Source organism: Mizuhopecten yessoensis, unplaced genomic scaffold (assembly GCF_002113885.1).
Source record: "Mizuhopecten yessoensis strain PY_sf001 unplaced genomic scaffold, ASM211388v2 scaffold1407, whole genome shotgun sequence".
Lineage (NCBI taxonomy): Eukaryota > Metazoa > Mollusca > Bivalvia > Pectinida > Pectinidae > Mizuhopecten > Mizuhopecten yessoensis.
The window spans coordinates 560,223-632,311 of NW_018404031.1; the positions used below are offsets into that span (position 1 = coordinate 560,223).

The 72,089-nt window shown below is 36.1% G+C and overlaps 3 protein-coding genes across 3 annotated transcripts; 1 reads left to right on the plus strand and 2 right to left on the minus strand.

The window, feature by feature from the left end:
* Positions 1 to 24,091: 24,091 nt before the first annotated feature.
* On the minus strand, positions 24,092 to 29,338 carry LOC110461962 (exonuclease V-like). The gene is made up of 3 exons (XM_021515716.1): positions 29,203 to 29,338; positions 27,006 to 27,575; positions 24,092 to 26,420 (listed from the first exon to the last, which is right to left on the minus strand). Exons 1-3 carry the CDS (start codon positions 29,327 to 29,329, stop codon positions 25,672 to 25,674), a joined length of 1,446 nt encoding a protein of 481 aa, XP_021371391.1. The 5' UTR covers positions 29,330 to 29,338; the 3' UTR covers positions 24,092 to 25,671.
* A 138-nt stretch (positions 29,339 to 29,476) lies between these two features.
* LOC110461972 lies at positions 29,477 to 57,615 on the plus strand. The gene is made up of 2 exons (XM_021515726.1): positions 29,477 to 29,925; positions 53,413 to 57,615. Exons 1-2 carry the CDS (start codon positions 29,703 to 29,705, stop codon positions 54,135 to 54,137), a joined length of 948 nt encoding a protein of 315 aa, XP_021371401.1. The 5' UTR covers positions 29,477 to 29,702; the 3' UTR covers positions 54,138 to 57,615.
* Positions 57,616 to 67,020: 9,405 nt separating this feature from the next.
* Positions 67,021 to 70,358, minus strand: LOC110461707 (beta-1,3-galactosyltransferase brn-like). The gene has a single exon (XM_021515324.1). The coding sequence runs from the start codon at positions 69,810 to 69,812 to the stop codon at positions 68,748 to 68,750; it is 1,065 nt and encodes a 354-aa protein (XP_021370999.1). The 5' UTR covers positions 69,813 to 70,358; the 3' UTR covers positions 67,021 to 68,747.
* Positions 70,359 to 72,089: the final 1,731 nt, after the last annotated feature.

Genomic DNA, 72,089 nt, shown 5'->3' on the forward strand with positions numbered 1-72,089 from the left:
TATACGTTTAAGGGGAACGATCATTGGAGTTGTCATTTTTCCTGAAAGTTGATCTAAAAACCTGAAAGTTGATCTAAACACCTGAAAGTTGATCTAAACAAAGTTGATCTAAACACCTGAAAGTTGATCTAAACACCTGAAAGTTGATCTAAACACCTGAAAGTTGTAATATTACTTTGAACACCTCATTTTAGGTGCAAATATAACTGTAACAAATTATCAGGTCCCTGTGGTTTTTATGTCTAAAACGCCATGACATCGGTGTCATTTTGACAAGCCGCTTCTCTTTTCCGCATCGCACAAAGTGGCGCTCAGAACTAAATTTTTATGACAAGAGGTCGTAACATGAATACATAACAAAAATATTTTAAGGAATAGTGTTTTAGCCTATTTTTGTAATGTTTATGAGGTGGTAACTCCAGTTTAGCACGTGCATATTTAATAGATAGCTTCGCCCATCGTATTGTCGTCAACGTCATGGAAACTTCTGACGTTTTATGGTCATGTAATGAGATGATTACTGAGGCCGTTTTCGTTTAAACGGCCAAACCTGTCGGACCACAGTTGTTCGTTTATTAAATAAGGTTGAACCTAGTAATCTGATTCTGCTTTCAGGCGAGCCTTGACAAAGCCTTGCAAGGTCTGCATAAACATGTGCAGGTCCGCCAGCATTTATACCCGAAATTGTTACATTTATAAACGGTCAAACCGGTTGTTTTGCATAAACGAACAGGCCCTGAGTGAATGTCTGTGTAGACCATTATTGAATAATTAAGAAATAATCAAAATAATAGGCTAGAACATGTATCAAGGTTGAGAAAATGTTGGAAAAATAACGAATCCTCTGTTAAATATTATACCATAACATTCAAGAACAATTGCATATTAAGTGATTCCATTGTGCCGCGTCAAAATGTAACACAGTGTGCTGTTGTCTCTCCATCAAAGACTCTTGGTAACATGAACTAGATATTCAAAATATTTACATTCGACTTTTATTTTGCGCGTGCAAGACAATGTTACCTGATGACTCGTTTTCATTGCACCATGAGGCCGCACCCAACTGATGTCATTTTTTCTGGATGCTGCAGCCAGTTGACATATTCTGACAGGTTAACATGGCTATGTAATGAAACGTTTAGAGATATACAAGCAAGCGTGTACCCTCGTTCAACAAAGTAAACCCGTCCGAGACCACCAGACCAGTCACACACGGATCACATAAGTATCTATGTAGAATGCCTTTGGGTCACTTTTTGGTGTTTATTGGGTAAAAACTGAGCGCGCCTTATAGGAACATCTACGAGGAATCAATATTAGATATGCACATGCATGCGTGTACCCTATCTCGACAAAGCAAACTCGTCCAAGAATAGTCATGCACGGATCACTGGTTTTAATTTGCAATACGGGGCAGACTTTTGACAGAAAGTTGCACGCATGTTAACCAATGAGAAATGTCGTTACATCACTAACGTGGCTGAATATTTGTTTAGATAACTAACGACGATACATTTTTTTAGAATGTAAACAACCCAGTGAGATCGATATTAAATTTTCCGTCAAGCTAAACTCTCATGCTAATTTTGATTTGGAGACATCACCTTGTTGGAACTGTAGGTGTTCCAAGGTAAACAGCTCCCACGGGAAAGCCCTATGAACCCGGTGCCTTATTACTTCGTATCTCCTTTGATGCATCGTACATCAAAGGCCAAACGATAAATCCTGTCAACAAATTTAGAAAAAACCTTTTGCAATTTTCATAAGAATGCTGATTAGGTTTTAGTTAATAACCGTGCTAGCAGACCATCACCTCGTATAGACGCAAGCTTTTATTACCGTCGTATGTGTTTTCAATTTTACGCTGACACAACGAAAAATCGATTTTTCGAAACTCAATTATATTGCAACGATCGAAATGTCATTAAAATCATATGTGTGACGATATTTAAACAGATTGCACGTAAAAAACATGCAGGATTCTCGTCAGGGCTTGGAATTCTGTCACACAGTGGAATATTGACATAGGTGACATCATCGTTGAAACCCGGGACAATACATACATGTCCAAAGCTGACACATAAAACGTATATCGTGAGTCGGATATCCGGAATCCCGTTAATCCGAACTTTTGGTCGCATTAATACTTTACTAATGTTTAATGTAAACTTGTACAATATTAGTACTGTAAGATTATATGGTTGTAAATTTCAAATTATGATTAATTTACTACACAACACGTATGAAACAAGTTTTATTAGCTGATTTTATTTCATCTCTCTTGTTAACCAGAATGAAACACGAAGTGGGGTTCTAACGTGGGAGGAAACCGGAGAAGCAGGAGAAAACTGACGTAGTCGGGCTTGTAACAATTTCACGTCTGATCGGGTAATCGAACCCGGGACGTCTTGGTGAAAGGCGAGTGCGCTTTTCACTGCGCTACCCGACCGTCCTTGTTTTGTCCGTAAATGACGGGATTTAATGAAATTCAAAGTTCTGTAAAGTTGTTGAGTGAGTTTTGAGGACAACAAATTCTACTAGGAATCCAAGAAAACATGCGTTTTCCGAAAACAGTCAACAACTGTACAAAATTTTGAACATTTCGTACCTTTCTAAAAAGTCTACTTTTATAAAAAAAGTCGAACAAAAAAAGAAGAAAGTCACACGAAAAAACCCAAAACGGTATTATTAATCAGAATCTAGGTTCACATAAAACATTTGTTTATACGGAATATGCTTTCCGAAAATAATATGACCGTTAATATTAAAGTGATGCACAAGTCCCGTAACTCGTGTTAGTGGTTTGCATGTCTACCCTTCCTGGTAACATTCTCTTAAACGACACTCTGTAACACCTCGTGTGTTTTGAAACCGTATCATTCGTGGTGCATTTTGGTTACGTCATCATCTGGTTGCGTACTCATGTAGTTTGGATGGGGCTTGGGAGGGTAGCAATGTCATTATTCGTTTTGACTGCAAATAAGGGGAGACAATTTATGAGAGTAATAAGTTTATTAATTTAAGACGGGGAGACATACATTTGTTTTTTGTTTACAAAAATACAAAACCATCCTGTTAATCCATTCTTCTTCGGATATCAGAAATAGTTTTGGTTTGAAGAAAAAATATTTATTATGATCTACGTGAGGTTAAGCGTGTGCAAGTTGTCATACCCAAGGTGTTTACAAACAGGCGCGTAGGTAGCCCCTTTACCATGTGTAAGCCCCGAAATGGGGTTGCCGAAGGCAGCCCCCCCCCCGAAGNACATATTCAAAACTTAAACTCCACTTTATAGTATCAACAAGAAAAAATAATGTCATGAAAACCTATACTTGTCAAAATCATGTACAAGCCCGGGCTTATTGGCTTACATGGTAGCTACGCGCCTTACAAAGAAATCAATCACGGTTAAAACAGGGATCTCTCCAACTGTGTTTTTTCCAGGTCTCACTGCGTGAGTTTTCTGTAAATTTGTCCTTCTGAATCTCTGCATCTATGTCTTCGCATGACCAAGGAAATTATAATTGGTTTCTTTTTTACCCTAGGTAAGCCTTAGGGACCTAAGAATTCGTTTCAGCTATATTTGGACCTACACTGGGGTGTTGAGAGTAGTATTACACGCGTAAGGAGTTTAGATCAGCTTTCGATAATAACGCCACCCTCCACTGATGGTCATCGAGGGTGGTATTTAAGGTAATTTGAGGTGGCATTTTTACCGAAAGTTACTCTCAAACCTGTACGTTCAAATGTAGCTGTAACGAATTCTCGGGTCCCTGAGATATCTGCTGTATGACGTCACGTCAACAATAGTCAATTGAATTTGCTGGAAACTGTGCAATCACGAAATCACCACTTGAATTTGAGGTGGGAGAAAAATCATTAATCCCAACTTTGGGAGTAATTAACATAGAAAATTCTCAACCCTCTGGGTTATATTCTTAAATAACTGACCCCCAGCTAAGCCTCAGGCTAAATATTGAAGAATCCTATCCCTTTGGTTGAGATTTTTATTTGTTTTACATCAAGGTGGGAAAATTCTGTTTATCTCCGATCAGTTTCCATGGAATCTGGAGCAGACTGACCCAGCTAACTGAGGCAGTGCTGTATGAACACAGGATCGGCATATCGATTTAATGCAAAAACAATCTGTTTTTGCGAATGTAGCAGGTAGTGTAATTAAATTTCTCGTGAAATTAAAACAATCCATCATCTAAACAGAACATCGGGGTGAATGACCTGCGCGTGTTATTGAAATGATATTCACACGTGAACACGTGATAAACAACGCCACCATTGATATTGTTTTTCAGTGTTAGTGGGTATGCGACAAAAAGGCATCAAAACTAATGAGGTTTTTTCTTCTTCAAAATACAATGTAGATAACCCTTAGTGTATTTGAAGAAAAAAGATAATTTTACTTTGAATGTCAATTTGAGACAAAATCTGCGCAGATGGTTGGACAACGCGCCACGTATCTGATCTATCTATTATTTTAATTTCAAACAAAATCTGTCTTGTGACAGTCTACCCGCTTACAATGACCCCTACTCCGATATTTCACATTGCCCAATTAATCACGGACAAAGACTTGAATCGACGACGGAAAACTTTTCCTGTTCAGGAGCTTTCGAAACGATGCTTATTAGTGGTATATACAATCTACCTTTAAATCGGTAGTTGTTATTTCCTGCTTTAACGTTTAGTATTTAGGATGGCAACAACTGGTTCACCCGTTGTCAGTATAATAATAATAAACAACTTTATTTATTGAGGATACAAAACCTGTTTAGCAAAGCTAATCTTCCACAGGGTCCTCTGTTAGTAAAATTGGTTAGTAAAAAGACAAAGTAGTATCACAGCAAATAAATGTGCATAAAAAAATGTTGGTCTTACTAAAACAGCAATTCATATCACAGTTATTTCATAATTTAAACGGTCGTTCAATACAATTACAATAAAATTATCACAGAAGCAACGAAACATATTCCGTGCTTAACCCATTATGGTTTTCATTAAAAGACAAATTGTCTAATTTACATATATGCTAATGTAGCAAAAGCTAAAATATTGACAGAATACACGCTAATATAGCGAAAATAAAACAAATCAAAGCTGTATCTAAAAAGTATAATAGTAAAAATAAAAGACAATTAAACCGCATTCTTAATGTTACCGATCATATTTTGTTTGAATTTCGTCAAGTAGGAAGAGAGTCGTACTTCAACCGGTAAATTATTCCAAATCTCTAATTCAGTATAATGTGACCGGGCGGAATGTTGTCCTGTTTGCCTTCGGCATGGTATTTCAGTGAGATGGCACTCTAAAGTCGGCATCAGATCCGTGCTATCACGAGGAGGCAAAAACGCCAACATATATACACTGTCTCCGGCACACATACACACATACACACATGCACGCATACACAACACACACGGAGGCACGTCCTTAATTGACCTTAGCTGTTAATATGACATTAAACAAAATAATACCAAACCAAACAATCTACCGCAGTATAAATTTGTTTTAATTTAGTTGTATCTCATTGGGTTTATTTGAAAAGAATTTCAGTATTTGCTGCAGCTTCATATTCATATATTCTTGTATTAAATATGTATGTACATGTGTATTCACAGTAAAACAGTCCTCGAGACACACATGGTAGATGTGGTATCTGAGTTTAAATACACTGGTAAAGCCAAAATCCGAGTAATACCTGACCATATCAGGAATATACCAAAGGTATGACATGGAAAAAACATTAAACCAATAACAAATATTTCAAATTATGCAGATTTAGGATGTACCTGGTTCTAGTACCCTGTACCCCGTACTCTGTACCATGTACCCCGTACCCTGTACCCCGTACCCCGTGCCAGATTTAGGGCATGCAGGGGAGGGCTAACTATCTGCTGAAGAACTGAAGAGAATAGTACTAGGGTCAGAAGATACTCGGACGACTAGCCAGCACAACAGTTACAATCTTAGGCCTCGGCGAACTTTTCATCAGAATAACACGTCTAGAAAATAAAACACCCGAAGGTCAAGCATAATCAACAACGATAATATATACATATATAAAAATGCATATTTTCTAATAAATCATTAATTAGATATAGATTTCATAATCGAAGACCATGTCATCATGTCTATAAATTATGGAGGTACCACGTGACGATCAGCAGGTAATACTACTTCCTGTTTCGGCTGGTTATTGAAAACAAATCCCCAATAAATCAAAACCTACAGGATGATTACGTCAAGGTCGATCAAACTCTTGAATTAATAACGAAGCACATGTCAAAGGAAATATATCTGACAATATCAATTACACGTGTGCTGTCTCTACAGTCATTGGTCATGAAATAAATTAATCGAGATTTTATCGAGATCTAATATGTTCTCTCAAACCTCAGATCCAGAAGGACACATAAGCTAACTCCTCGGCGTGGCGTCCTTCGTCCATTAGTCGTTTGGCGTCAAATTTTCTCCCCGTTCATCCAATATTTGGCGTCATTTTTTTCACCAAACGACTTTCGGGTCCCTATTCATGAAACCATTTCAATGCACAAGCATGGATTTCTTGTAATTCACCTAAATAATGTGTCACAATTAAAGTTCCAGTGAATAAAAAATAAAAATGGTTATGGCTTTAACTTTCTCCAAAATTATTGCAAATTGTCGAGAAAATGTGAAGTTTTTATTAATTTATCACTGAAACAAGAACTTGGACTTGAGCACAGAATCTCAGTTTGAGCATGAGAACGGTTTCATGACAAGTCCAGATTAACCAACAGGCACAGAGTTAATATATTGACCTAGTTGTATACTGGGATAGAGGGCTATCGACTTTGTTCAAATGAATGACCTTGACCAACTTTCAATGTCACTGAATCAAATCTTCCATCGACTTCTGATTAAGCAAGAGGCCCAGGGTAACCTGCAAAAAGATGTCTGTAGAAAGAGTATCGAGTTTGTTGAAATGAGCTACCTTGATCCACTTTCAAGATCAATGGGTCAAATTGATTATCGTTAACCACTTTCTAGGTCTCATGGGTCAAAAGTATCCAAACAGTTCAACGACTTCTACTGAATAACCAAGAGACTTAGAATAACTGGGGCTGCGCGGTGGCCGAGTGGTTAAAGCGTCACTATTCTTCCACAGTGGGTCGCGGTATCGAGGCCTACGTGGGCAGTCGCCAGCTAAAACTTTCCGCAGGTCGGTGGGTTCTTTCCGGTTACTCCAGTTTTCCTCAACCAACAAAACCTGGCTCGTCTTTAAATGATCATAGCTGCTAATAGGACGTAAAACACAAACAACCAATCCTGGGACAACGATATTTGTCCAGCGGTGTAAATATGGACCGGATAAATTGTTTTAAAATGCATCTTGTAGATACAGTCAGTGGCGTAGTAAATCTTTTTTCTGGGTGTATGCTAACTGAGGGTCGAGCGTCCGAGGCGCGTAACGCCGGAGGAGGGGAAGGGTATTGGAGGGATCATAGTTAGAAAAAGGCTACTTAGCCCAAGAAGCAGTCTCCCGTACACTGTTTTATCAGACTAAAATGTTCAAGAAGATGCTTTTTATTTCTTTCCTTTTTTATGATTGATACGGACGGTCCCGTATTGGTCATAAAAAAAAGAAATTAATAAAAATATTATCAAAATAAAATTCTTGAACATTTTAGTGTAATTATACATGTATGCTACGCCACTGAACACAACCAATCAATATCTTTTTCAAACCACGCCCCCGAAATGTATCCCCTTGACAATCAAAGTGGCGTGACCTCTCACAGCTAATCAATTTCCCCCAATCCCATTACACGGATATCGCGCATGAGTAATCATGCATTTGCAGACGTTTCTTTGTCAGAAGACAGCCATGATGGCAAGTTTCGGCTATTCGAAATTTAAAAGAAGCAAAAAGTAGTTTGCAGGAAGAGAAGAGAAAAAGGCAATACCAATGCGGAAGGAAAGTAATACTGAGCGTAAATGCATGATGTTATTTTCCATTTTCCTCCCGAAAATGTGCTCGGTTTTGTTATTAAAGAGTTTGCTTTAACCTATCAAAAACGCAGGTTTCAAAATTCTGAGCCTTCTCCTCTTTCGGGACAGTAAACAGATGACAGGTCACAATTATTTTTTAACAATTACGACCAGGTTAAGCGGATTCACTGGTGACCACTTTATTTGAATTCAAACTTATTTTCGATTATTGAATACGCTTGAGATACACAAATTGATATTTTGAAGAACGATGATATAGGCACTGTAATGGAGTGCTGTCTATTTAGACATAATGTTAAACGTAAACTCACACAATTGCTCCGTTTCTCAAAACTTGTATCCTGCCAATATCCAAAGAGTTGAATGACCTTGGGTCATTCTAACAATGACGGTCGGGATGCGTGTCTTGTGATGAGACGGAGCAGTTTCGTTTGTTTACACCAAAACGCAGCACACACTTGTCGTAAAATCTAGAAAAAAAGAGATATACAAAAAACATTCTCAATTATTGGCTAACTTGTATAAGATATTTCCCGTTTTCATTCTGTCGCAAAGGTCTTGACATGAAATATATATTGAATGCATTCGTGTTTTTCTTTTTAAATGGATCATGAGCAGAGGACTTTTCACAATCAATTTTGAAATTGTCAACGGTTCTATCCACTTAATTTTAACGGACTCTTCGACTACCTCTGTAATTGACTATATATATGTATTCTTCATAATTCACAATGTCTGAAAATAATAAAATTGACATTTCAAGAACGATTATTATATATTTAGTTATTGTAATGTTATAGAAGTATATTTAGACATGCTGTATAGCGTAAACTCACGAAATTGCACCGTTCCGCAAGACTTGTATCCCGCCAATATCCAAAGAGTCTGATGACCATGGGTCATTCTTACAATGATGGCCATTCGTTACATAATGTACAATAGGGATGCATGTCGTGTGATCAGCCGGAGCAGTTACGTTTATTTGGACCTGAATACGGCACATCCCTTTAGGTAAAAAGAGATCATCAAGGCATCACCAATAATTAGCGAATCATCATCAGGACTGCATGAAAGATATCTTGAATTTGTTAGCCTTTGACTTTTTTTCAAATGTTCAAGGATGGGTGGAACTTGTGCCCAATCCTTTTGTAATTATATCGCAATAAAATATATTTAAACCAAACGATGGATGGAAGTTTGGTAATCGAGGGATGATATCGACAAGGTTCACAATTGATTCATCAATCTGTACGTGAAAAAGTCTAAATCGACTTTAGAAGACATATACCGATGCTAGGAAAATACGACATCGAATATTCAGTTGTTGTGTATCTGTCTGTAAGTCAATTGTTGTGTATCCGTCTGTACGTCAGTTGTTGTGTATCTGTCTCTGTTGTTGTGTATCTGTAAGTCAATTGTTGTATATCCGTCTGTACGTCAGTTGTTGCGTATCTGTCTGTAAGTCAGATGTTGTGTATCTGTCTGTAATTTAGTTGTTGTGTATCCGTCTTTAAGTCAGTTGTTGTTTATCCGTCTGTACGTCAGTTCTTGTGTATCTGTCTGTAAGTTAGTTGTTGTGTATCTGTCTGCAAGTCAGTTGTTGTGTATCTATCTGTCAGTCAATTGTTATGTATGAAGTCAATTGTTATGTATCTCTCTGTAAGTCAGTTGTTGTTTTTCCATCTGTATGTCAGTTGATCTGTCTGTACGTCTGTTGTTAGGTACATGTCTGTAAGTCAGTTGTTTTGTATCTGTCTGTAAGTCACTTTAGAAGACATATACCGATGCTAGGAAAATACGACATCGCATGTTCAGTTGTTGTGTATCTGTCTCTGTTGTTGTGTATCTGTTTGTACGTCTGTTGTTGTGTATCTGTAAGTCAATTGTTGTATATCCGTCTGTACGTCAGTTGTTGTGTAGCTGTCTGTAAGTCAATTGTTGTGCATCCGTCTGTACGTCAGTTCTTGTGTATCTGTCTGTAAGTAAATTGTTATGTATCTTTCTGTAAGTCAATTGTTATATATCTGTCTGTAAGTCAGTTTTTGTGTATCTGTCTGTAAGGGAGTTGTTGTGTATCTTTTTGTACGTCAGTTGTTGTCTGTACGTCGGTTGTTCTGTATCCGTCTGTACGTCGGTTGTTATGTACATGTCTGTAATTCAGTTGTTGTGTATCCGTATCCGTCTGTACGTCAGTTTGTGTGTATCTGTCTGTAATTCGGTTGTTGTGTTTCTGTCTTAACGACAGTTGTTGTGTATCTGTCTATACGTCGATTGTTGTGTATCTGTCTATACGTCAGTTGTTGTGTATTTGTCTGTAAGTCAATTGTTGTGCATCCGTCTGTACGTCAGTTTGTGTGTATCTGTCTGTAAGTAAATTGTTGTGTATCCGTCTGTCCGTCAGTTGTTGTGTATCTTTCTGTAAGTCAGTTGTTGTGTTTCCACCTGTATTTCAGTTGTTGTGTATCCGTATCCGTCTGTACGTCAGGTTGGGTGTATCTGTCTGTAAGTCAGATGTTGTGTATCTGTCTGTAATTCGGTTGTTGTGTTTCTGTCTTAACGACAGTTGTTGTGTATCTGTCGGTTCGTCGGTTGTTGTGTATCTTTTTGTACGTCAGTTGTTGTGCATCTGTCTGTAAGTCAATTGTTATGTATCCGACTGTACGTCAGTTTGTGTGTATCTGTCTGTAAGTAAATTGTTGTGTATCCGTCTGTACGTCTGTTGCTATGTACATGTCTGTAAGTCAGTTGTTATGTATCTGTCTGTTAGTCAGTTTGTGTGTATCTGTCTGTAAGTTAGTTGTTGTGTATCCGTCTTTAAGTCAGTTGTTGTTTATCCGTCTGTACGTCAGTTTGTGTGTATCTGTCTGTAAGTTAGTTGTTGTGTATCCGTCTTTAAGTCAGTTGTTGTTTATCCGTCTGTACGTCAGTTTGTGTGTATCTGTCTGTAATTCGGTTGTTGTGTTTCTGTCTTAACGACAGTTGTTGTGTATCTGTCTATACGTCAGTTGTTGTGTATCTTTCTGTAAGTCAATTGTTATATATCTGTCTGTAAGTCAGTTTTTGTGTATCTGTCTGTAAGGCAGTTGTTGTGTAGCCGTCTGTACGTCAGTTGTTGCGTATCTGTCTGTAAGTCAGATGTTGTGTATCTGACTGTACGTCAGTTGTTGTGTATCTTTCTGTAAGTCAATTGTTATATATCTGTCTGTAAGTCAGTTGTTATGTATCTGTCTGTTAGTCAATTGTTATGTATCCGTCTGTACGTCAGGTTGGGTGTATCTGTCTGTAAGTCCGTTGTTGTGTATCCGTCTGTACGTCTCTGTCTGTAAGTCAATTGATATGTATCTGTCGGTAAGTGAGTTGTTGTGTATCTGTCTCTGTTGTTGTGTATCTGTAAGTCAATTGTTGTATATCCGTCTGTACGTCAGTTCTTGTGTATCTGTCTGTAAGGGAGTTGTTGTGTATCTTTTTGTACGTCAGTTGTTGTCTGTACGTCGGTTGTTGTATCTGTTTGTAAGTCAGTCCGTCTGTACGTCTGTTGTGATGTACATGTCTGTAAGTCAGTTATTGTGTTTCCATCTGTATGTCAGTTGATCTGTCTGTACGTCTGTTGTTAGGTACATGTCTGTAAGTCAGTTATTGTGTTTCCATCTGTATGTCAGTTGATCTGTCTGTACGTCTGTTGTTGTGTATCTGTAAGTCAATTGTTGTATATCCGTCTGTACGTCAGTTGTTGTTTATCTGTCTGTAAGTCAATGGTTATGTATCTGTCTGTAAGGCAGTTGTTGTGTAGCCGTCTGTACGTCAGTTGTTGTTTATCTGTCTGTACGTCTGTTGTTAGGTACATGTCTGTAAGTCAGTTGTTGCGTATCCGTCTGTACGTCAGTTCTTGTGTATCTGTCTGTAAGGCAGTTGTTGTGTAGCCGTCTGTAAGTCAGTTGTTGTTTATCTGTCTGTAAGTCAATTGTCGTGTATCCGTCTGTACGTCGGTTGTTATGTACATGTCTGTAAGTCAGTTGTTGTGTTTCCATCTGTATGTCAGTTGTTGTGTATCTGTCGGTACGTCGGTTGTTGTGTATCTGTTTGTACGTCAGTTGTTGTGTATCTGTCTGTAAGTCAATTGTTATGTATCCGTCTGTACGTCAGTTGTTGTGTATCTGTCTGTAAGTCAGTTGTTGTGTATCTGTCTGTAAGTCAGTTGTTGTGTATCTGTCTGTAAGTCAGTTGTTGTGTATCTGTCTGTAAGTCAGTTGTTGTGTATCTGTCTGTAAGTCAGTTGTTGTGTATCTGTCTGTAAGTCAGTTGTTGTGTATCTGTCTGTAAGTCAGTTGTTGTGTATCTGTCTGTAAGTCAGTTGTTGTGTATCTGTCTGTAAGTCAGTTGTTGTGTATCTGTCTGTAAGTCAGTTGTTGTGTATCTGTCTGTAAGTCAGTTGTTGTGTATCTGTCTGTAAGTCAGTTGTTGTGTATCTGTCTGTAAGTCAGTTGTTGTGTATCTGTCTGTAAGTCAGTTGTTGTGTATCTGTCTGTAAGTCAGTTGTTGTGTATCTGTCTGTAAGTCAGTTGTTGTGTATCTGTCTGTAAGTCAGTTGTTGTGTATCTGTCTGTAAGTCAGTTGTTGTGTATCTGTCTGTAAGTCAGTTGTTGTGTATCTGTCTGTAAGTCAGTTGTTGTGTATCTGTCTGTAAGTCAGTTGTTGTGTATCTGTCTGTAAGTCAGTTGTTGTGTATCTGTCTGTAAGTCAGTTGTTGTGTATCTGTCTGTAAGTCAGTTGTTGTGTATCTGTCTGTAAGTCAGTTGTTGTGTATCTGTCTGTAAGTCAGTTGTTGTGTATCTGTCTGTAAGTCAGTTGTTGTGTATCTGTCTGTAAGTCAGTTGTTGTGTATCTGTCTGTAAGTCAGTTGTTGTGTATCTGTCTGTAAGTCAGTTGTTGTGTATCTGTCTGTAAGTCAGTTGTTGTGTATCTGTCTGTAAGTCAGTTGTTGTGTATCTGTCTGTAAGTCAGTTGTTGTGTATCTGTCTGTAAGTCAGTTGTTGTGTATCTGTCTGTAAGTCAGTTGTTGTGTATCTGTCTGTAAGTCAGTTGTTGTGTATCTGTCTGTAAGTCAGTTGTTGTGTATCTGTCTGTAAGTCAGTTGTTGTGTATCTGTCTGTAAGTCAGTTGTTGTGTATCCGTCTGTAAGTCAGTTGTTGTGTATCTGTCTGTAAGTCAGTTGTTGTGTATCTGTCTGTAAGTCAGTTGTTGTGTATCTGTCTGTAAGTCAGTTGTTGTGTATCTGTCTGTAAGTCAGTTGTTGTGTATCTGTCTGTAAGTCAGTTGTTGTGTATCTGTCTGTAAGTCAGTTGTTGTGTATCTGTCTGTAAGTCAGTTGTTGTGTATCTGTCTGTAAGTCAGTTGTTGTGTATCTGTCTGTAAGTCAGTTGTTGTGTATCTGTCTGTAAGTCAGTTGTTGTGTATCTGTCTGTAAGTCAGTTGTTGTGTATCTGTCTGTAAGTCAGTTGTTGTGTATCTGTCTGTAAGTCAGTTGTTGTGTATCTGTCTGTAAGTCAGTTGTTGTGTATCTGTCTGTAAGTCAGTTGTTGTGTATCTGTCTGTAAGTCAGTTGTTGTGTATCTGTCTGTAAGTCAGTTGTTGTGTATCTGTCTGTAAGTCAGTTGTTGTGTATCTGTCTGTAAGTCAGTTGTTGTGTATCTGTCTGTAAGTCAGTTGTTGTGTATCTGTCTGTAAGTCAGTTGTTGTGTATCTGTCTGTAAGTCAGTTGTTGTGTATCTGTCTGTAAGTCAGTTGTTGTGTATCTGTCTGTAAGTCAGTTGTTGTGTATCTGTCTGTAAGTCAGTTGTTGTGTATCTGTCTGTAAGTCAGTTGTTGTGTATCTGTCTGTAAGTCAGTTGTTGTGTATCTGTCTGTAAGTCAGTTGTTGTGTATCTGTCTGTAAGTCAGTTGTTGTGTATCTGTCTGTAAGTCAGTTGTTGTGTATCTGTCTGTAAGTCAGTTGTTGTGTATCTGTCTGTAAGTCAGTTGTTGTGTATCTGTCTGTAAGTCAGTTGTTGTGTATCTGTCTGTAAGTCAGTTGTTGTGTATCTGTCTGTAAGTCAGTTGTTGTGTATCTGTCTGTAAGTCAGTTGTTGTGTATCTGTCTGTAAGTCAGTTGTTGTGTATCTGTCTGTAAGTCAGTTGTTGTGTATCTGTCTGTAAGTCAGTTGTTGTGTATCTGTCTGTAAGTCAGTTGTTGTGTATCTGTCTGTAAGTCAGTTGTTGTGTATCTGTCTGTAAGTCAGTTGTTGTGTATCTGTCTGTAAGTCAGTTGTTGTGTATCTGTCTGTAAGTCAGTTGTTGTGTATCTGTCTGTAAGTCAGTTGTTGTGTATCTGTCTGTAAGTCAGTTGTTGTGTATCTGTCTGTAAGTCAGTTGTTGTGTATCTGTCTGTAAGTCAGTTGTTGTGTATCTGTCTGTAAGTCAGTTGTTGTGTATCTGTCTGTAAGTCAGTTGTTGTGTATCTGTCTGTAAGTCAGTTGTTGTGTATCTGTCTGTAAGTCAGTTGTTGTGTATCTGTCTGTAAGTCAGTTGTTGTGTATCTGTCTGTAAGTCAGTTGTTGTGTATCTGTCTGTAAGTCAGTTGTTGTGTATCTGTCTGTAAGTCAGTTGTTGTGTATCTGTCTGTAAGTCAGTTGTTGTGTATCTGTCTGTAAGTCAGTTGTTGTGTATCTGTCTGTAAGTCAGTTGTTGTGTATCTGTCTGTAAGTCAGTTGTTGTGTATCTGTCTGTAAGTCAGTTGTTGTGTATCTGTCTGTAAGTCAGTTGTTGTGTATCTGTCTGTAAGTCAGTTGTTGTGTATCTGTCTGTAAGTCAGTTGTTGTGTATCTGTCTGTAAGTCAGTTGTTGTGTATCTGTCTGTAAGTCAGTTGTTGTGTATCTGTCTGTAAGTCAGTTGTTGTGTATCTGTCTGTAAGTCAGTTGTTGTGTATCTGTCTGTAAGTCAGTTGTTGTGTATCTGTCTGTAAGTCAGTTGTTGTGTATCTGTCTGTAAGTCAGTTGTTGTGTATCCGTCTGTACGTCAGTTGTTGTGTATCTGTCTGTACGTCGGTTGGTGTGTATCTGTTTGTAAGTCAGTTGTTGTGTATCTGTCTGTACGTCTGTTGTTATGTACATGTCTGTAAGTCAGTTGTTGTGTATCCGTCTGTACGTCAGTTGTTGTGTATCTGTCTGTACGTCGGTTGTTGTGTATCTGTTTGTAAGTCAGTTATTGTGTATCTGTCTGTAAGTCAGTTGTTAGGTATCTGTTTGTAAGTCAGTTGCTGTGTATCTGTCTGTACGTCGGTTGTTGTGTATCTGTTTGTAAGTCAGTTGGTGGGTATCTGTTTGTAAGTCAGTTGTTGTGTATCTGTCTGTACGTCTGTTGTTATGTACATGTCTGTAAGTCAGTTGTTGTGTATCTGTCTTTAAGTCAGTTGGTGGGTATCTGTCTGTACGTCGGTTGTTGTGTATCTGTTTGTACGTCAGTTGTTGTGTATCTGTCTGTTCGTCAGTTGTTGTGTATGTGTTTGTACGTCAGTTGTTGTTGTGTATCTGTCTGTACGTCAGTTGTTGTGTATCTGTCTGTACGTCAGTTGTTGTGTATCTGTCTGTACGTCGGTTGGTGGGTATCTGTTTGTAAGTCAGTTGCTGTGTATCTGTCTGTACGTCGGTTGTTGTGTATCTGTTTGTAAGTCAGTTGGTGGGTATCTGTTTGTAAGTCAGTTGTTGTGTATCTGTCTGTACGTCTGTTGTTATGTACATGTCTGTAAGTCAGTTGTTGTGTATCTGTCTTTAAGTCAGTTGGTGGGTATCTGTCTGTACGTCGGTTGTTGTGTATCTGTTTGTACGTCAGTTGTTGTGTATCTGTCTGTTCGTCAGTTGTTGTGTATGTGTTTGTACGTCAGTTGTTGTTGTGTATCTGTCTGTACGTCAGTTGCTGTGTATCTGTCTGTACGTCAGTTGTTGTGTATCTGTCTGTACGTCGGTTGGTGGGTATCTGTTTGTAAGTCAGTTGTTGGGTACATGTACATGTCTGTACGTCTGTAAGTCAGTTGTTGTGTATCTGTCTGTACGTCGGTTGTTGTTTATCTGTCTGTACGCCAGTTGTTGTGTATCTGTCTGTACGTCTGTAAGTCAGTTGTTGTGTATCTGTCTGTACGTCGGTTGTTGTGTATCTGTCTGTACGTCAGTTGTTGTGTATCTGTCTGTAAGTCAGTTTGTGTGTATCTGTCTGTAAGTCAGTTGTTGTGTATCTGTCTGTAAGTCAGTTGTTGTGTATCCGTCTGTATGTCTGTTGTTATGTACATGTCTGTAAGTCAGTTGTTGTGTATCTGTCTGTACGTCTGTTGTTATGTACATGTCTGTACGTCGGTTGTTGTTGTGTATCTGTCTGTACGTCAGTTGTTGTGTATCTGTCTGTACGTCGGTTGTTGTGTATCTGTTTGTAAGTCAGTTGTTGGGTACATGTACATGTCTGTACGTCGGTTGTTCTGTATCCGTCTGTACGTCGGTTGTTGTGTATCTGTTTGTAAGTCAGTTGTTGGGTACATGTACATGTCTGTACGTCGGTTGTTCTGTATCTGTCTGTACGCCGGTTGTTGTGTATCCGTCTGTACGTCAGTTGTTATATTTCTGTCTGTACGTCAGTTGGTGCGTATCTGTCTGTACGTCGGTTGTTGTGTATCTGTATGTACGTCGGTTGTTGTGTATCTGTTTGTAAGTCAGTTGGTGGGTATCTGTTTGTAAGTCAGTTGGTGGGTATCTGTTTGTAAGTCAGTTGCTGCGTGTGTTTTCGTTATTTATAATCTGTGTGTCTGTTGTGTGTATGTCAGTACGTATCTTGTGTGTCTGTCTGTATATAAGTTGCGTATCTGTCTGTATATCTTTTGCGTACAAATCTGTACCTTTTATGCGTATTTGTCCGTTAAACTTGTTATGTCTGACTTTCAGTTTAGTATGGAAGACCAGTACGCAATACAAAATGTAGAATACGAAATACGTATTATTATATGCCAAATGCTTAATGCAGATAATGTAAAATTTAAAGCTAATGCATGTATGTCAAATTCGGATTGTAATCGCCAAGCGAGATTTATGCATTGACTAGAAACGATGAATAGTTTCCCTTCGGCTGTTCCATGAAAAAAGATAGATCAACTAACCCCCTTTTCTCCTTTCCTTGAAATGAGGATTTCAGCTGTGCCGTTGCAATCGGCACTACACATTTGCCATTTTGTATTTCGCAATCGGTATTGCGCAGTTGACATTAAACGCATTTAGCAATTGACAATAAACTTTCCGCATTAAAATCGTCATGTTTATAAAGATAAGTGAGAATGGGACTAGCTGAACTACTTGTTATATATTTTGTCAAGACACAGCATAGGGCAATAATGTATTGTTTCTACTTAATATATATATATAAGGGTATATCTCTTGACATTCAAAATACATCAGATAATTCGACGTTTTAGATAAGACATTATAATTTCGCATTACCCATTTAGCAATTAGCATTTAAGAATTTGGCATATGAAAGTAAGCATTGCGCATTTGGCATTTGACTAGCTGAACTACTTACTTATGATATATTTTGTCAAGACACAGCACAGGACAATAATTTAATGTTTTCTACTTAATATATATATAAGTGTATCTCTCTTGACATTCAAAATACATCAGAGAATTCGACATTTTAGATTAGACATTAGAATTTCGCATTACCCATTTAGCAATTAGCATTAAGAATTTGGCATGTGAAAATAAGCATTGCGCATTTGGCATTCCGTACCGGCCTTCCATGGTATAGAATCAAGCTGAAGTTGCCCTCCTTTATACTTCAAATTTATGATCGTTTTATCTTTATTGGGTACCAAATAGATCATATGAATTCAAAATGAGTTCAAACAACTGATGTGTGGAGCATTTGTTTTAATCCAGAGGTGTAACGCTTTGATAATGGATACAGATATACAGAAGATTCCAGGGTCCATTTTGTAAATATCATAATTTAGTATCAACTAATATTTTACGAAATGTAATATAAATTCCAAAATATCAATATCTAGGGGATCCCAGTTTTAACGAGATGACACATCCACACGTGTCTCGCTGACTCGTTGAGTCTGGTGCAAAACATTGGTCATGCTTCATTATCTATAACTATCGGAAAAAAATGTGGAAACTAATTTGGGGTAATAAAATCGACATTTATAATTATTCCGCTTACCATCATCATATTGCTTTATATAACTTTTTTGTGTAAAATATAATGTAGACGATAGATAAGTGATATTAAAGGGACATACCGTTAATTGAAAGAGCTCCTAGCAATAATTGTACTTGTTACTCCGATGTTCACCGGCCGTGACGTTCACACGGTACAATTCCATTCCTGAACGAGTTGCTGAAGATGTTATCGGTTTATAATTACCTGACACGGCTCGCTGAACAAAGGTGCAAGAATCCGTCTCGTAATGGATCCAGACCCTGTAACATTTTCTGATGAAGGCTCCGGAACCAGGTCACAGTATAAAGTGATGCAAATATGAAGATGCTATAAAAAAAAGAAGAAGAGAAAAGCGGACCCATTAAGATCCGCCTCTAATCGGCCCGAGAAATAAACAGTGCAGTGCTCAATGCATGATTTAAAACGTGCGAGTACAAAGTTGGCTAAACCAGAGACGTTTATAATATACTGATCAAATATTTTTTAGCGGATGCCTTAGCTGGGAAGTATAGTATACAGGGGCCTGTGTTAGTACATATTAGAAAATAGGTAAATGAATATATGAAATTAAATAAAAAAATACTCATGACTTCATATATTCTTATATATGAGGTGTATTGGTTATACTTTTTTTTCGTTCCTAAGCGATAGGAACCCAATGGTTAGTGCAAAGAAAACAGTGTTCAAAGATACATCGGAAACAAATAGGTTTTAACGCATTTCTGATAAAAATCACATAAGCGTAAATCATCAAGCAGACTTTCTTCCACTGGAAAAACTTGACCAATGATTTTAATATAAGTATTACCAAACCCAGGATGTAAGTTCCAATATCTTATGAACCTACATGTACAACTATAGACCCAAGCTATTGTGACTTTTCGTAAATGGGTCGAGATTCACACCCGTCCTAACATCAACTTTTAGATGAAAAGACGTATGGTGAGTCAATGTCTGTCAACATGTCTCGGTCAGGAGGCTGACAGAAACACGGTTTCAACGTCTTCCTCCTAATGAAGTGTTTCATTAACAGGAATTCTGACAACTTGATGGAGGCTTAGTAATTAGTAGTAATCTGTGACTAATCAATTCATAAGTCTGCCTCGAGTCGTATAACCTATAGTGATCACAGTGCAACAGGGGAGGTAACTGGCCCATGGTTATACCGGGTAACAGACGACCGGTGAAGGAGGCTCCATCCTTTCGCCGGCAGAGTTCGTTGAAATAGTCATATAATGGTTAGGCAACTACGTAGAAGAGATTTTATAAAATAATCTAAGCATTCAGATAGATTGCGGATTTTTAGGGGGAAAAAAGATGAAAATATACCCCCAAAAAATAGTTTTCGTCAATTTACGTGTTTTCCATTTTTTTCCATTAAGCATTTAAGTTAATTAGATGCACATTTCCCAGTAACGTCTCGATATCGGATGATTATATATCAACAATTTCCCCTGCTGTCGCTAGATGAACAAATGCAAACTTATAAAGTTAATTCTTATTTAAACAAGACACATATCATGTAAACAAGGGAGCCTACTACGCTGGTCTTATAGGTTATCATGAGAAAGAGACGTAGTCGCTTTGGGTGTTGCGTTAAAATGTCTGGAATAAAGGTTTGCTAATATTAGATTTGCCAAGAGATCTTTTCTTAAATGTTATAACTCTACCTATTATCTCCATTATATATTCCACTTTCATTAAACTCCGATACATTGAAATACCGCTCAATTTGAAATAAAATAAAATTCCCGGCTGGTTTTCTGTAATTCTTTGTATTTCGCATTGAAAATCCGCTTTCATTGAATAGCGTGACCACTGAATATCCACCGTGGACACAGCCAGAAATAATGGACAATATTCCTTTTAAAAAAATGTCCGTAAAAAAATTCGATGGGGCAGAGAAATAATAAGGAGGAAATTGTTAGTTGTTTTAGACACCTGTGCACATTGCTAGCTATATAGGCCAACTGTACTGAATACCTCAGATTTTTATGTGCGTGTTTATGAGACGTTGTCAGTGGCTTTTCACGATTTCAAGGTGAGAGGATCTATCAGATCAATGATCAAGGTGTTCGTAATTTCCAGTTCCTTGTAGGAAACCTTTTATTCAATGTTGTAGTATCTGGTATAGGAACGACGACAACTATACTATATCAATGGCCTTGGCATTTTTCAGGGCCAGAGATAAAACACCAATTAAGAGGGTTTGCTGTGAATTGCAATGTGAAGTATTCCGACTTGCCGTGAAACAAGGGAAATGGGATCACAGAATAATTTGTTATTAACACAGTAACGTATTCACTGTATACTAGTGCAGCAGAACCCAACTTGGTCTTAGCGCCACATGGATCTGATTGTTACAGCTATATTTGGACATAGCTGGGCCGGCAGTTTTACCGAAAGTTGATATAACCCCCTGAAACATTTAAAAATACTCCGATAACCTTAATTTAGGTCCAAATGTAGCTGTAACCAATTCCAAGGTCCCTGTGGTCTCCCGTAGGCCTTGTTTACAGCCGGACATAAGAAATTATAACGGTTGCACTTCAGTTTTGCAAGCTTATATTAAGAGGTAACATTGTATGGCTTTCTGAAGACGCGCAGCTCCCATTATTTAGTCACATATAGGCCTAACTCAGATAAAAAAGGGCGCTCACATGTGTGCAGTAGTCTAGTTACGCACTCAAATACCAAACGGGACATCACCAAACGCTCCTATCCCATGCCACATACTTACTATCACTACCCCAGTACATACCGTACCTCTCCACCCTAAGAACTTCAGCTGATAACTGTCTCTAACACTGAACGACTCAAACGTAGCATAATCAATACTCCAGTACGTATTTACCACTTCTCACAAGTGGATCTGTGTGTTGACACATCACCTGGAGTCTTTAGATCAATCCCTGTCAGAGCCGTGGCCGTCTATCACAGAGGGACATAGATAAAATTACCTTACCAATGGATGATTAGGGGATCTGTCATATTTCGTATTGAACAAATATAGATCTTCATTATAGTTGTTGGGTAAATTGCTACATCTATATCATAGCATGGATCGGCAATCGATAATTCCATTTTGTCATGTTTGACCATTTCTCTATTGTAAAATAGAAAATGTAGATTCAAATTGGGAATATAGTTATTACTGAGTAGATATGAAGATTTAAGCTGCTTTAAAATACATCTAAGGAATTATTCAATGTACAGGTAATAGGTTGATCAAAAGTAAAAATGTGGAGCAGGAGAAAAACTTATATCAGTCTAATTAAAATCGTACCCCTTAACAGCTTGTCAGTGCCAAACATGAACTTTATTAGATTATATATGTGACATCATATTGTTGATGTTTAATAACAATAAAAACAATTCATTCTTGCCAATGAAAAAAAAAATGAATAAGTCATAATATTTGTTCAAAATCAAAGAGTGATTAATGTTTGAACTTTTTTTAAGAATTGTTCATAATCCATCAACAAATTATAGGCATAAATTCTCGGTAACATTCAGAGATCTGAGAAGGATAATATTTCTGTAAGATTTAGAGACCTGAGAAGGATAATATTTCTGTAAGATTCAGAGACCTTACTGGAATAACCTTCCTGTAAGATAAAGAGACCTTGTAGAGATAACCATTCTAAAAGATTTAGAGACTTGGCAGGGATAACCTTTCTGTAAGATTTAGAGACTTGGCAGGGATAACCATTCTGTAAGATTTAGAGACTTGACAGGGATAACCTTTCTGTAAGATTTAGAGATTTGGCAGGGATAACCTTTCTGTAAGATTCAGAGACATGGTAGAGATAATCTGTCTGTAAGATTTAGAGATTTGGCAGGGATAACCTGTCTGTAAGATTTAGAGACTTGGCAGGGATAACCTTTCTGTAAGATTTAGAGACCTGGTAGAGATAACCATTCTGTAAGATTTAGAGACTCGGCAGGGATAACTGTTCTGTAAGATTCAGATACCTGGTAGAGATAACCTGTCTGTAAGATTTAGACACTTGGCAGGGATAAACTTTCTGTAAGATTTAGAGACTTGGCAGGGATAACCTTTCTGTAAAATTTAGAGACTTGGCAGGGATAACCTTTCTGTAAGATTTAGAGACCTGGTAGAGATAACCTGTCTGTAAGATTTAGAGACTCGGCAGGGATAACCTGTCTGTAAGATTTAGAGACTTGGCAGGGATAAACTTTCCGTAAGATTTAGACACCTGGCAGGGATAACTATTCTGTAAGATTTAGAGACCTGGTAGCGATAACCTTTCTGTAAGATTTAGAGACTCGGCAGGGATAACCTTTCTGTAAGATTTAGAGACCTGGTAGCGATAACCTTTCTGTAAGATTTAGAGACATGGCAGGGATAACCTTTCTGTAAGATTTAGACACTTGGCAGGGATAACCATTCTGTAAGATTTAGAGACCTGGTAGGGATAACCATTCTGTAAGATTTAGAGACCTGGTAGGGATAACCTTTCTGTAAGATTTATTGGACTGGTTAGAAGAAATTGATCATAAATCTCCTTCTCGTCTCTAGTTATTATTCTTTTTCTAGGCTTTTCTGGAGAATATACAGTTAGTTATGATCTACAAAAGTGTTCCAGAGACCCAGACTGGGTCAGGTGTGATTTATCATGTCTGAATTCTGTCATAAATGTTGATATTTCATAAAATGATTAATGCACAATGATAACACATTTTTATTTTTATTCCGCCATAAATATGAGATAATAAAGGCAGACAAATTAATGTACACTGTATGTACATCTATAATGCAATAACAAACTCAACACATGTATGTTACTAGTGAGAGGACCAATGCAGATCTACCTGAGTGGAATGTAAATAAAGTAAAATGTACATTGCAGGTATCTAAACATGTAATATATCGTATATATATCCAACTTCAAGTACTTGTACACTGTTCAAATGAGAAACACAGTAAAAAATAAAATCTACCTGCAAATAAACATTTCAATAAATTTTGTTTGAAGTAGATCTCAAAATGATTCTTCAAAGATATCCAGTAAATCAGGTTTAGGTGCACTTGTGTTGTATCTCCCCGAGTTCCTGTATTTGATTTAAGTCTAGCCACAAAGACAGCCAGCTACCATTTGATGGGAAAAATATATTGATTAGACGAACCATTTTCAAAATGTGTAAAACTTATACGTTTCTAATGTTGCTTGATATGTCATTGCCATGGAAATATTTCCTACACCAGATATGTCTATAATTTACACCACACAATTTGAATAGAGTTTGAAAAATAATAATAAGTTTTTATTGAAATTTTTGATAACTGATTTCCTAGTTCAGGACACAGGGACTTGAGAATGTGTTACAGCTATATTTGGACCTAAACTAATGTGCTTAAGTAATTTGAGAAATTTCATGGGTTAAGACAAAACTTTCGGTAAAAATGCCACCCCCAATGTTGATCATAACCCCTAAAACGTGTAAAATTACTCTGAACACCATAGTTAGGGTCCAAATATAGTTGTAACAAATTATCAAGTCCCTCAGTTTCAGGACGGTAACTTGACAGTTCATCTTGCAATCTTGAACTGCAAATTCATTCTTTAGACGACTCTTCTTTGTATTCTAATCAACCACTGAAATCAGTGGTATTTCTTCCTACTTGGAAGAGTAATAATAATAATAATAATAATATACAACATTTGATATAGCGCCCTATCTAGCTAACATAAGCCACTCTAAAGCGCTTTACAGTATATATAGATATACAATTTTATACAGTCAATACAATTAACATATATATATATTAATCAATACAATATTGAGCAAGTCGCAGGAGCTGCCTTATCAGGCGCTAACTACTAGTCCTATGCCACCTGGCTAATATCTCCCTGTGTGTGTATGCCTGTGTGTGTTCTGGAGATGTATTGTGTAGAGTAGAGACAGAATACTTGGCTCGGGTGTACTTATGAATCACAATGTCATGAGACACCTCATTGCCAAAAACCCAGAGATTTTTATGATTTCTCCCTCCTTTTTAGTAAGATCAGAAGTCCCCAGCCATACATAAATGATTGCAATTTAATTGAATTTTGACATATTTCAAAGTGTGTTATGAGTAAGTGACTCCCTCTGTAGTTGTACTTTTTGTAAGTTTACTACCCAAGCATATATATACCTCTCTGAAGGTCAGAGCCCTTCGTCATGACGAGGTCCTTCACTAGCACGCCGGGACTGACACCAATGCAATAATCATATGTACACCCCTGTTTTAATCAAATTTTTCAAGTTTTATTGCAAAGTTGATGTTTAGACTTACAGTACTGTTGTAATAAAATACATAATTAAAAATTAATTGTTGCAAAAATAGCAGTAGCTTGTTATAAATTTACTAGTCTGGTACATTGTATCAGAAGAGTTAAAAGAAATATGGGCCTCCTGGTGGCTATCACCAATAAGTTTTATTTTATGCATGTATACATACCTTGGGGTTACCCTTATGAAATGACATGAAATTAAGATCAGCTTGGTGACCATTCTAGTATATGAGGGGCTAAAGTGGGGGACCAGAATCATAAATATGGTTGCTGGTGATAACCACCCAGCCCGGGTTGCTCAAAGGTTGATTAGAGTAAGCCAGTGATTAGGGAAAATTTTGAAATATTAATATAACAAAATCAAGAACATCTGATATCATTTCAATGCTAGTTCGGTGGAGACAAGCCAGATTGATGTGTTTTGAAGATTTCATTATTTTTTGAAAGCCCTTGCTTCTTATTGGTAACAATTAGAATTGTTCACCAACCACTGGTTATATGTAACCAACCTTTGAGAAACTGGGAACTGAAGGCCCAAATGGGCATCCTTACACTATCCTTTCATACTTAGAGAGGTAGCCCACATGCAGATTTTGACAAATAATATTGCCAACTTATATTTGCATAGTAAATACTGAATATTTTAACCAGCTCTGACATAAAACTGTCCGGCTAGTGACAATTTACACCCCTGTTTGTATATCAACCTTGATTACTTGTACTATGATGGCAAAGTGAAGACAGGTGCACTAATACCAGGTTTGGTTTGAGATTTGACTGCCAAACATTACTGAAAGTACATTGCAAACCGCTTATTTAACGATCGGTGTGCTGCAATTGACCCTAGGTATCCGACAATGACTGCCAACCGACTCCAAATGTAATAAATGCACAGATGCGAGATTCTGTAAGCGTAAAAATCAAAAGGTCAATATACTGGCCAAAAATTCAAGATTTGTGTGGGTTTTTTTTTTATATATGATAAAACAATCTTTACTCTCAGGCCCTATATTTTTACGTGAAATACCAGGTGAGCTAACAAAGTGTTTGCAAAGACATCATCACAGTCCTGGGTAGTATATGCATTTTAGATCAATCAACATATTTCTGAGGCAAGGTCAGCTACCTTCTACCTAATTTGTTCTTTCTGGCACATTCAGCTGCTTTTACTTCCCTCCATTCACAGACGGACTTGTAGTCACAGCGTTGACACTTCCACGCATCCTCAATGTCAACCCCCTCTACTGCCCTCTGTCCCCGCCAGAATCCCAAGTAATGACGATACAGCTTCTTCAGTTCCTCTTCGTCGTACACAACATCCTGATGAAGAAATGATTGCCCTGACTCCTGGTGGACATATTCAACACTAGTTTCAACAATACATGTGACTGCTGCCATCCTTCCAAACACAACATCCAGTAAAGAATCAAGTGTCTTACACGACAATCCTGACTTACCAAGTTCTCCTTGGACACCCTCCCCTAACTCTTTTGTCAACTTAAGTCGTAGATGGCGAGCTATAACATCCTTCGTAACATTTCCTTTAACGAGATCGTCAAACAGTTTCCTGTACAACATGACCTGTAATCTGTGCTGTTTTTCCTGAGACTTTGAAGGTTTAGTCCTTGAAAGTCTAGTTTTTAGTTCTGACAAGCCGATAGCATAGGTTTCTAGGTCAAATCGAAGCTCATCAATTAGTCCTACCACAAAAACATCTTCCTGAAAAGGAGCTCCAAATATGGGGACCTCTCTTGCTAATGGCGATCCATTGAGGAATGCCTGCACAGAGTTTAGAAGGTTCAGCATCTTCACAGCCCATATATCTTCACTAGATGTGATGTCTACTTTGACAACATCATGAACTGCCAGCTCTAAAAAACAAACAATCAGTTTTCAGAAAAATCAAATACTTATGGTAGCATGACATAAAAAAAGTCATAATGTATTTTAATATGATAAATTAACATAAGGCAACATGACCATCAATTCAAAGACAGTTACTGTAGCATCATAGACATTGTTACTAATTGGAAGAACATATGTATTTATAGGTTTGAGGTTTCTGCAAGTTCTAATTCTCAAAATACCAGGTTGATGTTGTATTTCTACTAATTGAATTATTAAAAACTTCCACTGAATATAATTTGCTACTTAAATATCTTAGGTAAGTAATTCTCTGCAGAACAAAAGAAAAATCACACTTACCGGTAATCTATGATTAATGATAAACAACACATATATTTTGTAATACTCCCATCTGTGAAGAGATCATTTTTTTTTTATGTATTAATACAAATATGTAAATCCATTTCAATTTCTGTATATTACAATTAAATCAATAAAACAAGTAAAATGTCTATACTTTATTATTGTCCAACAAGATTTTTCATAGAATTGAGATTATGCTAAATTTGAATTGATACATTTTGAAATGTTTACGGTGTATATATATATACCTCTTTGAAGGTGAAGGTTGGAGCCCTTTGTCATGACGGGGTCCTCCACTAGCACGCCAGGGACCGTGAAGCTGTACAACAGTTGCTGTTCACACCAATGTTGCTTGGTGAGGTCTGACACCCACAGGTAGCCTGGCCGGAAGTCTTCCAACGGACTGATGCTGCCTGTCTGGTCAATAATGACCCGGGGTCTTTCTGTTTTGTTAGTACTGACCACAGAACTGGATGTGTCTGTTTTGTCGGTCTGTCCCACCTTGGAACTTGCCATACCTGTTTGGTCAGAACTGACCTGCTTACATGCTGTGTCAGTTGAATCTTTGCTGCCCGGACGACCAGCCGTCTTTTTGTTGGAATGGTCAATACTGCTCGGAGGATTGGTGGAGCATCTATTTTCTCCTTTGATCAAGGGGCTTGTAGACTCTGCTTCAGATCTCGATTTACAGCATGTAGAACTTGAGCTGGTAGCTGAATGACTCGATACCAACCCAGCATTGGTGACAGCCAATCCAGCATCCTCACTTGTACCAACTGTATTGATGGCTGATATACATTTTTCTGTGATTTCTTCAACTAAAAATAAACAATTTAGTATTATTGCAACAAATATAAAACTAAGGCACTTAAGGATCCCTGTCCCACCATACTTTTTTAACCTCTGTTTGGATATATAATAAAACTACAGCACAGTTGGGCCAGGACAATTGTGTTGACCTGGGTAGCTCAGTTGGTTAAAGCGATAGTATAACAATCCAAAGTCCAGTATTGGAACACCAGTCTAGCCCTGATGATCTTTTTTCCACTCAGAAATTTTCTGTTGATTATGTTTTGTTTATTTCATATTTATTATTTCTCATGAGAGTCTAACAAGGTATGATTTTTTTCAGAAATATTTTTTTAAAGCTATAGTCATGCCAGAAAAAAACTTTCCAACATTTAGCTACAGGAGGCATGGTAGTAGTGGTAGGATGCCGGGCTTGTGACTGAAGGGTTGCGGGTTCGCGTCGCGTCAAGTCACTGTATTGTATATTTGAGCAAGATACTTTACTTCGCTTGTTCCATTCTACTCAGCTGTAAATGAGTATGTGGTTGGGCAGTGCTAGAATTGTTGAATGCTAGCTGTGAGCGCCGAAATGGCAGCACCGGTTTTATGCTCCCCTGCTGGTAGTTGAGAAAGATATTTGATGGTTGCAAAGGCCCAATGACCACAGATAATAATTTGTGAACCACTTTGAGACGACCTACGAATAAGGTTGTGATAATGCGGTACATAAGAACCTCAAATTATTATTATCATTACAGTGTTTGGCAGTGGTACTGGGATCCTTAAACTGGTAAAATACATTTATCATCTCAACATCTTGTTGTCTGTATCAACAGAGATGAACGGTAAAATATGTGTTCTCTAACATCATGGACTAAAGTAATTCAGAAATATTACATATGATGAGACTATATATTTCAATCATGAGTCAGGTGAATACATGTATTTTGATATTTTCACGAGTGTGTACAAGAAGTGTTGAATGTTTTGTTTTTACACTTACTTTATGAAGTCATGGATATATGTGAACCTTATAATTATCAAAAAGTCCAATACCATATATTCAATTATCCACTAATAAATAAAGTAAGACAAGGAATTCGACTGTATGTGAGTTTACAGTAATTAGGGGGAGAAACTTTCAGGTCTAGCTTGTAATGTCAAAATTGACATTACACATGGTTTGTTATTTATTCTACACTCAACCCTGCTATTTGATTGATCGATTAAGTGTGAAATGACAAAAGAGTGAGTTGTCACAGCAGAAAAATATCAACTGTCAGTGGTGAAAATGCATATTTAAATAAATACCATCATTTGGGGTGAGATGGTGGAGCATTTGTACAAAAAATAAGTGCTGATATAAATTAAACTCCTTGTATCATTATTCGGTTGACTGAGTCTAAACTTTCCGATTTTCTATGGTCCCTGTGCACTAGGCCTAACCACATGGGTTCGTTACAAATCTCTGAAAAACACATATGATATACTGATAAGGGTCACAACACACATAAACAGACATTTGTAACGAACCCCTGTGGCCTAACTCGACATTTAGCTGACTGAGCTGGACCTGCATTTGACCACGCCCACTCCCTCTTGACGAAAATATGGTGTAACAGCGAGTACTAGTTACGAAAAAAAGGATGAATTTACTTTTTGAAATATAATGTGACAGCAATTCGTCGTCATCGTCGTCAATGAGTTGAAATTGTTCAGTGTTGAAATTGATGTCATGTGGGTCGTTTGATTTTACCGCTTCATTATCAGTCTGAGTTGTCATTTTGGCGGAAGTCGATCCGTCAACACTTAGAAACGTTAGATTCCTCCGCATGTACTTCCGGTTTGTTAACATCAAATCAAAAATCATGTAACACAGTGTTATGAATAAGTTTTCGGATGAGAACGGATTGAAACATTGACTTGAATACAATGAATGAAATCAGAATCGTTTTCTGTGATGAATACGATATATAACTAGAACTACATTGTCGTTATAACGCGGACCACTAGTTTACATGTCGGCAGTTGTTCGGCTATGTCAACAACCAGCAGGCTCCAGCATGGTGTGAAATGAGTGTTATAGAATGATATGGAATCTTCAGCTAATATCATGCTGGTGAAGTTGGGTTATATGCGTTTTACAAGGCTTAAGAATGGATATTAAATCAGTGTCAAAATCAACGCAGAAGAAGTTATCTGCGTACAATGAAAAAATGCAGAAGAAAAACGTGAATCCGGCTACCGCTAACCCAAAAAAGAAAAAGAAAAATAGTAAGAAAAACTTAAAGGCAGACCAGAAGGATAACGAACAAAATGTTGATGGTGAAAATCAAATGTTTGGAATTGAAGGAGTTGGAGTATTGGATAACACAGCTGGTAAGAATTTACTAACCGCTATTCAAAAGCTTTCGGCTTATACACTAGAAAACGCAACAATACATTTGCTGTTTTACATGTTGCTATACTGAGTATACAGAGATTTGACCACATTTATCTTTGAAAGCTGACTTCAGTAAAAGACAAAGTCTTAAGTAAGAAATCAGGCAATGTACCACTTGCACATGTGCTTAATCTGTTAATTACAAGTATATATATTTGCAACACACTTGTCCAAATTAACACTGGTTCCTATAATTAATTTGCAATATTAGCCAGTATTCCATGAACAGTTATCGATGGCTTATAAGCCTCCTGGTTATCATTTTTTAAATTTGTATTTTAGCAGGGTTTTTCATTGACATATCAATGACTGTTTTAATAAGGTACATTGCATCGGCATATAAACCAAGACTTGATCAATAATTACATCCAGCCGAACTTTTAATATGAACTTTAATCAAAATTTAACGGAACATATATCTGTCTATATGAAACCGTCTATATTACATTGTACATTTTGTTTACATCATTAGTGTTATTATGTACTATACAAATGATTTTGAGTCCGGTGAGGAAATCGATTGTTCAAATCATGTACTGGAATTTAACTTAACTTATATATATCCTACCATAAAAATATCCAAAACAGTTAGTTTAGATTTGATAAGACTGGTTTTAGATTATTTTGTAAATAGAGATATGGAATAATACTCTGTTATACATTGGAGGATTTCTTTTACACACTTTGATGTGAACAAAAATTATAAATGCAGTCTATACTTGTGTATATAAATAGCTACTGCATTATCATAGTGCAAGTGGTTTCCTTTCCACCATTATGCCTTCAGAGATTCTAGTACAGTAATATCCAAATGCTTATTTGAAAGGTTGGCCGGGAAAATATTTCTATTCATTATACATTGTCACTTGTTGCGAAATGACAAAAATATTTATGTTTTTATCAGGTAATATAGTAATACAACATTACAGAAATACAGACTTGAACTGTGCGACTAACAGCTGGTATTATTTTTATGAAAATGGATATAAGCTTATAGTGTTAATGTTATGTATACCAGGGTACAATGTACCTTTAGTTTCCTGTATGAATCATATTAGATCTATTGTGACAGGAAAATCTATTTTTTACTCTGATCATACTTCAACTAAAGTTTATACACGTTTATATATGACTTCTACCGTTTCCTGATTAAAATTACTTATGAAGTAGAAAAAGAAACTTTTCAAATGTGCTCAACTAATTGCTGACATTTTATTGACTTGAAACTTTGGTAAACATTCCTTGAATTGTAGTACAGGTTTGTCGGTTGTTATACCAATTGCACGAACAGAAGGTTCAATTACACCTACATTGTGACTAGCTGCGAAATCTTCAGAAATTCAATTGTGGGTAATTTTCTTACATTTTAATCATTGACTTTTCCTTAAAACTTAAACAACATCTAAAGTGGTAAATGTCGTTCCTGTACGATAACATTGTAATTGAGAGTGTATTTGACAGAACCCTTGTAAGATGAGATGGTGTCAAGTGAAGATTTATGTTTAAAATGTGTACAAAGAGTGAACAAAGAAAGGGGTGACCACTCCAAGTAATGAATACACCGATATACTGTTCAAACATACGGCACAAGGGTTGTGTAAAGATAAGGGTTGGTTCTCGCACAGTGTTACTTGCTTTGCCTTTATCTGTGATACAATCATTCAATTATAATCAATTAAACCCTTTAGTAACACTGAAATGGTTTGTGGTACTACAAAAGGAACCAGCCTAGGAGTGTTGAATTATGACCAGTCTAAGGGCAGTCCCAGGGTACCAATAACAGATAAACATGTAACCAATACGATTGATAAGGCGAATATTTCTTCCTGTTAAAAATCTGAGGAATCATAAAATGAATCTTCACCCTGTCAGGAGGTCGGATGATTAATGAAATGTACTTTTAAGTCCATTGGACTTTACCATCTGTTTAATGTAAAGAGGTCAACTTTAAATGTCAATCCCAGGCCATGAAATTCAAACATCAGAGGGTATACATTGGCTTTTGGTTGGGAATTTTGTTTGTCATTCAAAGTTGTAATCTTTGAAAGCAGATCTATAAAAAGTTGAGTTATCAGGTATGTTAAAGTTAGTATGTGAGAAATGTTTGAGAAGTTTTGCACGTATATGTATATACATGTTTTTTATGTCTTAGATTTATTAGTACGAAAATCACCATTACATTTTGGCCAAACATAAAAATGATTATTTTTCCTGTTAAAATTCTGAAAAAATAAGGTAGGAACAATTAGGTGTAGGTAATAAAATTTATTTTCTAATATTTTTTCTATAAGGTTTATATCTAGGCGAGTGACCTTAACTTTAACAGTCCTTCCTTGAAAATTGCCAAACAAATTTAAGATAGGCACAAACAATTATGATTAAGGTAGGTTAATTTGAAAGAATACCTTTATTTGGGGTCTTATTACCATTGGAGTGTTATATGTTTGAATCCTACAAGTTAGCAATCCCCCCCCCCCCATTTCTATTACACAGAAAGGTGATAAAAACAATACAACTTATTAACATTGATTATAGGTAGCTGTAGAACTTTTCATTAGCTATAAATAGAAACTCAATCATTGCTTAGTATTTTACCATATTTGTTTGCAAGCAATATCACACCATTTTAAGATACTAAAGTATATAAAGCTATCAGTATTGAAAAGGATGAATCATAAAGTCAGATAAAACTCACACCACTTTAGTAACTTCAAAATAAATCCTCTTAAAACCTTTGAGTAAATATTTATTGATTGAAAGTGTTTCTTGCCCGTGTTTGGGTAAAGGTGTATTGTACCGATGATAAAATTCTCATGATAGAACAGCCTACGTTCTGATTTAACCTCTGTTTTATAGTTATGCTGTAAGCTGCGGCTTGGTCATGTGCCACTTCTATTGTAAAGTAGCACTAGAGGTGACCGCTCGATGTAATCCGGACACAAAGGGTGGTCAGTTCTGGCCAATAAGATTTCAATCAACAGGTGGACTTACAAACGTAAAATAATACGTGTCAATATATTCGATATAGGTGAAAATCTGCTTCAAATTATGTGGTCTAGGGTACCGATATTACGTATTGGACGGTATTATGTATTAAGTCTCTTAATACGTATATGTCTACACACAAATTTACGTTCGTGGTTCCAGACAAGAAACCTCATTAGCTTGATAATTTTTTTTTCCTTTTGAAATTATTAAAAAAAAAATATGAATATTTCCTTTACTCTTGAGTGCTTGCAATTGGGAATTTATTCAATATGTATATGTTGCTTACATTTTTAATCGGTAACTTCTGAAGTACCGGTAACCTGAATTAAAACTTACAAAAGTATTAACTAGTTGATGTCAATGCAAAAATAATCGATCAAAAAATGTGCCAGGTCAAACAGGAGAAGGATTAATTAAACCAGTTAATATATTTATATATGTTAATGTCAGAATGCAAGAAATAGAGATAGTACTGTGTGCAGGGTAGAATTACAAAATAATGTGATCTTTGTTCTGATCAAGAGGGCAATATTCTCTTCAGAATACTTTAAACCAATAAACACACCAAGCTGTTTTTGTAGTAATTTTGACCTATAAACTCACCCGTCACAGCATTAAATGGTTGTACATGTATTAACATAAACACACCTGCATTGTATTTATTTCTGTCTCTCTTCATATATAAAGTTTAAAAGTTCATTTGTAAATACTGGTATTAAATTATATAAACAGACATTGTTTATTGTTTAAATGTCTTTACTTAAAAAGTTTAAAAGTTCACTTTATGAATGTTTACATTGATTAGATAGAATTGACTGAGTAGGTTCTTTTTACAGTATGATACACATGTATCTATTGTCCAGTTAATTTAATACAATTCAATACATGTATATATATATACATGTATATTACATTATATCTCAATAAACTTTCCGGAGGCCAATGCACCAACTTTCCTGTACGATGGCAGATAAGTGATCTCAAATGCCAACTATCACCCAACAAATGACAGGAGCAATGTGTTTGGTTTTGATATTATAATTATTAAAAATAATAATAATAATTTGAGGTTCTTTAATATACCGCTTTATCACAACCAAGTTTGTAGGTCGTTTCAAAGCGGTTCAAAAATAATTATCCGTAGTTATAGGGACTTTGCAACAAGCCAAAATCTTTCTCAACTCCCTGGGGTACATACAGCCAGTGCTGCCATTTCAACGCTCACAGTTAGCATTCAACAATTCTAGCTTTGCCCAACCACGTACTCAATTACAGCTGAGTAGACTGGAACAAGCTGAGTAAAGTATCTTGCATAAGGATAATACAACACAGTGTCGGGACGTGACTCGAACCCACAACCCTTTGGTCACGGGCCCGGCGTCCTATCACTAGACTATACTGTGTCTCCAACACAGTTAATATTACTAAATTAACTGCGAGATGCCACAGCACCTATTAATAATCAATTGGACAGGTTAGGAACACTTTAAATGATCTTAGCATATGATGCAAATTGGACCAGTCATAGTTAGAAAATAAAACAAGAAAGAAGTTTTGAAGGAATATTATCTGCACACTTTGAGAATCTGTCTGTAAGATACATATAGTACTCAAATCATCACTATCTTATCAGTTTAATTATGAATATGAAGGAAATATTAAAACTTTGATACTTTGGCTTACTTAAAAGCTGCCCAATCTAGATCTGTTGGCTCTGTACATATACCTGGGGAACAATATATCTTATTCCTGTCATACTGATCCTCATACAATTACTTTGTGCAGGCATGATATATATGTACATTTATATGTTGCAATTATTAACATCGTGATTTATTGCCATTATTTTGCTTATTGTTAAAATTATTAATTGTTGGCAGTCATGAATATTTATGCATAATTTACTAAATTTAAATTGCAGTGTGTCAAATGTAACATATATGCATATGGTTCACCATTGAGTATTGAACCGCGGGGTATGTTGGTTTGAACATTATAAATATAATTTCTGAAGGTAATTGAGCTATGAATGAAAATTCCCTGTGGTTCAGGTTAACCACAGATGTATGTTATAAAAGAGTTATCGTCAACTTTAAAAGAGAAGAAAATGAAATAATACCACCAGAGTTGCAAGCAGCATTGTTCAATAATTTTCAAAGTTAATTAAGCATGCAATAATTATTTCTATTTTCAAATAATATGTTTTGAAAAATGTTATCATTAAGAAAATAAAAATTTAAATAAAGGATCAACCTAACTTGTTTAGGGTGGTACAAAGGTATAATGTTAAGGCCATTGTATTAGAGTGGGATCATTGTTATATTTTTACATTTTAATGACAAGTCGTCGTTATTCAATATGGCCGACAAACCAAAGGCCGATTTGAATAAAAGCCTTGATAGCTTCATAAAACAAAACAATATTTCATTTTTAATTCAAATACTTCATATTTGATGTGACTTGTTTTTCACATACTGTTTGTATTTCCATCCACATATATATAAAACCTGGTATCTTGAATGAATTTCAATATTTTTTTCAAAAATGTGTTTCACCAAACTTTATTTGTTCAATTACTGTAGCAAGCTTACAAGGCTTTCAACAGTCATTGCGTGGCTGATTGGGAAGATCTAGTTCACATGTACAGGTATATTTGACCTTTCACCTCATACTTTAGTGATCAGCGCTATTGTTTAAGCTTTAGTGGTATTGTCTTTCACAACAAGTACAGTACTGTAGGAATGTTCAGTGCTAACTTGAATGGATGTGTATTCAATACTCAATAGATATATTGTTAATTTGTTTTGCAGGTGGCCATCAGTCTTTCATGTAGTTTAACATTGCGTAGCTGTTAGTACATAGTGTAATACATACCAAATGGTATGAAGGAATAGATAAATTCAAATTCATAAACATTTCTTAATTTAAATGAATATTGAATGTGATGCAAATCTGGACTCATCAATATCTTGACTGGATATTTGAGTTAGCACTGCATACATTAACTATGTCTTCATCCTTGAGATCCGAGGGCTTCCATTAATCTTGATACACATATCTTCTCTGCACACCTCGAATATGCTGTGACTAAATCGAATGCTTGCGGTAAGCTATTTGATTGGTTTTACATGTAGGTATAAACACCTGAGCAATCATCAGGCTCATACCTGTCCTTTAAAGATTACAGAGGAGCTAATTAAACACCCAACTTTCAAGTCTTTCGGTTTTAACAATATGCTGCTGCATGATTCCCTTTTACCTTCATCAAAGCCACCAGACAAGTCTACTTGTATCTTCTTCAAGGTGTTCTTAAAAGCTTTTTTTTTCGTGACATATTCTGGGGGATGCACAGCAGAGATAATATATGTATATCGCGAGTGGAACCCTTGAATTTCAAGGATGCTCTATACATACAATCTGTAGTTTGGAATATCCTGAAAATGTTGCACATCCACTTCTGGTCTCAATTCAGGTGCCAACGGTAGTCATTTAGTACGATTAATGTCAAACAGTTCTAGCACCTGTACTGCATATGTATGGGCAATTTACTGTAACCTCTTGGACTCTTGAACGAAGCAATGTTTGACTGTATAATATATATTTATATATCACATATATAGGTCCTTCACCCCTACAGTCTTGTACCTGGGGACACAAAAGAGACTGAAATAAATCTGCTGCACCCATTGCAACATTTGACTTACTTGACTTAGTTCCTTCTCTCCCAGTGGAGAATAGTACTAGCTATTAACAAGTCCTCTCCACAACGTTTTGTCTTCTGCCTTCTTTGCAGCGCCTGACTATGGTGAGAAGCCTACGTATACACGTTTCATTTCCTTCTCTACTGTCCTTCTCTAGGTTTCTTTTGGTCTTACACATTTCCTTTTCCCTTCTGGTGTATAACCCTGTGCTACACGTGAATGGCAGTTGGGCGCCATTCTCAACACATGCCCCATCCATCTCCATCGTTTTGTTCTTTATGATGTCACTGATTCTGTCAGTTCTTGCAAGCTCTCTTACTTTTTCATTTGTAACTTTTTCTGGCCAGAATATTCTTAGTATCTTTCTGAGACATTTATGTGTAGTAAGGTGTCTTTTGGTCATTTTTCATGTTTCTGCTTCATATAAAAGCACAGATAATACATTTGAATGGTTAATCTTTAATTTGTCTTCCTGTTGATTTGATTGCTTGCCCAGATTTTTGTAAGCTTGTATGAAAGGCTAATCTTGCTAGTCCAAGCCTTCTTCTTATATCTTCATCTGCACCGCGTGTTGTATTGATCCAACTGTGTTAACATCTTCAATAATTCTCCCATTTATTTCGACTGGCCGGGAGGTGGCATTTAGTCTCATAAGTTGCTAAATTGCAACATTTAGGATTTAAATATTTTCTCTCTACTTCCTTACAGCCTTCTGTTTCCTTACACCTTGTTTGCCAATATACCTCACTTTTGGTCGTGATGTTGAATGTTCGCGCAAGTTAGGAAGGTTATATGGGTTCTGTCCCCAAGCCGGGGCATATCAAAGTCCTTAAAAATGGTAGTTGTTAATCCCTGCTTAACATTCAGCATTTTAAGGTAATCACAATGACCGGGTTAACTTGTTGTCAGTATTATGTAACTAGAATAACCTGGATACAGTGTTGGGTACAGTACCTTTGGCTTGGTATTTCAGTGCGGTAGTACTTAATGTACACATAGGCATCAAATAGACCAATGTACCCGGTACCCGTCTCAGCAGGCATACACACGTGGAGACACGCCCTTAAATGACCTGAAACTGTTAAAAGGACATTAAATCTAATCAGAAAACCAAACTAAACCATATCGGGTCCTTTTCACAAAGGTCATAGGTCACAGCTGAGGTTCAGTTCAATATAATGCTTGTGAGAGGAAAAATTGCTTTCGATTTTTTTTTTGTGAACCTTAATAGATCGATGCATCAAGACAATACAGTGTGAATATCATTTGATTACACACCAAGGTTAAGGTCATAGAGTGGGTTCAAATGTTGAGTGATCCTTATGCTTGTATTAGAGTGATAACAATATCAATGACACTTAACATTGATGCATCATGAATAGAGAATCGGTTTTCAAACTTAAGATGGAAGTCTGCAGAATTTATAAGTAAGTCTGAAAAAAATCTGTTATACAATCCAGCGATAAAACAATGATAATGCTTGGCAATATAGTTAAAGTGATCAAGATTATGAAAATGAGCATCATATGTGATAAATGAATTTGAATGTAGAAGTCACTAGTATAGCATGCAGTTTTAGAGGTTTGGGTGGACGATGGAGTGTGGGTGTGGCCGTGTGGGTGCGGGTGTGGCTGTGTGGATGAGGTGGACATGTTTATATTGTGTGTGAGAGAGGGCATGCTTCATACTTGCCAATTCAAGAGTCCATATTTTAGAGGAAGGCACACAACTTTTAAATATATTTTTCTTACTTTTACAATCAGCCAAATGGCTCAAATCAAACTATATATATATTGCATGAAAAAATCAATCAGTTTAGAGCTAATGGCCACAGTAACTCTCTTCATTGAAAAATTTGAAAGGGGCAAGTATGCCCCATTATGTGTTCAGAGGTAAAAATTCATTCCAGTGACCCAGTTCTGCAGTATATCAGGTAAGAAATTGGAAAACATTTTAAACACAGTCATGAATTTCAATTGAATAACATCGATCATGGTCTATTTTTTCTTTAAATTTGTGCCAAAGATTGAATGTAACATTGCGACAGCAGAAAAAGTTGATCCCACGTGAAATTGAGTGGATTTCCAACAGAGAGCCGTTTGTCTGGGCTGATATACTTTTGATCTCTGACTGATAGGTGTAACACTAGGGATCTGTCTGGGGATCCTTCAGGGATTATATTATCTATAACATGTAAGATTACAGTATCCTACAAAATATATACACATGTTTGGTCAATGTTGAGTTGTAAAGCTAGGTCAGAAATTAAAAATTGTTTTTAAATTTTATGTCAATATAGAGAAACCAGATGTGACAACAAAGTTTTAGACTAAAGGCTGATCAAAAATATATCTGTTTGGATTATTACAAACTTTGGTACATGTATTGGAACAAAATACCAGTTCATATATATAGGAATAAATACATGTTATATATAAGTCACAACCTCAATCTTGGTTCGTTCCATGCACATTTATAGCTGGTTTAAATTTCTTGTATTAACTCATTCACCTGTACATTTTGAGGCTGAACAGCAATTAAATTCCCATAAACCATCACTAAAGTTGTCTTCAAACCATGAGAAATTCCTCCCCAAACCATAACTGACCGACCCCAAATCAGGAATGCTCCATTGAAACAACAGCTATAGGCGTCAGTAAAACGTTCGCCTCAATGCCGTACGCACATTGCTGGACATCTAGGTACATGTACATTGATAGCCATGCATCTGCATGAAGCAATTTGAATCGAGATTCACCAGTGATCATGATTGCATATGGACCCCCTTGAAGGAAAATGTCGGGGCAAATGTTAGGTCAACCATTGCACTTAATGATGTGCTCTGCTTTTCAGCGAGACCAATTAACTTATTAACTTAATTCATGAACTTTGCATTTATTTTTCCGTTTAAGAACATATATCATGTTCCATTCAGACACAGCTGGGTACCAATACTACCTGTATGGCAGCTCACAGCTATCATTGTTATATCCAGACCTGATATACAAGTAAAATTATGTAAATGTACATGTATATAACTTTCAGAACACGTACCAGCCATTAATTAGTATGCCGTTGGCTGTAATTCATCACTTCCTTCATATATTCAATTCTATAGAACATTTTAAGTACCAAATAAAAATCTAACTATAAATTAGCACCTGAATAAAAGTTACGTTCCAGTCGTTCTGGAGATCAATACGAGTACCACAGTAGGCAGCAGTCCGACTGATTGATAACATTTTCCATATTTTAATGCCACTGGTTGTAATATTGTGGTTGTGAATGAGAATTTTTCTGGAATAGATGTACATCTGAATTTATGTTAATTTATTTCATTTAAAGCATTCACAAGCATGTTGGTAATATATACAGTGTTGGACACCATAAAAATCAGCAGGATTATTGTCAGTTCATAAAGAAAGCTCTATATACATGAATATAAATAAATTAATACCTTATTTCTGTCTGCATAGAATTGGTAAAATGGGTATTTAAACAAGCAATATGGACTAAAATGTTGTTGCTTACACTTGTCATGGTCAAATATATAGTCATTTCTGTTGAAAACCTGAAGTTTTAGCCTGCTTCTTTTGAACTAATGTAAAGTTTCAAGATCTGGGCACCTGCAACTCTATTTTGTTTGTTTTTATGACATCATTTAGTTGTTTACTGTCCATTGTAGTGGACATCCCTATTGGCAGTATTTATATTTTGTGACTATACTCCGTACTTGACGTAAACTCCCCTTAATTATGTCTCCTCTTCGAATGAAGTACTCAGGTTCTTCTTCTGGCCGGTTCTTCTAATAAATTCTTGTCCAGGCCATAACTTTTAAAGTACTGCTATAAAGATATCTTGATGAAAACAAAAAGGTCAAATAAGTGCATACTTTCAATGACATCTAGTCTGGGTTATAACTTTTAAACTGTTAATTTGATGAATCTTGCAGTATACCGTCATCACCCACAGATGATGTGCAGTGCAGTATCAATAAGTCACCGTGACCTTAAGGTCAAAGGTTAAATAAGTGCAAACTTTTCAGTTGTAACTTTTAAACTTTAGGGACATACTATTTGACCATCCAGATTTAAATAATTTATTCATACAACTATAATATGCATTTTATATTTTTTAAGTAGGTTGCTCCATGTATAACCTAAAATATGTTTACGAAAATTGTATATACACGTTTATTTGACTTCATTTGCATGTTTTTATTTTGCAATGGACTTTTTTTAGCATAAGTGGAGGCATATATTTCTGTTCACAAAAAGCATATCTTTAGTTTTGTTTTTAACTGAAGCGTGACCTGTCCAAAGTAATAAGGTTGACCAATGTTATTAAAGCTCAGTTGGTTAGAGTGACAGTACAGTGTATAATAATCAGAGGTCCAGGGCTCAAATTCTGCTCTAGCTGGCTCCATTGAAATTTTACAGTCAGAATACTGTTGATAATATTTTTGTTTATTTCTGCTTTATGGTAAAAAAAAAATTCGTTTATAAGGTTCACATGAGAAGGTTTTCTTTCAGAAATGATTCACGGAAAAGAAAAGTTTCAAATGTATAGTTACAGTTCCTGGCAGTAGTATAGGAATCCTCAAGTGAATTCAGGAATGATAAAGCCCCAGTGTGACCCTGAAATTTAATTTCGTCAACCTAAGAACATTCTTAAATTTCAAATTCCTCTCAAACGGTCTAGAGTGAGATTTTCTGCAATCTATACCAACTGTTTCAGGTAAAAAGGTGATTTCTTTGGACATGATTCAATTTACATCATTTTCTTAAAATTGTCATTATATTTGTGAGGATGATAAAATGTTGATTGTACGTAGAACAAATTGAGAATGTTCTTAAAGGTGATTTTGGGGCCAGGACAGATTCATTACATCATTATACGTTACGTATATATATACATTTTTTTGGCTTATTATCGGTGTTGAGATGTTCTGATTTGATGGTTCTTTTGCTGTATGTTTGATATCGTCTCTACGTGTGTGGATATATCGTAAAGTTTTGTCCGAACGATGGCTTTTTGTATTTGATAGATCCAACGTTAACTGTCTGGTGGGTTAATCTTCGAATGCTCTGTATTAATAAATACTCCGGGTTATAATTTCACAGGTAGACGGACCATTATCGCCATTCTTCCACCAAGAGATACTCTACAAACCAATCAGAGCGTTCATGTTCTTACAAAGACTTTATGATTTGCAAAAGTCACTGCTTTATACAAACTTGTCAGGTAGATAAGTGTTCAATGTGGGTTTGTTAAGTCCTCCGGCCAAATCATACACTATCAGCTGATACACCACAATACAGTACACGTAGGTCTAATGGCCACCGCTTGTAGCTTAAAGTTCAAGAAGGGGTACCAAGAGGGATTCAAAATTGGTCAGTTTAGACAATATATGAGTTGAAAAACTAAATGATAACTTCAATATATTACATCTGAAATAATGATTTAAAATGCATAAAATATATTACGTAAGATCTGGTCTACATTAAGGATCCCTGTACTATTGCCAAAAAATGTAACTATACATTGAAAACGCCTTTTTCTAGCTTGATTATATACCTTTGATAAATCATTTCTGTAAAGAGAATCACACCTTGGGGGACTTTTGAGAAAAATAATAAAGATGAAATAAACAAAATAAAATTGATAAAAGTGTTTGAGTGTAAAAAGGATTTGAGCATGTTATACTATCGCTGTAACCAACTGAGCTACCCGTTCAATGGAAGCAACCTTCCGCAAATGTGCTACAGTTATATCCAGAGCGAAATTAAGGGGAGGTAACTGTATATATATATACTGAAAATCGCATACATCACTAGTACTGGGACATTGATCCTTAAAGAAGACTTACTGCATTAATAGACATTTTGGAACTGAAGAAGAATTTTTAGTTAGAGGTTAGAAAAAGGTTCTACCTCAGCTTGATAAAGTAGATCTTATTATAATCACTTGCATAACCAGGATATTATAAATTAATAATGAACCGAAAAGCTTCATTACTTCAATTTATTTCTATATTTAGGTAAATTGAATCGAAAGTCAGATCCCCTGATCATATATATATTTCCAGGAAAACAAGAATATTTAAAAGTTTTTAAATTGGCATTTATTTGAAGGGTTTCTTAATTGTTGAAAATTGAATGAATGGATTTTTATCTTGCCCCTGCTTGGAACCACAGGGTTTGTCAATGGACACAACTCACAGGGGTGTAAAATAAGGCAACGTCACTCCAAGATATAACCATAGATATGACCTTGGTGTTTAACTCAACAGCATATGTACGGTACAAAACTTGTAACACTGTCAGACCTCAACACATCTCGACTGTATGTACATGTACAGGAGTGTCACTTAGTATTTATATATCTAAAAGTTATATATAGAGGTTCCATAACGAATGATGGTTGATAATCATATCTAACTCGAATTAGTTAATTTTAAATTGTATAAGGGACTTGGGGTTTTCCCGATAGTGTTTTAAAATTAAACAAACTTTATATGTGTCATGTACAAGTACTCAGTATATCTGATTGAATATTCTATTCTGATTAAATGAATTTGAAATGAAACACAATTTTTCCCTCTCCTGCTCAAGTTTTCCTGTTGCAGTAAGAAAAGTTGATTCCTTGTTTCCCTGATGAGAACAGGCATCGGCCTTCGGTGAAACATGATTAATCTGGGGACTTTAATTGACACCCTGAATTTTGATTGATCTGGGGACTTTGCCCTTGTGAAACAAGATTTATTTGGGGACCTTAATTAACTTAAAGAATCATGACTAACCTTTAAGACTTTGTCCTCATGAAACATGATTATTCTCTTAAGCGCTTAGAAACAGAAAATGATGACAAGGACGTGTTACATGTAACACCGTCGGTCCTAGATCCTCAGTCAATCAAACTTAACTGAATCAGGATAAATGATAAGTAAGTTATATATAAATGTTATGTATTTATTGTTTCTGACATAGGTTGCTGTTTAAATTCTATTTAAATCGAAACTTTTATTAATTACTTTTTCAAATCAAATTGAAGTATTTTTGTTTTTCAAAATTAAAATTCTGGTTTGTAACTGTGATTTTAATTTCAGATGGATACCATGCAGGCAATTTGATGCCATATCCACACAAAACTACAACCAAAAGTAGACTTGTTATAACTCTTGAAACTTTAAAAACATATTTTGCTTTCCTGTAACAATTACTTTGTGAAAAGATCAATGTGAAAATGGCTAAGAAACATTACTGTGTATATATGTATAATACGAGACTTGTGGAAGTATAAGCTGTACTTATCTCGGATTTAAACGTCTATTGTACTACATTTGTTCAGGTCTTGTGCCGTGGTTTATGCCGTATCAATAATCTGGCTCGTGGAGACTCTTTGATGTTAACTTATAATAACTCGTACAGTTTTTTTTTCAATTTAGATAAGAGCATAGATTTCTAGTTAAAAAAGGTGTTGATATGAGTAATGGGTTGTGTTTCTTCTGTTTGTAGTGATCTGCTGTAGATCTGTAATTACTGGTTTTTACTTTGCAATGTGATATCTGTAAATATTGTTTTAAAATGACTTGCTTTGAAATTTCAAACACACTATAACTATAGAGTCAATGACTTTGCTATATGTTTTGAGATCAGTTACAAGGTATTTTTATTTTAAATGTTTGAATTTGTTGTTCTTTAAAATAAAATCAACATAATGCGTTTTAAAACATTTCTAACAAACCTTTTTGCAAATGAGTTTTTTATGTGTACATGTATATGATTTTTTTTTTGAAAGATCAAAAATGATATTCCATGATGGGACCATTGAGCCCTCAAAACTAAAATTAACCCCTCCATGTTTCCGATTTTATTTTATTTTTACCCCTCTTAATTTTGGTATGGACTAAAAATTGCTGAAAATGGCCCACTGCTCTCAAATTCCAGGATTTTCCCTGACCCTGCAACAGCATAACCAGAGTTCATGTCAAGTCTTTGATTACTTTCCAGACTACGCTTGGTTAGAATAACATCATAATTTATGAAACGGTCCCATTTTTACATTTACACCTGCATGTTTAGATAGATTTAGTATTGATGTAGGGGGTGTTACTATGGGAAAATTGAAGCTATATATTTGGCTCTGACAGAGCAAATATTGACCGCTGATAAATACCAAACCTGTTCAAAGCAAAACTGGTGCAATTCTGAAATAATCCATATATATATATTATGTACAGAAATAATTGGAGTTCAACTGTTCGTGATGATGCGGACCGGGTACCGTGAACTGTCACATTGACACATGCATGATTATTTAGCAGTTTATTGATGAGGATTTCTAAAAGGTGGGGTCCATACTTTAACTCATTCACCCCTGAAGACACATTTGAATTCTTCCAATTCAAAGGTTGGAATATTTCATTATGAAACTTCAGGGGTGGATGTGTTAAGGATCCCGAAACCAATACCAAAAAATGTAATTAAGAAATTGAATCTGTTTTTCTAGCATATATACCATATAACTTTCATAAATTATTTCTGAAAAGAAAACCATACCTCGTGGGATCTTTATGAGAAATGATAACAACCTAATCAACAACCTGCAGTGTTTTTATTGTAAAAATTGAGCGGGGTTAGACCTGGATTGGAACCCTGGACTTGTTTCAGATTGCATTTTCTTATATTATCACTCTATCCAACTGAACTACCTCAGGCATATAGCTGTCAAACCTCCGTCATAAGGAGGGAGACTCCCTCATTGGACCAAAATATACTAATCTCTCTCGAAACTCCCTCATTCAAGTCCCAACTCACACAAACTCAAAATTTACATCCTGTGGTCAAGTGATCTTCTATATAGTTACTGCAGGTTGTGTGTAATGTTCATAACAGGTGTGTCTGAATCAAATTAATGCTTTTTGGAGTTATTTTGATACATAAAAAGGGAAAGGTAAATTGAGCAATGCAGTGTCGGTCGCATTTCACACACTATCTCCCTTGTTGGAAATGTGGAATGGGGGAGTCCAGATCTAGAGATCTCCCCCATTGGAGGTTTCAGAGGTTGACACTTATGCTCAGGTCAAAGGAACGGTCCTGGCCATACTGTTCTAGTACAGTTATATCAAAGTGGACGTTAAGGGGGAGGTTACTGTATTTCGGTAAAAATACAGTGCAATGGGACAGGGATCCTAAAAACTGGACTCATGTTTGCATCTCTGAGTTCTGCCTCTCCCACTGAGCATCGTGGTCAGCAGAGGGGTGGTGGGAACATTTCAAAAGTTTAGCCCAAAATTAACCAGCTAGGAGAACTTTTTTTTTTTTTTCAATTATTGCCCTGACTAGGACATTGTAGAATATTTTAACTCAGAGAATTGTAAGTTTTATTGTGAGGGAACACCAGCTAGACCTGTTTTGAGTAAAGTTTGACCAGGAGATGAACTCGGCTGGAGGTTTATATATAATTTGTGTATCTGGTTGACTCCTGGCATATACTTGTCTTTCTTATATATACATGGAAATTGTCCTAACGCTAGTGTGATGCAGTACAAATAATTATTGTACTTTAAATCATTCACCCCTGAAGACACATTTGAACTCTTCCAATTCAAAGGTTGGAAAAGTTCATTATGAAATTTCAGGGGTGAATGAGTTCATTCGGATTTAATCCCTACAATGTAATGTTTTTACGACACATTCTTATAGATCTCTATGCAAAGTGAAAAATAAATAAATTTTACCTGGTAAATTTTATACACATGTTGTTATCGTGACTTTGATTCATTAAAGGTGACTGTGATCAGAATCAAACCCTATGCCAGTTGATTCTTCAATAGGGTTCAGTGTAGCTATAGCTTATGATAATATAAGTGGGCACTTAAATTTGTCTTTTATTTTTTTTATTCATTTAAGAAATGCTTACAATTCCTGAACAAAGTGAAGGCAAGCAATTTAAGTCTTTTTTTTATAACTTCTGAACAAAATGTGTAGATACATGAAATATGTCTATATTGTTCATTTCTTGAATATTTTATAGATATGAGAAAGACAATTATTGGTTAATTGTTTTGATGAGTTCAAAGATAGGTTTACATGAACTTTAATTACTGCTGATTAGACCTTTAAAATACATTAACTATATATAAGATAATATATCAGAATATATGTAGTTGACATGTTGTTCATTGTAGTACATAATTATGGTGCTTGTTTGTACCCAGTCATGACGCATATCTAATTATTTTAATTGAATAGTTAACTTTTTTTAATTGGATATTTAAATTCAAACATTCAACAGTCCTTCTTGGATTCACATTTTGAATAAGGTGAACGCCCTTGTAACAACAATTTACTGTTGGCTTAATTTGGTTTAGTTTGTTTGTGTTTTACGTCCTATTAACAGCTATATATGGTCATTTAAGGATGTGCCAGGTTTTGGTGGTGGAGGAAAGCCGATGTTCCCGTAGAAAAAACATCAACCTACGGCCAGTACCTGGCGACTGCCCCATTTAGGTCTCGAACCCACGGCCCAGTGGTAGAGGGTTAGTGGTAGCAGTAAGTCAGACGGCTTAACCACTTGCATTTTGGCCAACACGACGTAACATTTTAAAGGTTGCCAAATCTTTCGCTTTCAGGTTTTAAGTATATGGCTGCCTTGAATTTTAAAAAGAAATTCTAGATCCCTTAAAGAATTACATGCCAACAGTTATAATGAAAGATTAAAGTTTGTGTCTAAAGAAGTGAAACTCTACGCCATGGTTCTGTTACAGATATCAGATAAAAAAGCCATTACATCATAACTTTTTTTGACGGGACAAAGTTCGCTCTTATCTGAAAAATGAACTTGGGGTCATAGAACACTTTTGTACCGGTAAATAAGATATAAATCTTTATGTGGAAATAGTTTTTAAACCCCTAGTGATGGTGTTTGAGTCGATACAAATTAAATGTTGACAGTGCTATTTGAATGTCGAAGTTTGCCCCCCAGTGGTGTTGTAGAGTGATATCAGGGCCACTGCTCTATATTACAAATTATAAACATCACAACTTGTTCACCTTTTCTCAATGATTCATGTTAAAAAAGATTCTAATAATTTGTACACTTGCCATGTAGTCGAGTCTGTCATTTCAGGAGAACATCTCCACAATACCCTAACACTAGAAGTCTAACAGTCATCCAACTTTATGAGGATACGTCTTGAGTAGCACTTCACAAGGATATAAAATATAGGTCACTGTGACTTGTATGATTTTTATTTATGTCGATTGAGAAAATATGTACGCTTTACTAACATTTCTGAGGTGTCCATTGTTTTGATCTCTGTAGACAATAGATGAAGTCAGGATTCCAACAGGTGACATACTGATATCAATGGTAAATGGTCATTTCAATGACCAACTATCACACAGTGTTAATTAAAGCAAGCTATATACAATAGCTACAATTAGCAAATTAAAGTTAAGATGATAATGCTACCAGGTGTTGTGTAGGAAGAAGATGTGTTGTAATATAAAAGGTTTCAATCTGGACAAATTTTAGAAACTCAGGTCACACGAAAAACATTTCCAACCGAGTAATTGGTTAAGCTCTGACTGAGTAACATACATTCTGTAGATACCAGTAACCTGTATGGATTATTAAATCAAATTTTACTGTAGGTTTCTGAGAAATCAATTTTAAAGGTTTGCCAAATTCATTGTGTTTAAGCTTCATGATGAGACCTGTGCACAAGGATGCATACTACTGTGTTGATTTAAAACCCAGTCAGAAAAATGTATACACAGAATCTCCTCTGGAATGTTCGAGCCATAGAGATAGATGTGTTGATACACTTGAAGCTTTAAAAGTCCTTACAAAATAGCTGTCAAGTGAATCCGATTGTTGATGTGACCTAATACTTTGTATAATGTTGACATAGTTATGGTACCTGAGGGTACAAATAAGACCAAACCAATTCTACATCTGTTTCTTGTGTTATAACTGTGCTTCCCCTGTTTGTTTGTTTTGCTTCAGACACTTGTTGACTACCGGTAAAACAAATGCTGTTTTTAGCCCACTTGATAATGCCTTGGAGCAACATTCATTATCCATAGCCATCCTTAGTTTTTCTTTAAAAAGAATTTCTTCTTAACCCTTAGGCTGCTACATTGATTTCTATGTAAACCGACACCACTGCTGAATTAATTATTGAAATTTAAATTAATTTACTTGATTTTTCAAATGTGCATAACTTGGAAAATATTTGTTATATGTGAAAAAAAGTTATATGAAAATTGTTCGTTGTTGTCTCTAGTTTATATTAACGTTTTCAATTCTAAAGTTGCTTCAATATTTTCCTGTACAGGTGGTAATAAAGGTAAGAAAATGTGAAACTTTTAATTAGTCGGATTTAAGCAAGAGGAAGATCATTTTAAAATTATTTTCGTCTGCAAATGTGATTGGCAAATGATAACAGAGATTATAAACTCCATTTTTGACATAAGATGCTGTATATATTTACACGGAGATTCTCATGTAAAAAGGTCAGGTATTTCGTCAAGAATTGCATGTGATTTGCTACAGGTTTCAGGTCGCCATTCAATAAATTTACTGTCACAGTCGGCATATAGATATATCTTAGCTACGGTCTAGTTTATGATTAAATCACCGATAAAAAGTTTGAAGAAATAAATCGTTTCAAAACGTATCAATGTTCAATTCGGCCTCACCTGCAGACGACATGTGCGCCTCGGTCCGCTGATATTTTCCTGTTTGCGTAGAGCACAAAGCCGTTTACTAGAAAGTTACATATTATGTAACACCGAAGTATTTCCACATCAACCATGCCAAACCCTACAAAACCTTTATTATCATCGTAGGTGACGATGGAGAATAAATGTTTACCATCATATTCGTCGCTTCAATCTACACGTCCGCCATTTTTATGACTTTTTTTTCGATTTGAAATTCTCTCGCACACCTTTGGTTATTACTAGGGTACACTGCTGTGAATATCGAAAGTAATGACAAAACAACCAATCAGAAGCCTTCTACTATACGCGGTCGGGTTTGGTATAGCAACAACCCGACTTCACACTTCCTGGCTACCGATCAAAACCTACAGACCGAGAAACGACTATTGTCGTGCATAGCACTGACGGGCCCGACTTTTCAAAACGACTATTGTCGTGCGTAGCAGCCTAAGGGTTAAGAACCATATAATGCTTATATAATAATAGGGTATTTGGCATGTAGCTTGCTTGGGTGAAGAACTATCAGATTTCAACAGTTCAAGTAAATGACCTTGACCCACTTTCAACACCTGTAGACACTATCAGTGTTATGCAGCTTGCTGAGGTGAATGGATAACAGATTTGTTAAAATGAACTTCCTTGACTGCATTCAAAGTCATATGGGTTCAACTGTTCAATCATCAAACAACTTCTAATAAACCAATAATGAGGCTTCAGTAGTTGTATTTTGCATGTAGATTGATTGGTTGAGGGGTTACAGGCATCACTTTACTTTAACATACATTCAAGGTCACACAGGAATTAAATGTGTCAAAAATATGAAACAACATCTTCTCATGAACTCTGAGCACTAGATTAATGCTATACCTGGCCTGCAGCTTGCTGGAGGAAACTGCTATCAAGCTATTAAAATAAATATGACCTTGACCAATATTCAAGGTCTCAGGGTTCGATTCAGATATATGTATATGAAAATCTTAAAATCTACTGAACCCTGATATATTCAGTATTGGTATCCGAGTCCAAAAATACAACTTGCCTCATTTTCCTGGTCTACTAGTTAAACTTTCTAAAGAATGGCATTGACTAGAGTTATGATATTTGACTTGTTGGACTGCAGTGGCTGAATGGTTAAGTGACTGACTGTCTTTAATCACTAGCCCTCCATCACTCACAGGGTTGCGGGTTTGAGGCGGGTTCGAGGCCTACGTAGGGCAGCCTCCAGGCACTGGCTTCAGGCTAAGTTGGTTGTTTTTCTTTGGGTACTCTGGTTTTCCTCCACCACCAAAACCTGGCACGTCCTTAAATGACCATAGCTGTTAATTTAATAGAACGTAAAACTCAAACAAGCCAAATAGTTTACCTGTGGGTTGCAGCTGGAGGGATGAAGGGCTTAATAAAATTCAAGTTTGTTCATATAATGTATTGTAAATGATAAAATCTGGTTTGACTGCATATAACTGTTATGTAGTGTATAACAGTAAAATTGACACCTACCTAGTCCATGAATAATGCAATGGATGACATTATCCTTGAACCTAGTTTGTCTGAACACCAGAATAACACTCAAGGTATTTTATGGTCCTGTCTGTTGAGTTCTTTTTAATTAAACTGCATGCTTTGTATCATCTGGCAGCTGCCTTCATGTCCCATTTTATCGCAACAGAACTATATACAAGTGTTTTGTATAAAAATACTTCGAATGAGATTTTACATTTCAGGGTCATGAATGCAAGTTCAAGGTCACTGTTACTTTAAATAGAAAATATTTGTCGTTGCTCTACAAACTGGCTTTATTCTTCCTAGGGTTTGGATGAAAAGTTTTATGAAGCATTTAGTATACAGTTGGACTGAGTCCAATACTTCAAACATGGTTATTTTTGAAGGTCATGAATACAAGGTCAAGGTGATTGTTACCATGAATAGAAAATCGTTTTCATAACTTAACTGGTTTTGTTCATCTTCATGTGGTTTGGATGAAAAGTTATATGAAACATTTGAAATACAGTCAATACCTCAAACATTTGTATAGGGTCATGAATTACATGGTCAATGTCACTGTTCATAAACAAATCACTTTAATATCTGGCTTTGTTTTTGTATTTGGTTGATAAAATGTTTTGGAACACAATTAACACCTTATTTGCATTTAAAGATCTGACCCAAAGCTGATGGGTGCATGGAAGCTTAAGGTGTGCTGCTTGGGCAAGAGACATTGTCAGGTGTTTTCAAAAATTGCTAAACTGTCACAACACAGGTTCCTTGATATATATCATTAAAACCTAGTTCATAGATATAATGCCCAAGTTATTTTGGACAAATATTTATGGTAGAAATATAAAAATATTATGCTGTGTATAAACCTGTATTGTGGTCATGAAACTGCATTGACAAGATGATTTAGGCCCAACATAACTTTATTGTAGTGAGTGGGTGTGAAACCTGAACAAACACACAATCAAACTGCAATGATGGTGTGTTGACATTAACAATATTGTAAACACGTATAATGTGAGTGACAGGTTTCAAATGAAGAACAATGTGAATGATAAATTCAATGGGTTGACTTATTTACTGTGTGGAGAAAAGTGTGGAGAAAAGTAAAGCTATGTAATCAATATATCATTGTCACAGTGTGATGTTAATGTACTCAGAATAATGTGTACCATTTGTGTAAAGGATCCATTCAATATTGATCAAATTAAACATGTGGAAAATTTGTAATGTCTAGCTAATTACACAGGACTGGAATTAAATGACTGGCTTCAAACTGGCATATTTGATTGATTGAAATGAGGCAATGACCTTTACCTTGAACTTTGACTTCCATTTATCAAACTAGAATTCAGTCTAATGAGTTAAATCACATAAACAGTACTTGACACAAGCAGATTTGCCGTGTGAGGCATGGTAGTCCTGTGGTAGGACCCCGGGCTTGTGACAGAACTTGGCGAAGGGTTGCAGGTTCGAATCACGGCATGGCACTCACAGTGTTGTATCTTTGAGCAAAATACTTCACTCCGCTTGTTCCAATCTACTCATGATCAGCTGTAAATGAGTACGTGGTTGGGCAGTGCTAGAATTGTTGAATGCTAGCTGTGAGTGCTGAAATGGCAGCATGGGCTGTATGCTCCCCAGGGAGTTGAGAAAGATATTTGCTGGTTGCAAAGGCCCTATAACATAACCATGGATAATAATTTGTGAACTGCTTTGAGATGACCTACAATCTAGGTTGCGATAAAGCGGTATATAGGAACCCCAAATTGTCAATATAATTATTATGTTAAACCATATTGTGCCAGATTACTCTTTTTATGCATAATTTATCAGTTAAAATTTAAATAATTCCATCAACTTGATCAATTAATTTCTGTCATACAGAATATTTGTGTCAGATAAAGCCATCATATGGAAGAAAGCAGTGATGGGAAGGTAGAGTGGGTGTACAGCGTAATCACTGTATCTTTCATGACATTTTACAAACAGAGGCTGAGCTGCATAATCATTTTGCAATGCTAGCACTGCATGCAACCATATGTCTGATCATGTCAGTGGTTTAACCTGGCTATCACTGTGGGAGTCAGTATTTTCACAAGAAACAAACTTTTGTATCCACAATTTGTTTTTTTAAAAGTTAAAAGCTAAAGATACTTTTTCACATAGTATAATGTAAGAAAATTCCACATTGAGGTTATGAAATTTGAGTGAAAACCCTTGGCCATTACTCCAGTTCAAAGCAACTTGGGTGGATTATTCTACTGTCTTATACACAGGCATATGAAAGAGTTTCTAATCTTGTTTATATATTGCATATACATGTGTCATCCTGGTAAAATACTAGCTGCTTCCTACCGACTCAGTAAGGGAGAATTTCTCTTAAGCTCGTTCCGAAGAGCGTTAGACTAGTAAACCAGAGGTCCTGGGTTTCGACTCCTAGCGGAGGCATTGAAAAAATAAATAATGACCTCTATTACAGATGTATTTTCTGTTTGTGTTACAGGAGATTCCAAGAGGGCTTCCCCCGATACCAAGTATGCCACTATCCAGGAGAGTGGCGAGAGTGTACGGGACGAGGGGAGCCTCAGGGGTGAGGGTGAAGACTCGCCGAGGGAGGATGTCAGCGAGGTGATGGACGGTGCTAATACATTACCTCAGATAGTGAAACCTCCCCAACCAACTCCATCTCCAAGCGATCCAACCAACACACAACAAAAGTCTGCCAGGCCACAGAAAGCTTCGGCCAAACTGACCAACCGTATACCTCAGGGTGGCGTCAGGGGGCAAAGAACTGGCAACAAGCCTCAAATGCCCAAAAGTGCAAGTGTCACTACTCTAAGTAAACGCGTCACAGAGAGTCTACGCTGGGATCAGGTTTTAGAAAATGAAGAAGAAGAGGAAGAAAGGATACGTATCTACAAAATGAATCGCCGCAAACGTTATTTGGCTGCAGCTCAGGCCAAAGGTCTTGGTTGGGCCGCTAATTATAGAAACAATGGTTCACCCATGTCTGAGGATTCTGGGATAGACACTAAAGATCGGGAGTGGAATAACAGTTCATCAACTTCCGATACTCACTCTGCCAAATCTAATCGTTCTGCACGATCAAACAAGTCGCGCGGCAGTTCCTCCGATACGCGCCACACTGTTACAGACTTTGGTACACTGAAGGGCCTTGGTCCGAGTCAGTATGTTGGGATGGCCAGTTCGACACTTGTCGATTGCTAGCCCAGATTATCATGCCAAATTAACCTCTATTGCAAAAGAACCTTTTAACAAATTGTTAGCCAAGCGTAAGCCAAATGAGATATGCATTTATAGCTAAAATGTTCATGGAAGTTAGATTTTTAGTGCATCCTTCTGGATTTTACTAGTCCATGGTAGCCTAGGTTAGGCTTTACCCCTACAGGAGCCATCCCTGCAGGTTGATAGTCATTACATAGCTATAGCTATAGCCTAGCAAGGTAGAAATTTGTACCTCTACAGGTTGGTAGGCTGAAAAGCCTAGGTTAAAATGTTTACTCCTGCAGATTGGCAGTTATATAAACATGTAGCTTAGTTTGAACATTTTACGCCTGCAGGTTGGTAGAAGACTAGATCGAAAGATTTTACCCCTAGAGGTAAATGAGTGTATATAGCCTTGGTTGAAATTTGTTCTGTTGCAGGATTATTAGATGTGAATATAGCCAAGGTTGATAGTAATATATGTCCTAGGTTTATAACTGTATCCCTGCAGGTAAGTTATATATAGCCAAGGTTGAACATTTTACTCCCAGGTTGAAAGCTATATATAGCCAAAGTGAAAATTGTATTCCTGCAAGTTGGCAGTTTTATAGCCTAGGTTGAAAAGTTTACACCTGCAGGTTGATAGATAAAAAGCCTAGCTAGGTTGGTACTCCTGCATGTTGATAGATAAAAAGCCAAGCTAGGTTGGTACTCCTGCAGGTTGATAGATAAAAAACCTAGCTAGGTTTGTACTCCTGCAGGTTGATAGATAAAAAACCTAGCTAGGTTGGTACTCCTGCAGGTTGATAGATAAAAAGCCTAGCTAGGTTGGTACTCCTGCAGGTTGATAGATAAAAAGTCAAGCTAGGTTGGTACTCCTGCAGGTTAGTAATTGTGTAGTATATTATAGCTAGGCAATGTTTTATAATTTACACATCTTCGTATAAGCATGCCATGTATATATTTGATACTTGTATATGGAATTTGATAACGGATGCATGACAGAATTATTTGTGAAAATGTTAAGTCTATAAGACTTTTGTTGTGTTAAAATCACTTATACTTCACCATTGTTTTAGTTGTCAGTTTTTACTTCATGCCTGAGTTGATACTTTGAGTAAAGGTTGTACATGTATGTATTTCACAGATGAATTCTTTTACCGTATTTGACCCCAAATAAGCCCCCACCCCTAGTGAAAAAGCTTAGACCAAAATTAGGGAGGGCGCTTAATTGCAGGCACCAACCCTGCTCCCAGGACATTTGCCAAAAATGGGGAGTGGGCTTATTTGCGTGAGGGGGCTTATTTGCGGTCAAATACAGTAAGTCTGAACATTTTTGGTTGATGTGTAAATTATCTAATTAACTGGACTATTATAAGAATAATAGTGGAAGTTCATTTCCTACATAAGGTTTTTGGAGAGCAATTCTCTCCTTTATCATAACAATTTTCCATGTAAGTGAAAGTCACCATGTTACACATTGAAAACTTTTTTATTAATGAAAATTTCAAAATTTTCGAAAAAGGTTTTTAGCACTATGAATTGAAATTGCTGTTTTTTAAAACATATGATGATTTATGTATTTATATTGCAAAATGTTTAAAACATTTTTGATGTTTGGAATCCTTAAAATTATACTTCATCACATATTAATTATAAACTTGTGTTAAGTCAGTTTTGGATCTAAGGTGAATGTGTACGTGTAATTTTCTACAACATTGTTACTTTTTTGTATGGCTGGAAGTTAAAAAATCTGTATGAATCATTAATTTATTCTTTACTGGTACATGTATTTACTATTTATTTATAATTGTTTAAAAAACCTTATTAAGTCAGATATCTGTGATGTGAATGTTAAAGTCAACTTTTTTTTGTGAATATTTGTTATTTTCTTGTAAATTGAGATTTTGTATCAAATTTGAATATAAATAATTTTCCCACAGGTTTTTAGGAATATTTGCAGAAACAGAATTTTGAATGTTAAACTTGTACTTTTCTGTGGTGCTTTAAGTTAAAACTAAAAGTTAAATTATTTCCTTGCAAAATATTCTTGTTTTAAAAAGCATATGGATTAGAGTTTTGTAAACAGGACTTTTTCTACAGTACTTGTACATGTATGTTATTTTCTTTCTGAAGTTTACTATGCTGAAACAAGTGTAACGTTTCAATTTAGAAATTCTGATAAAAGTTAAAATCTGTTATAGAGAATTGTGTTGATGTTGTCTGTACAAAATTTTGATGTTCCAAGAGAGATTATGGTGCAGCTTCCAATTTGTTTCTTCGTTTGTAATATGTTTGTCCGAAGATTTCCCCCTATTGAGAGTCAATTCTGTGATACTTTAACGATGATCTGATGATGTCACTTTATTGTACAATGGACTGGTACAGAACTAGTGCAATGTTACAAGGATAACTGTTTCTTATAAAAGTTCTGATAGTCTGATACAAGAAATTGTTGATGGGCAAAGGTTTCGGAACAGCTAAGATGACCAGTAATATGCATAAATTAGATATAAAAAGAGAAGTGATATGTAGATGTTTAAAAAGACAATTCAAAATGGGTTTTTATAACTACAAAGTGTTTATTTTTGTTAAGAAACTGTCATACAGATATATGTCAATCTACAAAAAAGCTGAAAATAATTGTTGTCTTATGATAAATATGTAGATAGTCTTCTCTGATATTGATCTTATACCCTTTTTAAAGACCATTTAAGGTTTTACATAAATGTTATGGAAAACAAACAATTTTAAATTTCCTTCTTCAATTGTTGCCAATAAGATTTATCACCGCTACCTGAAGTACATGTCGTGTGTTTTTTTGTTTATATTTACAACTGTGATCAGTTTGTTTGTTGTTGTGTACGTATTGTGTTGTCTAGATTTTCATGTAAAAAGAAATATCAATATCAATTGAAATGATATTACTAAAATTGTAAATAGGGAAACGAACAATGATATAGATAGATGATTCGATATATATTGGCATATGATATATAATCTACATTATATTGTGATAGACATTATGTTTATCATGTTTCAGGTATATTTTGCATGTATTTTTTTTTTTTTCATTCAGTTTCAAAAAAAACCATCAGGTCAATTGCTATCATTTATGTGTGTAAAGAATAAGTTCATATATAGTTTGAGAAAAACAAAACAAAACCCAGAAACATCAATACCATTACAACATTCTGTATGAAATCGTCAGTAATGCCCATTAGGTTATATCTCCAGACGTGTAAGGGGAGGTAATCCAGCTGGATTTTACGCAAACTTTGTGATCCTGAGTATTTTCACTGTATGGTTTTGATTTGCTGTCCTGCAGGGAACCTTTGCTTCCTGCTGTTTCACACCAGTATCAGATCCACTAGTCATGCAGTCCATTGTGTGTGTAAATACTTTTTCACAACATCTATGTATTTATAATTTAATTCTATCTAGATTTTAGGTGATTTATTTATTAAATATTTTCCACTACTGGTGAAAATTGTATTCTTTTATGTGATTTAAAAGCGTTTGTACATGGATATATATTTTTGTTGTGTTTCTTGCTTTAAAGGATCACACATATTTACCTTATGAAGCCCCTGACCTTTTCTTGATGCTATATGCTGTTAGGCAAATGAAAGCAACACACAATTTTAGAACATGTACATTGCTCCAAATACAAAGGGACATAAATCCTATAAGGAGAAACGGTTGAACGGTACATTACAATGCAAGTGTTGGTATTTGCCCATCCATGATATCCGGGGGTTTTGCTCACTTTTGCTCTCAGCACCCCTGGAATATGTCATAGCGTAACGGTAAATCTTATTGGCTTTGAAGTCGGGCGTCGCTCCTCCGTCATCTTCAAAGGGCAGGTATCAGCCAAGCGATTGGTCAGTTTTTTTTACCCGACACCAATCAAATAGCTAGCCATGTGCCTTCAATTTTGCTATGACATATTCCAGGGGTGTAGAGAGCGAAAGTGAGCGTTACCCCTAGATATCGAGGATGGTATTGGCCTTGACCTAATAGCTTGCATTATGTCTAGATATAGTTACCTTGATAGCTCAGCATTGCAGTCACATGCTTATTGTATACTTGACTCAGAGGTCTCGTGTCTGAATGGGACCTTATAATTACACCTGGCGAGTCTCAGGTGTACTGAGGAAGGCCACAGTAGTGCTAAAAATATTTAGGTGTGCAACGATATTTTAGTATTGAGAACAAAAGTTAAAAAAAGAAGAAAACCCCCAGATTTGACTCTTGATTATCTTGTTTATATGGCCTGGCTAACTTATAGAAAGTTGAAAATCCCGATTTTTGACTGGGGGATACATACATATGTATCATGGATTTAGTCAAAATCCCTTCTGCCATTCTGGCTCTTCCAGGTCAGTAAAAAAAGCACAATTGTAGAATCTGCAAAATTAGAGGCCTAGAGGGCCCGTGTGATTCACCTACTAAATATATAAGCAATACTTGAAAAAATATTCTCATAAGTTCTTATAAATATATATTCAGAAAAATCTCCCCCTTTTCGGCTCTGCCTGCTAGCACCAAGGGGACAAAACGGTTCTTTGATATTGATTTGTATTCCCTGGTTCCATGTCAAATTTGGTTGAAATATGATAAATTGGTCAGGAGGAGTAGGCTTTTACCCAAATTACCTTTTTAGTCCTTGTATCTCATCCCCTAGGGGAGATATTTTTTTCTCCAAACAACAATTGATTCCAAGGTCTCGAGGACATGGGATACTTCAAAGAATATTTCAGTGTTTTCTTGCATATGTGTATACAGTTATAATTCTGACCCCTTGACAAATCCAGAAAGCACGACTGTATTCACATCTTCATTTATAGCGAACTGTTGTATAGTGGTTTGGTGGATGTCTCAACCGTCCATATTTTAACAAAATGACTAAGTTCCCTGGGGACTTCAGGATCTTGGGGAAATCAGGGTAGCATAAGCATATTTGTTTCTGAATTCCTAGCAATTGTATTTGTGGTTATGGGTCGGTGATCTCAACCGTTCTAGACGTTATGACCTAGAGAGTAATTCAAACGTGGTACGGTCTGAGCCAATCCTGTTAGTATGGATATATTCACCTATTCATACAATATAGGGAACGGATCTCAACTGTTTCATTGTTTTAACACAATGCCCAGTGGCCGCACCAATCCTGGTAGCATGGCCACGTTTGCTCTACACGCATAGTACATTGTATATGGCTACTATGAGGTGGGGATTTTTTTTCAATGTTTTGACTCGGCGCCAATCCTGGTAACTGAAGTCTATTTGTCTTTTCTACCATAGCAAGTATATATCTGGTTAAAGCAAAAGGACGAGGATCTGAGCTGTTTCTTAGATACGAGGTGTGGGATTAAGAGAGATCCACCAGCAGGGTCGACCACCTTGAACGTAAGTGATACACATGTGATTGCACCTGTAACATTAGGTAATAGATACACTGTGTTAAAAATGAACTACGAGGTGCATTGTATGACGCAGCTGTTAAATAAGAACCCAAATACACCCCATTTAATGGCACAAATAATTATCTATAAAAATAAGTTAATTTTTCATTCTGGCGAATACTCCCAAAATATATCCACGTCTTCTGATTTTACAAATGAACACCCGGATGTATTCACTTATTTATTTTTCAAGGGAGACATGAAACAAATACAAGTTTTTTCTCTCTTTCTAATTAATACCAAAATATATACAAATTTTTATTCTTACTTTACCCAGATACAGGTCTTCTTATATACAAAAAGATATCCAAAATCAATTTACTTAACTAAATTAACTCCTTCATTCTTCAAATGAGTACGATCATAAATAGTACATTCATCATTCTTACGAATAGGTACCTAAGTAAATACGCGTCTTTTTTTCAAATGACTGCCCAAATATTTGTATTTCAATAGCGAAACTATCGTTTTATTGTTTAAAACGAGGACGTAAATAGTACCGAAATAAATACACATCGACAGATACACTTAAAAAGCACCTAAATATATATATATATCAATTACATTTATTTCACTTATTCGTTTTAAGAAATGGGTACAAAATATATACATGTATCTCAATAGCAAAAATTGATCATTTGTTTAAAACAAATATGCTAATTAATACACTTATTGATTCTAACAAATATGCCCCAAAATAAATACATCAGTTGAACAACTTGTTTCCAAATTCTATTTCAACAACTACTCATTGTTTTGTATTGTACTGTAAACGCAAAAAGAAATGAAATCAATTTATATTTATATACACCGATAGATACACTTGAAACATACACTTTAATATATATCAATTAATGCATTTTTTTTTTAAATTTTAACAAACGGGTACCCAATTAAATGTACAACAATAAGTATACTGCAATAAATTACATATCAATTCATTTCTTAGTCCTTTGAAAGTAACAAAATGAGTACTAAAACGAGTACAATTCTTCAACCTTACAAATCATGTATTCAAAGAAAAACAATTTCTACCTCTTTTAAATGAGTTATTGCTAGAAAAACGAAGTTTAAATCTTACATTTCAAAACATAGTAAGCCGATTCAGATAACAGGGAAGAAATCATTAACCTTACAATTGATCTTTTTCTTCCTTTTACGACTTATAAGTGGTACTAAAATAAGTGCTCCGAAACACCGAAGTGACAAATTCACAAACTCGGTTTAGAACAGATCATATATTTTAACCACTACTTCATGTAAACAACACCAGAAGAAATTCCACTAGCCCGAGTTCCCTTTGTAATAAGACAAGAGCTTTGAAGTCGAGTGTCCCTCCTCTATAATCTTCAAAGGACTGGTATCAGCTTAGTAAGTTATCATTTTTAAAGCCTGAAACAAATTATGTAGTTAATTGCATGCCTTCGACTGTGTCATAACATATTCATGGGGGTGCAAAAAACCGTAAGGGAGGGTATCTTATCGTTGTTTACAACCAATCGTTGAAGCCATTAACATCTCCCGAAATAACGTTATTAAAAAGGTGGAATGTTGCGCAAAAATGTGTTCTGTCTGGAAGAGACTTTGTAAATCGAGACACAAAGATTAACCGCATCATCAGAAGACAACTAATGTAACATTGGTGACGAGCGTTTTCATTGGCGGCTGTATGTAGCCTTCATAAACTCTATCACGAGCAAAACTATGTTCAGCTGATTTAATGGTATCCTGGATAAACAGTTGCCAAACATTGTCCATCGCAAAAAATACGCAACAAAACAAAATACATTGATAATCGTATAATGTTTCAATATTTTATGTGAAATGACCGTTTTGATACACTGAAATGCAGGATCTTTATTATTAAGGCAAACTTAGTCAAGTATGCTTTCCAAATTGAAGAGAGTCAGCTTTATTGAACCTAGTTTTAGTAATCACTCTGTCTGTCTGTCTGTCTGTCCGTCCACAAATTTTGTTCCTGGCTGATAATTTTGGTATTTATTGACCGATGTACATGAAACCTGGTCAAGATGTTCAGTTCACAAAAATACACATTGAGTTAAAAAATCAAGGTCAATGGTTAAGGTCATTAGGTTCAAAGGTGAATGTCAAATTTTACATCTTTTCACTGATGAACATTTTGTTATGACATTATGAAGCAAAGTTGATCAGAATTAAACAAGGAGTCAAATTACCAAAGGTCAAGGTCATCGGGTCAGGGGTCAAGGTCAAATTTTGTAGCTTTTCACTGGTGAACATTTCACTATGACATTATGAAGCAAAGTTTATCGGAATTAAACAAAGAGACACACTGAGGTAAAAAATTGAGGTCAAAGGTCAAGGTCATTAGATTCAAAGGTCAAGGTCAACTTTGGCATATTTTCACTGATGAACATTTTGTTATGACATGATGAAGCAAAGTTGATCAGAATGAAACAAGGAGTCAACTGATCAAAGGTCATGGTCATTGGGTCAAAGGTCAAGGTTAACTTTTGTATCTTTTCACTGGTGGACATTTCGCTATGACACTTTGAAGCAATGTTGCTCAGAATTAAATAATGAGTCAACTGACCAAAGGTCAAGGTCACTGGGTCAAAGGTGAAGATTAAATTCTGTACCTTTTCCCTGATGAACATTTTGTTATGACATTATGAAGCAATGTTGTTCAGAACTTAGCACAGAGTCTACTGACCTTAGGTCCAGGTAACGGGGTCCAAAGGGTCAAGGTCAAGTTTTGTATTTTTCACTGATGAACATTTTGTTATGATACTAAGAAGCAAAGTTGGTCAGAACTAAAGAATAAGTCAATTGACCAAAAATCAGGGTCACTGGGTTAATGGTCAAGGTCATTTGGGTCCAAAGGTCAAAGACAAAGTGGATCTCTGACTTTGACCCTGGCTCTTGATGTAGGAGGTATTAAAGGTTAAATAAAACAAATCAAAGCTAACAAATGAGTATCGCACCGGTATTTACATTTCTGTTAGCCCAGCAAATATGGAGGTGGAAGGAAACAAGACGCACATCATAGTACATGTAAAATGTATATTTTGCTTCCTTGCGATTCTTTTTGAAGTCCAAATGTCAGTGTTCTAGTTAGCATAATGAACGATTCCATTTAACTTGCTGATTTTAAAATAAACATAAATGACATTCTAATTGATCACATTAAATTAAGGGTGTGTAGGGAGTTTATGTTTTGGAAAAATCAATTCAAATTTGCAACAATAAGGTCAGGAAGGTCCTTATAGCTGAATCATGATGTAACCGTGGAGGCTGCGTCGCAGGCTTAATTCCCATTGATCTATAATTAGAATCGCTGATATTTTAAGGGTCCTTGTCCAACTGCACTGTGGACTTACTTTGGATATGACTGTAACACAGTTTGGCAAGCACACATCCGTTGATCAAGCTCAATTGGTAACGGCGATAGTCAGACTGGAGTTCGATTCCCATTCTAGCCCTGATGATTTTATACTCTCGAGAACAGTATTGGTGATTATATTTTGTTAATTTTACCTTTATTAAGGCCCCCAAGATTTTGTTTCTCTTTGGACATGCTTTGTCTAAGCTGCAGTAATGCCATCCTCAATACTCCAGGGGTAACACTCGCTTCCGCTCTCTGCACCCCTGGAATATGTCATAGCAAAATTGAAGGCACAAAGACAGCTGTTTGATGGGTCTAAGGTAAAAGATCGCTTACCAAACGCTAGTCTAAAACGTTACACCCGACTTCAAAGTAAGTAATGTTTTTACCGTTACGCGACCGGGAGATTCTTTTGATATACATCAATATACATCAAATTGATATACATCAATATACGTCAAAATATACATCAAAAGATCGTTTTCTTGTCTCATCAACAAAGTGGGGTCAATTGCCAATACGTAGTAACAGTTTTTTGGAAGTGATATATGGATCCCTGATATGGATGTCACGTCTGCGCAACCATATGTATTGTTGGTATAATTGTAACTTGTGTACATAAATAAGTAAACACGTGAAAGTAGTGACGATGATTAAATTGGAGTTTTTATACAAAAGCACACACGTCAGATCAGTTTGGTTTGGGTTTATTGGGTTTAACGTCTTATTAACGGTAAACGTCATTGAAGGACGTGACTCCGTGTGTGTAATGTACTATATTCCACCCGGTTATATTAAACTGACAACATGCTAGTCAGTTGGTAAATTACCCTTAATACTGAAAGTTTTGCAGGGAATAACAACTACTATTTTAACGACTTTGGTATGTCCCAACCTGGGAAAAGAACCCATTGCCTTCCTCACTTCGGCGAACGTTCAACACCAAGGCATTGGTGCCGTATTTCCAAGCCAGGTTCTAGGAAACTGAAAAGGTTGCCTGAAGAAAGTAGAGGAAATACAAAAATCCCAAATGTTGCGGTGGGTGCAGTAGAATGAATAAGACGCCGAGTTTATTGTAGTGTGTATACAAAAACTCATACATACATCAAACTAGTAGCGTTGATTCAATAGGAGTTGGTGTTGTAAAAGAATGATGAAGTCATTAATTCGTTTACTCATTTGTAAGAATGTGAAAATGTATTCAATTCATTTAGTTTTTAGATGTGTATGGCACTTTTCCCCCTTCTTCTGTATTACTACATGTACCTTTTTGTTCGGACACAATTAGACACAGATTATTCTTTCGTTTGATCCTTGCAACAACCAATGAGTACTTAACTGAAAGGAATGGTAGTATGATTCAGTAATTGTTTTCTTTAATTAACTTTCTTTTAATATTACTAAATTTTAAAATACACGCTTCCTTCTTTTGTATTTTTGTGATTCTGCTGTTTACCAGGACTGTCCCCGAGGTTAGCCGTAACCAAGTAAGTGAAAGTTTAGCCCGAGTTTCCCCTGGCCCCGACACCAGACTGAGACATTTTTAGCTCACCTGGTCCGAAGTACCATGGTCAGCTTATGGCATACCGCAGCGTCCGGCGTCCGTCCGGCGTCCGTCAACTTTTCCTTTAAAACGCTACTAGTCATGAACGTCTGAGCATATTTTGACCAAATTTGGTCAGAAGCATCCTTGGGGGAAGGGGAACTGGGGCCTGAGGGGCGGGGCCCAATAGGGGTAATATAACAAATTCTTTAAAATCCTTCTTCTTCTGTAGGAATGAAAGGATTTGTTCCATATTTGGGCTGAAGCATTCTTGGAAGAAGGGGAACAAATTATGTAAAACGGTGGGTCTGATTTTTTTTCATTTTTTACGTTATGGGCTGATACATTTTTAAGCCAATGAAAATACTTGTTACAAGCAATATTAAGTTATATTATCATAATATACCGGATATTGTCAGCCATCTTGGATTATGAAATATGATGCCAATACCAGAGCCAATTAATTTTGTCAAAGTAGGATATAGAGTTATGTGTAATAAATTAACATATTTGCAGCACTCTAATATCAAAGAAAATATCAAAAGTCTGATTTTTCTTTCATCTAACCGCAATATATTCTCGTTCTTCATTTTTGGCGAAAAAAGGTGAAAATAGCAAGGTAGATATCGTCTAGACGAAACAGTTTTGTGTAAATCATGGCGATTTGGGCCTCAATAACAAACTCCATCGACATTATGATCGTTCCGGCGTTAATGAAATCTGGATACATATCAAAGGGGTACTCAGAATACGACACGTGCCACTTGCTTTCTTTTTCCCGTCTCGGTTTAGAGTTAGAATGCTTGTGTTCTATGTACAGACGTTGTGTATTCCTTACTTCGGCTGAATATTCCAACAAGCCAACGAGAGATTCCGGCGATACGAAGTAGTCATCATCTATCAACACAACGTATTTGGCATTTTGACAAAATTTAAAAATGGCCGCAATTTTTTTCCCCATACGGAATCCTTCAGGACTTTTTTTTCTACCATACTAGAGACACTGATGAGTTAAAATCAGAAGAGTTTGATAACATAGTAATTTTTTCCCTAGATCACCCTAAAACGGACCTATTCCACAGACCTATATTGAAGGGATGCAATAACGTATGGCAGCGTTACCCTTGGGATTTTGAGAATGATACTGACAGTGTTCACAGGTGATGGGGCTACTCGTTGGCATACGTAGCATTCAAAGCTATGCTCACTGAAATGTCAAAAACTTGACACAACAGCATGATTCTCTACTCCGTCACATGATTCTGGCAACTGGCAAACGTGTCGAGGGAGACATCCCAGAGAAGAAATTAGACTCTGCTTTACATGATGTCAGCGATAAACACCGCAATCGAGGGTTGTTGACAGTTTTATTACTACTGAATTAATCTATAATTCATATATAATGTAGGCATTAACGGTATTCATACAATATATACGGTTTACTTGTCATTCTAACTGCATGGCAAATTGATTTCTCCTAATGTTCCTTACCATGACGTTGTCGAAATTATTTCCCCTACATACTCGTACTAAAATTATACATGTAATCCCAATGCTGCTTCAGTAAACCCGGAGTTCGGCTTTGATAGAGATAGCAAAATGCAACGAGTATCTGGAAATATTTTGTACAAGTGTTTTATGTAAATTAGATTTCTTATGAGATAACAATCAGGGCTTCGTTAAATTGAATACAAATGTTAAATATTTGTATAATCAAAACTATCATATAAGGCATACGAAATGCAAAACAAAACAAAAAGAATACAAGTTTAAACATAAGTATCGAACTGCATTCTATTTAGAGCTAAGAGTCTTATTTTTTTGTAAATACAGTAGCCTTCCTTTAATTTTGTTTTGGATATAACTGTGGCACATTATTGTAGGATACGACACCACGCCTGGTCTTGCTGGATTTTCATACTCAGAAAACTAATGTTGATTACAATAGATTTCATCTTTGTTATGTTTTCATAAAACTCCTGCAGTATATGTTTTTTTTTACTTTTAGACATGATTTATGAAAGCTACGATCATGCAAGAAAAACAATCAGTTACGTATGCGAAGAAACAGTTTTTGGCAATGACACGGGGATATTTGATAAGATTGTACACACATTTTCATGATGTGTTTACGCGCATTACCAGATAAATCTGCCATCATTTTCAAAATTCCCGGACATTTGTCTTTGTATATGATGTTCTACAGTATACCGGTAAATTTTCGCCGTTTTCTCCCTCCGTAAAGGGCGAAATTATTATTCAGCGAACATGTGTAAACAGCATAATATACATAGTTATTAAATATGAAGAGCGAATTTAATATTGGCCGAAAGTGGTATTTATCGATAAAGGGCGAACATTTTCCGGTATACACGGTCGTTACATAGACAAACAAGTGAACAATGCAATACATTACAACTGTATTCTTTTATAAAGATAAACTAGCTTGTTATGTTATTATCGTAGCGGGGTGGTTTTACAAATAACCAAGAGTTCTTTAAGATTCATATTTATTCCATTTCCACAGCACAGATATAACATGGTTCAACATCCTAGTGTATAGGTAGATACATACACTCTGTAAACAAACACAAAAGACTACATTTAGCCAGGGATATGTAGTCCACTACATATACACATCCCTGATTTAGCACAACGAATCACAAGTACAATACATATACTAAAGGGACATAACTCTTACAAACTAATTACTGTACTGCCTACGATTTTATACCGTTACAATCACACAGCATACATGGCAATTATTTTACAATATTTTACAATCATTGTTTCTCAATTATATATCATTACAAATAGTTACATAGTAATCTACTGACCAATTAATTCAAAAGAAATAAGAAAGAAAATGATAAACCTAACTTTAACAACTAAAGTAAGAATATAGCTTTCATGGAAATATAAATTATTCAAAATGTACATATCACGCACCGAGCCAGGAATTAGGAAACCGATGTCATCAAACCGCTAATCACTTAGTACTGAATAATTCGATCTATAAATAAAATAAAACCATTTTCTTAAAAATGGTAAAAGTCAATATATAGATATATATACTCACCTACTATAGTCATTAGGAGAATGGCATTGCATTTGATTATGAAATGCAGTCTATGGAACACCTTCTCAGGAGGGTGTTCAATACATGTATTGTAACATGTATTTTATGTTATGTCGTACATGTATTTTTTATGTTATGTCGTTTTAATAAAAACGGCCATTTTCAATCATTATGTCTTTCTGGTTTTTATTGACTATCGTACTATTACATAGCTTGCTGCTTGACTGATGGGTGCGAACCATTCAACATAAATACTCTAATAAACATCGTTGTTCTTTCTAGTGTAATAATAGTCATGAGGATTCAAACATGAAATACACTAAATATAAGAAATACATATTAGTTGGTCAATTCTTTAAACCTCACATAATTATAAATAATTTCCATTTAACAATTATTTAGAAACTACCAAAATATTTAAATTAACTAGAACCCTAGCCCAATTTACTTTAAATGTGAAGAAATGATTAATATTAGATAATAGAGAAAACTTACTGTCAAAAGATGTATTTGTCGGTGTCCAAATCAACATGTCTGCTCTCTTACAAAATCTTTCACAAAACTGACACAATGAAATCCCGCCAAAAGTGACCAATATATGACTGACCAATAAAAACAGAAATCTATACAAAATATCTGACCAATGAAAATAGATTATAAACAATAACACACTGGACCTTACATAACCACTCCATGGGATATTATACAGGTAAAGACAGGTAGACATCACAGGTAAGGATCACACCACAGGACATGTACGTCATAATATCAACACATACAAATAACATGCTGGGCACAACATAGAATATAACACAGAGTATTTAATTAATATGAAATACAATAAAATATGACTCTGCTACAATTTGTGTATTAACGATGATTAGCTTGCTACTCCACAACCTCGATAGGAAAGGGATTACACTCACTTTCGCGCTCTGCACCCCTGGCATTAAATCCGATATCCACAAATCACTAACATTTCAAATGCTATAAACAGGTACTCTTATTTAAACCAAGGCATCGATCGTGAATTACTCTCTTGCGAAAATTAAGATATTCATATCATTGTTCATTTCTTCAACCAAAATGTAGCAAATATACCGTCAGGCACAACCATGAATACCATCGTTCTCAGAAATGTTTTTGTCCTGGATGCAGAGTTCTAGATTGATAATGGTAGCATGTCACGATGTGTCCTACGCCCACGTCGTCTCCATAGCCACTGCAAGTCTGCCGGTTTGTAATGATGAGCCGTGGCGAGCAACTCGAAATTAAATCTATCCCATGGCATAACATTGGTACCAAACACACGTTTCGTTCCTAATGGAGACACACGCAGCTTCCGTGCCACAATAGCAAGGTAGATATCGTCTAGCCGAAACAGTTTTGTGTACATCATGGCGATTTGGGCCTCAATAACAAATTCCATCGACATTATGATCGTTCCGGCGTTAATGAAATCTGGATACATATCAAAGGGGTACTCAGAATACGACACGTGCCACTTGCTTTCTTTTTCCCGTCTCGGTTTAGAGTTAGAATGCTTGTGTCCCATGTACAGACGTTTTGTATTCCTTACTTCGGCTGAATATTCCAATAAGCCAACGAGAGATTCCGGCGATACGAAGTAGTCATCATCTATCAACACAACGTATTTGGCATTTTGACAAAATTTGACAGCCCAGTTGATCTCTGCCGTCATTTTTAAAGTGTTGTTAAAGTAAGTATCAATATAGTCGACTTGGATAATATCTTTCATTCGGTCACTCTCATTTTTTATCAAGTCGAACCTACTTTTCGCCTTCGGAAGCCCTACAGTGAACACAGTTTTAATGTTAAAATGTGTAAGATACCTCTCGTTTCCCCATGTCTGTCGAATGGCGTCTCTTAGCCGTCTGTTTTCGTAAGCCGATTTCACCAAAAACAAAACAAAGACCTTATTCTGAACTTTGACCTCTGCTTCACTCAGGTTACATTTATGGGAAGGGTTCTTTATAAACGCATATGGAAAAGGGTTGATGACGTCAGCGTTGTTTATGTACCCCTTCCGGTAGTCCGACACAAGCTCGACCATATCGATGTCCAGAGGATACGTGAAGTTGGTGGTAAAATTAACATAAGGAGGGTCCAGTGACTGGTCAGCAGGAAATAACCTGATGAAAAAGTACATACAAATAAGTGTCAACGTCATTATGACGTTTTTCCGATTGATATTTATGAACGTCATAGTGTCCCAGTCTGCTGCTTACTGTTTGATCAAGTTGTAAACGTGTGTTCAACGAGAGAGTGTAGATCGTGTGTTTGTTTTCGTTGCCGGATTACTTGTGAATGTTTAATTCATAAAACATCGGTTCGACTGGTCATCTTAGTGGAAGTCGACACATTGATGGCTGATCGCTTGGCATTTTAAAAATGAAAATGTACCTATTTGTTGCAGGGTCCATATCTCCTGTGTAAGTTGCAGCAGGTTATGATTTGAATACTGAATGGTCCCTGTGAAGTGTCTAACATGCTTTCCCTTCGCTGTAACCCCAGTGAAACATACGAACAACCACACAATCCGACATGTCGAACATTACGCATCAATCTACAGACACAGCCCGAACCTTGGAAAAATGGCATCAGCAATCGTGATATCCCAACATGATGGCCCTTGAGAATGTTAACTTTTCCAGGCACGGAACAGTTCCACGAGACAGGAAACGAAACTGCACGAGCGTGCCCATGTGATAGAACTAACAGTATTGTTTATTGGTGCGTAGGATGGAACCAAACCTGCGTCGCTTACCTAACAAAATGATGAACCGTTCCTCTGTCACACCTGTCATTATGATATTCAGTCGCCCGTATTCTAGTAATACAAAGCTTTTCCAATTATCCATCACTAATTAATACTATTATTAATATGTTCGTTAAACTCGTGTTATTATAGCTTAACGTTACGTACTAAAAGACGAAATCAATACTTTGTCGCAGAACATACATTAAACGTTAATGACATTTACAGCAATTTTATTCTAGTTGACACCGTCCGTATGCCCTCATGCACATTATACTTTTGATTTTCCATTTTTTACTAATTTAAGCTTGCCATGACTTGCTATGAATTGTAAAATTGTTTATGAAACACCATATCACATCCAGACATAATCATTACGCCCACACTTTTGCAAACCTCCAGTACTCTCTGGAATCAGTAAACACACAAGCACCGACATTATCAACACAATCTGCATCACAGCCTCTGTCCCATTGGGATCACCATCGTGTACACTGCGCGATGGGGTTCATCAGGTTTGTAACTATTATACTATTACGGGATTGAACGGATTTTTTTCACAAGTCATGCCTTTGTAAGCACGAATCGGTTGTGCTGGTTTTCCATGAATACCGCTATAGCTATCGGCCATATGATCGAAAATGTTCTCATATTTCAAATTTTTACTCTTTTGTGTTGTATACTAAAATATTCATCAAATGGATGTTAAAGGAGCAAGGGCGAAATCGAACCTTTTGGAATAGCGAAGCTCTCTAACCTATAACGGACGTGAACACCAAATAGACTTTAGTATGTTAGAAACTAAGGATACATATGTACCAACTAGATATGTCAGAGCAGGAGGAAAAAGGCGTTCAAGTTCCCAATGGACAATTAAACCAAAGCAAAACAGAAACGTAACACCTCTCTAGCGCTTAAAACAGTACGAAAGCAATTTTTACGTCGGTACTGTCAACAAGAAAATGCAAGGAAATAAAAGAAAACATTCCAATGTAATATTGCAGTATATAAATTGAAAAAAAACGCAGATATTGGCTATCTTCACATGGACCACAACAATTAAAACTCAATGAGTATTGATCAGCATCGTGACAGTGTCGAGATAATTTCAAAATTTCTTCTACAGCGTATTTGTAAAGAAGACAATTGGTAAGATATCTCAATTTCTGTTGGACTGGTGCCGAAAGGTCATGGTTTACCAACAGAGGAGGAGGACACTATTTCACCTTAAAGTGGACAAATCGCAGATTTAATGGGATACATTCAAAATTCCTGAAGCAGTTGACTGACACCATCACAGAACCACTGTAAATGTTATTAAACCAAACACCCATAACTGTACTGAGTGCATGGAACGATGCTCAAGTTTGCAGATATATAAGAAAGGGGAGACAGAAGCAGAGAATGAGAATTGAATGATAAAATATTAGAACCTCGAATTTGCAAACAAGGTAGATATTAAAAAAGCTAAGTCTATGAAGGCTTAAGAAGACCATTCAAATACCTAAATATCATAATGTATGCTCTATTATACTCACTATTTTATCAATAATTCAGGCACATCTTGACTTTGCAAGTAAAACTTGAATTCCCTACAAGTTAGAGTTCATCGAAAATATTGGAAAAATTCAAAGGAGAACCTAAACTTGTCACAGATCTAGACGACCATTCATATTTGCCATACGTTGATGGAGCAACGTTCCATGTACACGTAGATCTAGATAT

Coding starts and splice junctions, on each gene's coding strand:
- LOC110461962 (XM_021515716.1), bottom strand. CDS start 29,329: ATGACAACTCAGACTGATAATGAAGCGGTAAAATCAAACGACCCACAT. Junction 27,576..29,202: donor GTCACATTATATTTCAAAAA/GTAAATTCATCC, acceptor GTTTATTTTTAG/TTGAAGAAATCACAGAAAAA. Junction 26,421..27,005: donor CAACCTTCACCTTCAAAGAG/GTATATATATAT, acceptor TTTGTTTTTTAG/AGCTGGCAGTTCATGATGTT.
- LOC110461972 (XM_021515726.1), top strand. CDS start 29,703: ATGGATATTAAATCAGTGTCAAAATCAACGCAGAAGAAGTTATCTGCG. Junction 29,926..53,412: donor AGTATTGGATAACACAGCTG/GTAAGAATTTAC, acceptor TTTGTGTTACAG/GAGATTCCAAGAGGGCTTCC.
- LOC110461707 (XM_021515324.1), bottom strand. CDS start 69,812: ATGACGTTCATAAATATCAATCGGAAAAACGTCATAATGACGTTGACA.